Raw genomic sequence first — 72089 nt, 5'->3', positions numbered from 1 at the left:
GCAGTCATATTATGACGTTTTTGACGTTTTCTCGTGGTGACAACATCACTTTTGGTCTGGAGACACATTTATTTCAAAACAGGTGAATGCAACATGATCATCTGAAAACTCATGCTGCAGTCACATTATGACTTTTTTGACGTTTTCTCGTGGAGAAAACATCATTTTTGGTCATGAGAGACACATTTATTTCAAAACAGAGGTGAATGCAACATGATCATGTGAAAACGCATGCTGCAGTCACATTATGACTTTTTTGACGTTTTCTCGTCGTGGAGAAAACATCATTTTTGGTCAGGAGACACATTTATTTCAAAACAGAGGTGAATGCAACATTATCATCTGAAAACGCATGCTGCAGTCACATTATGACTTTTTTGACGTTTTCTCGTCGTGACAACATCACTTTTGGTCTGGAGACACATTATTTCAAAACAGAGGTGAATGCAACATGATCATTGAAAACGTTGTTGCAGTCACATTATGACGTTTTTGACGTTTTCTCTCGTGGTGACAACATTATTTTGGTCTGGAGACACATTTATTTCAAAACAGAGGTGAATGCAACATGATCATGTGAAAACGTATGCTGCAGTCACATTATGACGTTTTTGACGTCTGCTCGTGGGGAAACCATCACTTTTGGTCAGGAGACACATTTATTTCAAAACAGAGGTGAATGCACATGATAATGTGAAAATGTATGCTGCAGTCACATTATGACTTTTTGACGTTTTCTCGTGGAGAAAACATCATTTTTGGTCAGGAGACACATTTATTTCAAAACAGAGGTGAATGCAACATGATCATGTGAAAACGTATGCTGCAGTCATATTATGACGTTTTTGACGTTTTCTCGTGGTGACACATCACTTTTGGTCTGGAGACACATTTATTTCAAAACAGAGGTGATGCAATGCAACATGATCATGTGAAAACTCATGCTGCAGTCACATTATGACTTTTTTGACGTTTTTCTCAGTGGAGAAAACATCATTTTTGGTCAGGAGACACATTTATTTCAAAACAGAGGTGAATGCAACATGATCATGTGAAAACGCATGCTGCAGTCACATTATGACTTTTTTGACGTTTTCCCTCGTGGAGAAAACATCATTTCTGGTCAGGAGACACATTTATTTCAAAACAGAGGTGAATGCAACATATCAACTTAAAACTCATGCTGCAGTCACATTATGACGTTTTTGACGTCTGCTCATGGGGAACCATCACTTTTGGTCAGGAGACATTTATTTCAAAACAGAGGTGAATGCAACATGATAATGTGAAAATGTATGCTGCAGTCACATTATGACGTTTTTGACGTTTTCTCGTGGAGAAAATCCATTTTTGGTCAGGAGACACATTTATTTCAAAACAGAGGTGAATGCAACATGATCATGTGAAAACGTATGCTGCAGTCATATTATGACGTTTTTGACGTCTGCTCGTGGGGAAAGCATTACTTTTGTTCAGAGACACATTTATTTCAAAACAGAGGTGAATGCAACATGATCATGTGAAAACGTATGCTGCAGTCACATTATGACGTTTTTGACGTTTTCTCGTGGAGAAAACATCAGTTTTTGGTCAGGAGACACATTTATTTCAAAACAGAGGTGAATGCAACATGATCATGTGAAAACGTATGCTGCAGTCACATTATGACTTTTTTGACGTCTGCTCGTGGGGAAACCATCACTTTTGGTCAGGAGACACATTTATTTCAAAACAGAGGTGAATGCAACATGATCATGTGAAAACGTATGCTGCAGTCACATTATGACTTTTTTGACGTTTTCTCGTGGAGAAAACATCATTTTTGGTCAGGAGACACATTTATTTCAAAACAGAGGTGAATGCAACATGATCATGTGAAAACGTATGCTGCAGTCACATTATGACGTTTTTGACGTCTGCTCGTGGGGAAACCATCACTTTTGGTCAGGAGACACATTTATTTCAAAACAGAGGTGAATGCAACATGATCATGTGAAAACCTATGCTGCAGTCACATTATGACGTTTTTGACGTTTTCTCGTGGCGAAAACATCACTTTTGGTCTGGAGACACATTTATTTCAAAACAGAGGTGAATGCAACATGATCATGTGAAAACTCATGCTGCAGTCACATTATGACTTTTTTGACGTTTTCTCGTGGAGAAAACATCATTTTTGGTCAGGAGACACATTTATTTCAAAACAGAGGTGAATGCAACATGATCATGTGAAAACGCATGCTGCAGTCACATTATGACTTTTTTGACGTTTTCTCGTGGAGAAAACATCATTTCTGGTCAGGAGACACATTTATTTCAAAACAGAGGTGAATGCAACATGATCAACTTAAAACTCATGCTGCAGTCACATTATGACGTTTTTGACGTCTGCTCATGGGGAAACCATCACTTTTGGTCAGGAGACACATTTATTTCAAAACAGAGGTGAATGCAACATGATAATGTGAAAATGTATGCTGCAGTCACATTATGACGTTTTTGACGTTTTCTCGTGGAGAAAACATCATTTTTGGTCAGGAGACACATTTATTTCAAAACAGAGGTGAATGCAACATGATCATGTGAAAACGTATGCTGCAGTCATATTATGACGTTTTTGACGTCTGCTCGTGGGGAAAGCATTACTTTTGTTCAGGAGACACATTTATTTCAAAACAGAGGTGAATGCAACATGATCATGTGAAAACGTATGCTGCAGTCACATTATGACGTTTTTGACGTTTTCTCGTGGAGAAAACATCAGTTTTGGTCAGGAGACACATTTATTTCAAAACAGAGGTGAATGCAACATGATCATGTAAAAACATATGCTGCAGTGACATTATAACGTTTTTGACGTCTGCTCGTGGGGAACCATCACTTTTGGTCAGGAGACACATTTATTTCAAAACAGAGGTGAATGCAACATGATCATGTGAAAACGTATGCTGCAGTCACATTTTGACTTTTCTGACGTATCTTCGCGGAGAAAACATCATTTTTGGTCAGGAGACACATTTATTTCAAAACAGAGGTGAATGCAATATAATCATGTGAAAACGTATGCTGCAGTCACATTATGACTTTTTTGACGTTTTCTCGTGGAGAAAACATCATTTTTGGTCAGGAGACACATTTATTTCAAAACAGAGGTGAATGCAACATGATCATCTGAAAACTCATGCTGCAGTCACATTATGACTTTTTTGACGTTTTCTCGTGGCGAAAACATCATTTTTGGTCTGGAGACACATTTATTTCAAAACAGAGGTGAATGCAACATGATCATGTGAAAATGTATGCTGCAGTCACATTATGACGTTTTTGACGTTTTCTCGTGGAGAAAACATCATTTTTGGTCAGGAGATACATTTATTTCAAAACAGAGGTGAATGCAACATGATCATGTGAAAACGTATGCTGCAGTCACATTATGACGTTTTTGACGTCTGCTCGTGGGGAAACCATCACTTTTGGTCAGGAGACACATTTATTTCAAAACAGAGGTGAATGCAACATGATCATGTGAAAACGTATGCTGCAGTCACATTATGACTTTTTTGACGTTTTCTCGTGGAGAAAACATCATTTTTGGTCAGGAGACACATTTATTTCAAAACAGAGGTGAATGCAACATGATCATATGAAAACGTATGCTGCAGTCACATTATGACGTTTTTGACGTTTTCTCGTGGAGAAAACATCATTTTTGGTCAGGAGACACATTTATTTCAAAACAGAGGTGAATGCAACATGATCATCTGAAAACGTATGCTGCAGTCACATTATGACTTTTTTGACGTTTTCTCGTGGAGAAAACATCACTTTTGGTCAGGAGACACATTTATTTCAAAACAGAGGTGAATGCAACATGATCATGTGAAAACGTATGCTGCAGTCACATTTTGACGTTTTTGACGTTTTCTCTCGTGGAGAAAACATCATTTTTGGTCAGGAGACACATTTATTTCAAAACAGAGGTGAATGCAACATGATCATGTGAAAACGTATGCTGCAGTCACATTATGACGTTTTTGACGTTTTCTCGTCGTGGTGACATCACTTTTGGTCAGGAGATACATTTATTTCAAAACAGAGGTGAATGCAACATGATCATGTGAAAACGTATGCTGCAGTCACATTATGACGTTTTTGACGTCTGCTCGTGGGGAAACCATCATTTTTGGTCAGGAGACACATTTATTTCAAAACAGAGGTGAATGCAACATGATCATGTGAAAACGTATGCTGCAGTCACATTTTGACGTTTTTGACGTCTGCTCGTGGGGAAAGCATTACTTTTGGTCAGGAGACACATTTATTTCACAAACAGAGGTGAATGCAACATGATCATGTGAAAACCTATGCTGCAGTCACATTATGACTTTTTTGACGTTTTTCCTCGCGGAGAAAACATCATTTTTAGTCAGGAGACACATTTATTTCAAAACAGAGGTGAATGCAACATGATCATCTGAAAACTCATGCTGCAGTCATATTATGACGTTTTTGACGTTTTCTCGTGGAGAAAACATCATTTTTGGTCAGGAGACACATTTATTTCAAAACAGAGGTGAATGCAACATGATCATGTGAAAACGTATGCTGCAGTCACATTATGACGTTTTTGACGTTTTCTCTCGTGAAGAAAACATCATTCTGGTCAGGAGACACATTTATTTCAAAACAGAGGTGAATGCAACATGATCATCTGAAAACTCATGCTGCAGTCACATTATGACGTTTTTGACGTCTGCTCGTGGGGAAACCATCACTTTTGGTCAGGAGACACATTTAATTCAAAACAGAGGTGAATGCAACATGATCATGTGAAAACGTATGCTGCAGTCACATTATGACGTTTTTGACGTTTTCTCGTGGAGAAAACATCATTTTTGGTCACGAGACACATTTATTTCAAAACAGAGGTGAATGTAACCTGATCATCTGAAAACTCATGTTGCAGTCACATTATGACTTTTTTGATGTTTTCTCGTGGAGAAAAACATCACTTTTGGTCAGGAGACACATTTATTTCAAAACAGAGGTGAATGCAACATGATCATCTGAAAACTCATGCTGCAGGCACATTATGACGTTTTTGACGTCTGCTCGTGGGGAAACCATCACTTTTGGTCAGGAGACACATGTATTTCAAAACAGAGGTGAATGCAACATGATCATGTGAAAACGTATGCTGCAGTCACATTATGACGTTTTTGACGTGCTCGTGGGGAAACCATCACTTTTGGTCAGGAGACACATTTATTTCAAAACAGAGGTGAATGCAACATGATCATGTGAAAACGTATGCTGCAGTCACATTATGACGTTTTTGACGTCTGCTCGTCGGGGAAAGTATTACTTTTGGTCAGGAGACAAATATTTTCAAAACAGAGGTGAATGCAACATGATCATGTGAAAACCTATGCTGCAGTCACATTATGACTTTTCTGACGTTTTCTCGCGGAGAAAACATCATTTTTAGTCAGGAGACACATTTATTTCAAAACAGAGGTGAATGCAACATGATCATCTGAAAACTATGCTGCAGTCATATTATGACGTTTTTGACGTTTTCTCGTGGAGAAAAACATCATTTTTGGTCAGGAGACACATTTATTTCAAAACAGAGGTGAATGCAACATGATCATGTGAAAACGTATGCTGCAGTCACATTATGACTTTTTTGACGTTTTCTCGTGAAAAAACATCATTTCTGGTCAGGAGACACATTTATTTCAAAACAGAGGTGAATGTAACATGATCATCTGAAAACTCATGCTGCAGTCACATTATGACGTTTTTGACGTCTGCTCGTGGGGAAACCATCACTTTTGGTCAGGAGACACATTATTTCAAAACAGAGGTGAATGCAACATGATCATGTGAAAACGTATGCTGCAGTCACATTTTGACGTTTTTGACGTCTGCTCGTGGGGAAACCATCACTTTTGGTCTGGAGACACATTTATTTCAAAACAGAGGTGAATGCAACATGATCATCTGAAAACTCATGCTGCAGTCACATTATGACTTTTTTGACGTTTTCTCGTGGAGGAAACATCATTTTTGGTCAGGAGACACATTTATTTCAAAACAGAGGTGAATGCAACATGATCATCTGAAAACTCATGCTGCAGTCACATTATGACTTTTTTGACGTTTTCTCGTGGAGAAAACATGATTTCTGGTCAGGAGACACATTTATTTCAAAACAGAGGTGAATGCAACATGATCATGTGAAAACGTATGCTGCAGTTACATTATGACGTTTTTGACGTTTTCTCGTGGACAAAACAGCATTTTTGGTCAGGAGACACATTTATTTCAAAACAGAGGTGAATGCAACATGATCATGTGAAAACGTATGCTGCAGTCACATTATGGTTTTTGACGTCTGCTCGTGGGGAAACCATCACTTTTGGTCAGGAGACACATTTATTTCAAAACAGAGGTGAATGTAACGTGATCATCTGAAAACTCATGCTGCAGTCACATTATGACTTTATTGACGTTTTTCGTGGAGAAACCATCACTTTTGGTCAGGAGACACCTTTTTCTCAAAACAGAGGTCAATGCAACCTGATCTAATGAAACCTAAGGCTGCAATCACATTTGGACTTTTTTGACACTTGCCCGTGGAGAAAACGTCACTTTTGGTCAGGATACACTTTTTCTCAAAACAAAACTGAATTCAACATGATCATTTGAAAATAATAATAATAATGCTGCAATCACATGTAGACTTTTTTGACGTCTGCTCATGGAGAAAACGTCACTATGGGTCAGGATACACATTTTTTTCAAAGCAAAGGTGAATGCAACATGACCATATGAAAACTAAGGCTGCAATCACATTTGGACTAATTTGACATTTGCCATTGGAGAAAACGTCACTTTGGGTCAGGATACACTTTTCTCAAAACAAACATGAATGCAACATGATCATATGAAAGCTTATGCTGCAATCACATGAAGACTTTTTTGACGTCTACTAATAGAGAAAACGTCACTTTGGGTCAGGATACACATTTTCTCAAAACAAAAGTGAATGCAACATGATTTCATGAAAACTTATGCTGCAATCACATTTTGACTGTTTTTGATGTTTACTCGTGGAGAAACCGTCACTTTGGGTCAGGATATACTTTTTCTCAAAACAAAACTAAATTCAACATGATCATTAGAAAATAATAATGCTGCAATCACATGTAGACTTTTGACGTCTGCTCATGGAGAAAACGTCACTTTGGGATAAACAAAGGATAAAGGATAAACATTTTTTTCAAAGCAAAGGTGAATGCAACATGCTGCAATCACATTTTGGCTTTTGAAGTTCCAATTCCAATAAATGGGGCTAAAAGTTTGAGGGTATCTGGCCTACTCTCTCTATCCACTTTATCAGTCTTGCCTTCTCCTCCCTGCACTCAGCCCTCGCAAATCCTCCTTAGGGATCAGCTCTTTTCACTTGTTTTATTTGACTACTTTGTGTTTTAAATACATTGAGTGAATATGTTTCACTGTCCTGTCTTTTAAATGTAGTTTGTTGGGAGATTTTAGGGCAAAACACCTGGCATTCCTCTCTAAATTCATTTTTTCTTAACTTATCTCCAATCTCTCCCTGTCCCTGTTCGATCCTTCTAACATGTCTCTGAAGTTCCCACACTGTCTCACGTAACTCCTACATTTCTTCATTTCTGTCCACATCTAACTGACCTCTGTTAATAGTCAAAACTGGCAATTGATATGGCGGTGGGGAAGTGGTAATAGGTAATGATGGATAAAGGGTGGCGTTAAGTGTCAGTGTCTAGTTTGGATCTTCTAGTGGAAGCTTCTCTAAATTGAGCACTTTTGTGACACACAACCCCCCCACGATCTGCAATTGTGTACTGCCGCACATGCCACAGCCACAACATGTGTCCTTTGACGCTTATCTTCTAACTCCTTACCCTGTTTTTGCCATGAATTTCCTGCTATAAAACCTGATTTTGGATTATCAAGATGATGGTGAATTTTTGACTCCCACTTACACAACGCTTCAGCTAAATTAACTTTCACCTCTGGAGGGGGAAATCTTTTTTGCTTCTGAGTTTCCTTCCGCAACTTTTTTTATTGCATTTAAATTTCTCTCCCTGTCCTCTTCTTTCATGCCACTCACAACCTGATCAAGCGTTCCACTTCCACTGTTCTTCCACAGACTGGGGATACAGAGAACATTCTCCCTGATCCCAATATGCTTTACCACATTTGAGTTCCATATTTAACTATGCTCCCAAGTGAGATTGAATGTGAATGACTCCAACGGTAAACTCAATGCCTCAGTGAAACAAGCTTCTAGACCAGGGGTGGGCAAACATTTTGATTCGTGGGCCACAATGGGTTCTAACATTTGACAAAGGGGCCGGACCAGGAGCAGATGGATGGATGAAGTGCTTTGGTAACCTCACCTCATTGGAGAAAAAATACACATCTTGGGATATGGAGAAAACATGTGCTTTAATTTCAAATGAAAATGAGGAGAAGCATTACAACAAAATATCTGACTTTGGAATGAGTCTTAAAACACTTAAAATCAAATGAATAAAATATGCCTTTTTAAAAAAAATTAATAACCATTTCTATTTTAAAGCACTGAAAGTTCTGTTATCCTTCAGGATATCACCATCACTCTCCTCCTGACTGTCTTTTTTCTAGTGGGAAAACACCAGAATTGCAGTGAAAATTTAACATTAACAAGGTTTATTCATTTAATTATTCAAGTTTGGCGGGCCGGATTAAAACGTTTAACGGGCCGCGTGTGGCCCCCGGGCCGTAGTTTGCCCATGCCTGTTCTAGACCAACCTTAGTTGGTCCAGTTTCACTCTGCGGGTTAATTCCCAAGGACAAAGAGCCTTTTAATTCACGTTCACTCTGTCACTTTTCCAACCCACACAAAAACACAAATCTCGGGCGTCAGGAGTGTCCGTCCCGTCAACTGTGCTCCAAGTCCCAACCCAATTCTTTTTCATATACAGTATATACAGCACTGTACTTTTTCCAGTTATTCCAACCGTCCTATTCCCTGTTTTTTCAACAGTACGTCCGGCCTTTCACTGTGCTTCCCGGCAGATTATATCTGACCGTACAAATTTCCGGACTTTAACCGGATTTCCTGCAGTCTTTTCAAAATATTTGCTATATTTATAACTGGAATTTATAATGTGAGAAGAATTATTGTTATTGTTGTTATTAGTATTATCTTTAAATGCTATTGTATGTAGATTTTGAGTGTTGAGGAATGTTGACAGGAGAAGAAGAACATGAGAATTCAAAAGTACTGATGCTGCTTACAACCAAGCCCAGCATCCAGATGTATCCTGTTGGTCAAGATTAGAGAAGTTCGTTAAGATGGGTGGAGAGGTCAGAAGGCAATGAGATATGAGATCTTGTTTGGACACCCATTCTGTTTGCACCAATAAAAGAGGTGAGCGAGCAGCAGACGAACGGAGTTGACAGAGGAAGCTTGAACTGCTGCTCGGCTCCCCCTTGCAAGGAACTCTTGTTCGTTGCGTGGTTACTCTGAGTCTAGTGAACAAACAGCGCGGGTGATCAAAACTTCATCCTCACAAAATTTGATCCTTCGAGCCGGATCCCAAGACCTGGAGAGGAGCGCCGTGGGACGACCGAACGCCGAAGTCTGCGCAGCCGGAGTCAAAAAGACGTCCGAAGTGAAAGACCTTTCATCACGAGTTGACGGAAGGCCGGTCTTCGTCATCCCAGGGCGACCATCTCCAGTGATGGGAAGAAGGCACCAAAACAACTCAGAGAGAAACCATAGAAGCAACAGAGTGAGTATAAGACACGAAAAGCGCTACACGGAATATACCGCGGTATTACCTGCCTGGTCATCAGGAGAGAAGCAGAGGCAAGATACACCCGCCTCCTCGGAGGTAGAAGCTTGGTGTATACTCTCCTGATTAAAAAAGAGGGGTTATAAGGCCACGGCGGAGGGACTGAACTAGATATCCTGTAGGGATTGAGGGTTGTTCAGTCGGGAGATCAGGCGTCTCCACTCAAATACACAAAAACTGATAAATAAAGTGCAAACATGGGCAACCAACATTCCACAAAAGGTGCTGAAATCGAAATCCCAGCATCATGTAAACACATGGAAGACAAATATCTAGGTTCATGCTCATATGTTCAGCTGTGGATGACTAAGTTGGATTGGGATGGTAACTTAGACAAGCCAGGCAATATTATAAAATTAAAAGAAGATTTAATAGAATATGGAAAGAAACATCCAAAAGTAAATGTGGGGTTGACACAATGTCATCTCTGGCTCACTGAATCAAAATATAGAAGAGAGAAACAAAATCGAGAAAAAGAGAAACGAAAAATAGAGAAAGAAGAGAAAAATAAGAACTCCTTATACCCATCGCTGAGTGCGTACGTGAGGGCGGAGGACAACGAAACAGGATGCAGGAGTCAACTGATAAACGTGCCTCCCCCGTATATTCCTCCACCTCCTGTTCCACTAGCTCCCCCTCAGGCGGTCCCATTGGACCCGCCCGTAGCCTTAGCCCCCCTGGCTCCAAACACAAATCCTTTTTTGGGCCCCTCTCCATCGGGAGCCCAGTACAGAAATTACCACATGCAGGACAACACTGTGCAGATGTACCCATTGATCCAGGTTGCAAATCCACAAGCCGGTGTGCAGGGTCAAGATCCTACTATCTTGGTGTATAGAACCTGGACTCCAGAAGACTGTAAGAAAGCTTGTGATGACATAACCTCGCCCCAAATGGACGTAGAGTCGTGCATCCAAGACATAAGACAGTTACTAAGAAGTTACCATACTAACGGTACTGAAACACAGCAAGTCCTCATGTGCGTTAATGGCAAGAAATGGGGCACTGTTAGAGGAGATTGGGTCCCAGTGGATCCAGCCACTCAACAACCATGGCAGCCTGGCAGCCAAGAACTAAATGACAGACTTGACAGACTGTACAAGCGCATGCGAACTACTTTTACTAGACGAGCTGACTACAGCGCCATTACGGCCACAAGACAAAAGACTGACGAGAGTTTTGAAGACTATAGTATGAGAATGAAAGATGTGTTCCGAAAAAATAGTGGAATTCCGTATGCGGAAGAACCAGAAGGTCCCTACCAACAGCAGTTAAAGCAAGCTATACATGGGGGATCAAAATCAGAGATAAAATCATGGGTAGAGAGACAATTAGTTGATTTCGGAATTTGTAACCTAGGCCGCTATGATCAACATGCTATGCATGCTGAAAGACAATGCCAAAAAAGTAAGAATCAATTAACAGGCATGTTTTTCAATGCCAATCCTTTCCCAGGCCAAGGGCGCGGGCGAGGCCGAGGCAGAAGGGGAGGAGGCAACTCCCGTGAAAATGATCGGTGTCATTATTGTAAAAATTATGGACACTGGGAACGTGATTGCAGAAAGAAACAACGTGACCAGAGATATAATAGAGGACAGCAGCAAGGCTCTAATCCACCTCAACAATGACTAGAACTGGAAAAAGATGTCACAAAAATTAAAACAAATCAGGGCACAAAATTTGACCAATTTGAAAAAGATGACCTAGAAGATGTTTTAGATTTAGAAACCATCTTCCTGTTTGCTGAAGGCAAACGAGAAATACAACTGACCGTGTTAGGCAATTCTTTAACATTTTTAGTAGACACGGGTGCAGGTAAATCAGTAATTAGAGATCCAATAGCTCTAAAGCCAACTTCTACACAGATTTTCGTGAGATCAGCAAATGGTCTCATAACTAAAGAAAGAATGTCAGTTCCTGTAGATGTTTGTGACCCTGTAAGTGGAATCACACTTAAAGCCCCTTTTGTGATCTCCACCACATGTCCCGTAAATCTGTTAGGAAGAGATCTTATCTCTCAGCTTCAGTTGATGATTCGTACCACAGCCGAAGGGATGTGGTCTGTAGATAGAATGGTTAATCTGTGGGTAAGGGAAGGAGAGACGTGCAGTAAATACTGGTCACTCGACATTCCTGAAAAGCAGCCCCCTCCATTCTCTGACCCAATCACTATGTTATATGGTAAAGCTCTGTCATACTTACAGCCTGAAGCCCAGCTCCACAATCAAGCTGACTTGCATGTAACCATGCACGTGGAGCGCATTGGTGAGATCTGTAAATCAGACTCACACGGCCCATCAAGATATGCAGAGCAGTTTACTAAACTTAAAGATCCACAAATGTAATTATGCATCTATATGTGTGTGGTCAAACAGCTGTCTGCACGGCAGGAAGTTTTTCCGCCGAAGCAGCAGCGCTATTCAAAGTGTCAGGTTCTGTACCACATGTTTCTATTGATAAACCGCTTAAGAAAAGATGGCAAGACTTGGGATGTGACGTAAAACACTGGAGCAGCCTGCCCTATAGGCCTAAGGGTGAGGTTGATTTTAATGATCAGTTCCAGGTGTGGCGTATTCCCCTTAAAACATGGTTGCTGACACATCCAGCAACGCACCTCACAGACCAGAGTTCAAGAGAAGAAAACATCTTCCTCACGCAGGAGGAAGAGGAGAAGCTGAAAGAGCTTCCCCCTGAATTATGGTCGGAAGGACCTGCGGATGTAGGTCTTATAAAAGGAGCAGAACCTGTAAAAATAATTCCTAAATCAGATTATATGTTAAGCTCGGGAGGACTGGCGGTCAAGTGTGGCGGAACCCCAAAGAAGGCTGACAGACACGGGAATTAAAAGTAACTCAGATGACTTTAATGAACCAAAAAAAGGACAGGAGGGAAGAAACTAAATGAAGAGGGAGGCCGAGACAAACTATAGGGGGCGTGGGGGAATGTCTTGGATGTGGCAGACGAACCAAGTCCGAGATCCGGGGGCGAGAGTCCGGGGGGGGGAGTCCAAGGGTCCAGAGGCCAGGGGAAATCCGTCCGAGGAAGGGGAAGAGGAAGAGGGGCTAGGAAGGTTGCAGAGGAGCAGGGGGAGACGCTGGAGAATGCTGGGAGTCGCAGGGAGTCGCTGGAAGACGCAGGGAGACACAGAGAGGCGCTGGGGGTCGCTGGGAGTCGCAGGGAGTAGCTGGAAGACGCAGGGAGACACAGAGAGGCGCTGGGGGTCGCTGGGAGTCGCAGGGAGTCGCTGGAAGACGCAGGGAGACACAGAGAGGCGCTGGGGGTCGCTGGGAGTTGCAGGGAGTCGCTGGAAGACGCAGGGAGACACAGAGAGGCGCTGGGGGTCGCTGGGAGTCGCAGGGAGTCGCTGGAAGACGCAGGGAGACACAGGGAGACACAGAGAGGCGCTGGGGATCGCTGGGGAGTCGCTGGAGAACCTGGAGAGATGCTGGGTCGACGGAACGTGTTGCCAAAACATCAGTTAGATCAAGCACTGGCCTGAGTGCAGAGGGACCTTTTATGGGTGCAGAGTCGTTTGGGCAGATTGGGTGCAGCTGGAGGAGAGGGCACGGGTGGTAGTGGTTGAGCTGATTGCACAGGAGGAGGTGGGGCCAGAGTAGGAGTCACAACATTATAGACCATTTCAGAGACAATATCCCCTTAAGACTGATGCACAGGAGGGTATTGTTCCGATATTTAACTCACTGCTTAAAGCAGGAGTCATCAGAGAGTGTCCTGAGTCTCCTGTAAATACACCCCTATTTCCAGTAAGGAAGGCATCACCATCTACCGGCTGGCGGATGGTGCAGGACCTGCAAGCTGTAAACGCTGCAGTGGTCCCTAGGTCTCCTTTAGTCGCAGATCCATACACCCTGCTGAATAACTCAAACCCTGAACATCAGTGGTACACGGTGAACGATGTATCCAATGCATTTTTCTCTGTACCAGTACATCCAGACAGCCAGTTTTGGTTTGCATTTACGTTTCAAGGACGAAGGTACACCTGGACAAGGTTACCTCAGGGCTACTGTGAGAGTCCCACAATCTTCTCTCAAGTAATGATGTCATCATTAGCTAAGTTTAAACCTCCGTGTGGAAGTCAAATCCTCGTCTACGTGGGAGGGAGATTGTTGGTCAGACACGCTAGCATTGCTACACTGGCTAGCCTCACAAGGCCATAAATTAAGCAAAAGCAAACTGCAACTGGTGAAGCAGGAAGTGGTTTATCTGGGCCATGTTTTGACACACAATGGAAGAGCTATTCTTGAGTCGAGGAAAACAGCAGTACTTGATGCTCCGAAACCAAAAACAAAGAAGCAGATGATGTCATTCTTAGGACTAGTGAATTTTTGCAGATCATGGATCTTAGATTATGCGAAAATAACTGCCCCTTTACAAGCATTGATGTATGATAATCCCTTAGCAATGACTGATGTGTTAACATGGACCCCTGAAGCTGAAGAAGCATTTATGTACATAAAACAGGCCCTTGTAAGTGCTGGAGTGTTAAAGCTGCCAGACTATCAGAAGCCTTTTGAGCAGGTTGTTGACTGCAAGGGTGACTTTATGACTTCAGTTTTGTTGCAGAAGCACGGAGATAAGAGGCAGCCAGTGGCCTACTACTCCCACAAGCTAGATCCCGTAGCTTGTGCACTCCCACCATGCGTTAAAGCGGTGGTGGCAGCGTCTGAGGCAGTAAAAGCCTCCGCAGGAGTGGTGCTATATCATGAGCTAACTTTGCTAGTTCCACATGCAGTGTCAATACTGCTGCTACAAAGTAAGATAGCATTCCTGTCGCCCGCACGTCATCTTTCCTGTATGGCAGTGTTGCTGTCTCAGCCGAATCTGACGATTCGTCGCTGCACGACCTTAAACCCACCGCAGAAGAGGGACACCAGCACAACTGCCTGGATGAGGTCTCCATTACGGTCCTGCCGCGACCAGATCTTAGTGATATCGCGTTGACTACAGGACAGACACTCTTTGTGGATGGATCATCGAGAAAGGATGACTGTGGACGCACTAGAACTGCCTATGCAGTAGTTACAGCAACTGAGGTGGTGGAGGCGAAATCACTTCCCTTGTTGCGTTTGCAAAGTAAAGGCAATACAACTTAGATTACCATTGACACACAATCGTGTGTGCCTTTTATTGAAGCCACAACAAGTAGTAGAAAAAATCAAATCAGAGCGGGAAAAACCACACCCCCGCCCCTCAACTCCCACGGTCCGTTAAAGGGGCCGTGCCAAATTACCCGACTTAGTTGTCGGCAAATAGCGCGAGCGAATGAGGAACTCATACATAGCAACATGCTCAACAGGACTATGGCAATGGAACAGATATGAACAATGATGGTGAATTATGATATACAAGTGACCGCTACACATGCCCCCCCAGAATTCACCATCGAAAAGCAAGAAAAGTCAACGAGTCGGGGCTCGAACGGGCCGGCCAGACCGTGTGCGTCGAAGCGGTATTGGTGGTGCTAGAGGAGCAGGGGAAAAAGGACGCGCAGGGCGGTCAGTGGCACTGACAGAACTTTCAGGGATCTGTGTTCCTCTCAGAGGACTGGGCCGAGCGGGGGGGCGTCCACGCCGCGGGGGCACGGCCGTGGCAACTGGCTGACCAAGGTCCAAGTGAGCTGCCTTGAGGCGGTCTATCGTAACGCGTTCAGGTCGGCCTCCCACGTCGAGCAGAAAATGCTTGTCCCCGCTCTCCAAAACACAAAAAGGCCCATCATAAGGTGGCTGCAGCGGGCCTCGATGAGCATCATGGCGGATAAAAACATAGTCTGCCCTCTCCAAGGATGGTGGGACATGGGATGGTGGCAAACCATGCTGGGAAATAGGGATGGGTGCAAAAACCTTGGCAGCATCAAGGAGTGTTGCACGCTGTGCGCTCGCAGACCAAGGCGCTGTAGTGTTGGGGACAAACTCACCTGGCACCCGCAGTGGCTCTCCATACACCATCTCCGCCGAGGAACACTGCAGGTCATCTTTGGGGGCGGTGCGCAGCCCCAACAAGACCCAAGGAAGTCTGTCCACCCAGCTACTGTCCTTCAGAGACGCCTGAAGAGCAGCCTTCATGGAGCGGTGAAACCGCTCACACATGCCGTTGGCCTGTGGGTGGTATGCCGTTGTGTGATGCAGTTTCACCCCTAGGCTCTCCCCTACAGAAGTCCAGAGCTCAGAGGTGAATTGCGAGCCACGGTGAGATGAGATGTCAGCAGGGGGGCCGAAACGGGCAACCCAAGTCCCAATAAACGCACGTGCCACCTCGGCCGAGGTGGCCGACTGCAGGGGCACCGCCTCCGGCCAGCGGGTGGTCCTGTCCACCATTGTGAGGAGATAAGTGCAGCCGCGGGAAGGGGGAAAGGGCCCAACCAGGTCCACATGGACATGGTCAAAACGTCGCTCTGGCACCGGAAATGGGGCCAGCGGGGCCCTAGCATGGCACTGTACCTTTGAGCGCTGGCATGCGACGCACATGGCAGCCCAATCCCTGACGTCCTTTCTGAGCCCATGCCAAACAAATTTAGCAGCTACAAGACGTTGAGAAGCCTTCCTCCCCGGATGGGAGAGGTTGTGGACTGAATCAAACACACGTCGCCTCCAAACCGCGGGCACAACAGGGCGTAGCTGACCGGTACTGACATCACAGAGAAGCGTGACACCAGTGCTCCCAAAAGGAACCTCGCGCAGCTGTAGCCCTGTGGCTGCAGACTTTAGAGCTTGGACATCACTGTCCGTGGTTTGGTCCACTGCCATCTGTCCGTAGTCAAGTCCCACGTGGACAGCGCCCGTGACGGCCCGGGAGAGGCAGTCCGCAACGACATTGGTCTTACCAGCCAGGTGTTTAATGTCCGTGGTGAACTCGGAGATGTAGGAAAGGTGCCTCTGCTGCCGAGCCGACCATGGTTCTGCCGTCTTTGCCATCGCGAAGGTGAGGGGCTTGTGATCCACAAAGGCAGTGAAAGACCTGCCCTCAAGCAGAGGACGGAAATGGCGAATGGCCAGGTAGAGGCCAAGGAGCTCACGGTCAAACGTGCTGTACTTCCGCTCATTGGGTCGTAGCTGCCTACTAAAAAAGGCCAGGGGTTGCCAAGCACCTTCTACCCATTGTTCATGCACCGCACCCACTGCGTAATCCGAGGCATCCGTGGTGATTGAGATTGGCGCGTCAGGCAATGGGTGTGCCAACAGTGTAGCATTGGCCAGAGCAGCCTTAACATTCTCGAATGCGTGCTGTCGCACGTCGGACCAGTCAACCATGTGCTTGGGAACCGCCCCTTTCAAACAGTCATACAGTGGCCGCATGAGGTCCGCTGCCCGGGGGAGGAAACGGTGGTAAAAATTCACCATACCCAGGAACTCCTGGAGCGCCTTGACCATGACTGGACGAGGAAAGCTCGCGATGGCCTCCACCTTTTCCGGCAGGGGAACTGCTCCGTACCGTGTCACGTGATGGCCCAGGAAGTCGATGGTAGACAGTCCAAACTGGCACTTCGCCGGGTTTATGATGAGCCCATGCTGGCTGAGGCGCTGGAAAAGAGCCCTGAGGTGTGCCACGTGCTCAGCCTGAGACGTGCTTGCGACGAGGATGTCATCCAAGTACACAAATAGGAATGGCAGGTCGCGTAGGACGGAGTCCATCAGGCGCTGAAAAGTCTGTGCTGCGCTTTTAAGACCAAAAGGCATCCGTAAAAACTCAAACAGGCCGAACGGGGTGATTACCGCCGTCTTGGGGACATCGGCAGGGTGGACTGGTACCTGGTGGTAGCCGCGGACAAGGTCCACCTTTGAAAAGACCGTTTTCCCAGCCAGATGCGCAGAAAAATCTTGTATGTGGGGGACAGGGTAACGGTCCGGGGTGGTGGCATCGTTGAGCCTGCGGTAATCGGCACATGGCCGCCAACCCCCACCCGGCTTCTCCACCATGTGCAGAGGTGATGCCCAAGGGCTCTTGGAGCGGCGAATGATGCCCAGGCGTTCCACTGTCTCGAACTCCGCTCGAGCAATGGAGAGCTTGGCCGGTCCAGACGCCTGGCCCGAGCGTGCACAGGGGCGCCTGTGGTGGCGATGTGGTGTTCCACACCATGCTTGGCCGTGGCAGATGAAAACGTGGGCTGAGTCAGAGCAGGAAACTCGGTGAGGAGGCGAAGGAAAATGTCTGCAGTGGGGAGCATGCTGGAAAGCCTGACTGAGTCTGTAACACCAAGAGTGCATTCATACGAACAGAAAGTGACTGCATCCACAAGGCGTCTATTTTTGACATCGACCAGAAGTCCAAAAGCGCAGAGGAAGTCTGCACCAATCAGTGGCACAGTCACCTTGGCAGTCACAAAGTTCCATCCAAAACGCTGTCCACCAAAACACAACTCCACATACCTCACCCCATACGTGCGGATGGGGCTGCCGTTCGCTGCTTCCATAGGGGGCCCATGGGACTCGGACAGCATGTCCAACTTCGACGCTGGCAGGACACTCCTCTGAGCACCTGTGTCACAGAGGAACCGTCGTCTGGAGAGAGAGTCCTGGATGAACAGCAGCCTGCCAGTTTGGCCGACGCTCATGGCTACTGCTGAGTGCCGGCCCTGGCGTTTCCCTGCGGAGGTGGGCCGGTGAAACTGCATGGAGGGCGGCACCGCCTGGCTTTGACCCCAAACCGTGCATGGAAAAAGCACAGCCCAGAAACCTGTTGATGCCGAGGAGCCGCTGTGGCAGCTGTGAGAGCGGGAGCGTCAACCACAGGACCGTCTGCGCCAGCCGGGAGGAACGCAGCCACATAGTCGGTTGGGAGGCAAGGAAGAATTTATCCGCCTCAGCAGCAAGCGCACGGCAGTCCGAGATTGCTGTGTTGGCCAAAGCAGCCCGCACTTGGGGAGGCAGCAGTCGCAGGAAAAGCTGGATGAAGAGAAAATTGGGCTTGTGTTCACCCAAAAGATCTAACATTTTGTCCATCAGTTCGGAAGGCTTGGAATCACCCAGCCCCTGCAAAGAGAAAAGGCGGCTAGCCCTCTCTGCGTCAGAAAGTTCGAACGTTCGTAAGAGGTGAGCCTTCAAAATGCCATACCTGTTCTCCGGCGGTGGCTGTTTAAGAATGCCTCCCACTCTGGATGCCGTAGCACTCCCAAGTGCAGAAACCACATAATAATATTTGGTCTCATCTGCGGTGATTTCTCGCAGCGCGAACTGTGCCTCCGCTTGAGCAAACCACGCAGTTTCCACGCTGTTTGTGTTTGCTCAACAGTGGAATTTGAGAGGGATGAAAACTTCGACGGGCAAACCGGTCATGCATGCAGAACTGCTAAAAAAGTTATTAGCTGCAGTAGAGCAGCCACGTAAAATAGCTGTATGTAAATGCACTGCACATACTAACAACACAGATGCAATCTCACAAGGCAATGCCTTTGCTGACAAAGCCGCAAAGGCTGCAGCAAATAACAACACACTTCTTGATAATGATGAGGAAGAATCATTTACCTTAGAACCTGCAGATAATGATATTCTAAAAGAAATGCAACAAAGTGCTCCAGAAAAGGAAAAGGCCACGTGGAAGAAGCGAGGAGCCAAACTGGATGACAAAGGACTGTTAACCATAGGCAATAAACCAATCCTTCCCCGGAATATGCATAAATGGGCAGCATTAGTGAGCCATGGGCCATGCCATGTCTCAACAGGAGGGATGGTACAGATGGTTAATGAACATTATTACACTATAGGACTTCATACATACTTAAAAAAATTTTGTTCACAATGTGCTATTTGTGTAAAACACAGCCCACAGGGAGCCCTTAAGGCCCCTGCAGGCACTACACCATTGCCAAATCATCCATTTCACACAGTTTTTCTAGATTTTATTCAGCTAACACCATGTGAAGGTAAACAATATTGTCTAGTAGTGTTAGATGGATTTTCTTCCCCACGGCAAAAGCAGATGCACTGACAGTAGCAAAAGTTTTATGTAGAGAGATCATTCCCAGGTTTGGCATCCTGAAGGTCATCTGGAGCGACAATGGAAGCCATTTTGTAAATGAGGTAGTGAAAACTGTAGGAGTAACTTTGGGAATTGATTTGAAGAATCACTGCGCATACCACCCTCAGAGTGCAGGATTAGTTGAAAGAGTCAACGGTACTATTAAGAACAGACTGAAGAAGTGTATGGACGAGACAGGAAAGAACTGGATGTTTTGTCTCGACCTGGTGAAATTATGGATGCACATAACACCACACAAGAAAACAGGCATCACACCCTTTGAAGCATTATATGGGCGGCCTTATTGCCTACCATACTTTGCAACAACAAATGAGCTAGAACATGTTGAGGAAACAATAGCAGATTATCTGAAAAAGGTGTTACTTAACCGATGTGTGAATGCTGTAAATGTTCTGCCTAGTCCTGTGTCTTCCACAGATTCCACCCCCCAGGAACCCATTCGACCGGGCGACTACGTGTGGGTGAAGAAGTTTGTGCGAAAGAGGTGGAACACGCCGAGATGGGAAGGTCCTTATCAAGTACAGCTGACCACAAACTGCAGTTCGAGTGGACGGGAAACTGTCGTGGATACACCTTTCCCATTGTAAGAAACAGAAAATTCTTCCAGGTGAAGGCGAGGGAGCAGTGGCGGACTCTCCGTAAACGGCTGACGGCCTGTATAGGTCCAGCAACGGCTGAACCCCGTCGGAACCTGAGAAGGAGAGTTAAAAGGAAATGAAGTTGTTCTTCCTAATCGTGGTGAGTGCTGTGACGGCAGGACTCGTGAGTTTCGGCCTTTGGAATTTCCGACAGGAGGGAGGTAATCAGGGACAGAATGATGCTCTGAGACAGGATGAGAGCTACGCGCGCGCTAAACGCACCGTAGTTAGCCACTGTAGTATCTGACCCGTTCTATGCAGGCTTTACATCTGTAAGGCCGTAATGTGTTTAGCACCCAGCCTAAGCACCATATTAGGACATGCTCCACATGTGTGTCCGGTGTCTTCCTCCTTTATGTAAAAGGAGCTCCTAAAAGATGACACTGGAGCCTGTGGGCCCCTGGTTGTTCTCCATATGAGGATGTGTAGCATGAAGCATCTTCAAGTATTCCCTTTTTTGGTAATAACTGAACGCTATACCATTGGGTTGGCCATATTGTATAGCGTGAGGTCATCAGTAAAGAATGCGTTTACTCGACTGTATAAGAAGGAGGTGACGATGAAGACACCTCGGAGTTCTTCACCATCGGGACCGCGAAACCTTCCTTGGACAATCTGCAGTGTTCAATTGATACCTGACTGTTCTCTCCAATAAACATCTTTGATAACCAAGTCGGTGTCTGCGAAGATTCCTTCCTCATCAACACATCTCGGCTACCACCAGGAGAAGATTCACAACACCACTTAGGACATTCATGGTTAGAACAAGATCCAGAGTCCCCACACATTTATGGTTTGAATACATGGTGGCGCTATGCTAATTTCACAGCTCGGACACAGAATCATTCTCGTTGTTACGTTTGTTCTATGCTACCAGTTTCCGTGCATACACCGCGAATAACTGCTGAACCAATGACAGGGAGTGAAGGACAGTGCTTTGTCCACATAGGGCTAAGCCGTGACCCGAACTTCACAATCAAGTTGTTGGATGGAACGTGGTTCACTCGCAGTAATTGCACCCAAGAGCCACTACGGACAATGGCAGGGAAAGCCAATAGATTCAGATTCCCTGTGCTAGGTGCGATAAATCCCACATACTGTTATGCACGGAGTGGTGGTAGAGACTTGGGGTCATTACACAAGGATGTCTGTAAAGTTGTTTATACGTCATGCACACTGGGAATCAGTGATGATGTGAAGTTAAACGTTATAACTGGTCGGTATTATCAGGAAACGTGTCTACAGCAACATAAAAGTTCCGAGCAATGCGAACAGGAGTGTATTGATGACCCCCGGCACCTCTGTGGTTACTTTACCTTAGATGAGGCAACACAGAAGTGTCCAGAAGGTTATAACTGTACATGTAACTATCCCACATTCACGCCAGAAGACAAAGGTACGCAATTAGTGGATAAGGGATGGTGGTTATGTGGACACAATGCGTATGCACACCTACCAGCAAACTGGTCAGGAGTGTGTGCTCCTGTACATCTCAAAGATCACACAATTATAATCTATGCCAACAACACCGAGAACATAGCACAGAAGCGTTTTAAACGAGATTTGAATGAATACGAGTTCAAACCACACGACTCAGTGTGGGGCACAGATGTACCACAAGAGTTTAAACACTGGACAGATGGAGAAAAGGTCTCCATTAGCCTTTTTCCGTGGGTAGGAGTGGCAAAGAACATATTGAGATTGGAAACGGTTGATTATAGGCTGAAAGTGTTTACTAATTTGACAAAAGTTGCTCTCACAGGAGTCAAGGAAGAAATGACAGCGCTAAGACTGATGACCATGCAGAATAGGATGGCCTTAGATCTCATAACGGCCCCCAAGGGAGGAGTTTGTGCAATGGTAGGAGATTACTGTTGTACGTTCATCCCAGAGAATGATGCGGATGGTCACCTGATAGATAGCGCATTGAGAAATTTAACTAAGCTACATAAAGCTATGATTGATGATGGTAGTCCCCCACCAGATTGGCTTACAAAAATGCTGTCGGGGTGGAGGGAACTACTGTTCAAAATAGGAATGATGATAGGGATAGTACTGCTAGTATTAGCCATACTAGCTTGTTGTGTAGTACCTCTTGTCCGGGGTTGCATTGGCCGGCTCGTGGGATCAGTTGTTACTAGTACTATGCTGCAGGTGGAAGAACGATCTCTACTGGACGACGATGAAGAGGAATCAGAAGAAGAATGGATCAACGTAATACAATATGTAAAAGAACTGTTTAAGATGTCTTAAGCTGTACCCATGTTGAATTCTGAGTGTAAGAAATGTGTTTCTAGGAAAATGACGTAATGCATTGAAATTTCATGAAAATGTAAAGATGTAATACTGATGATGAGAATCTAGACGCATTTAACGATAAACAGGAGGGAAATGTGAGAAGAATTATTGTTATTGTTGTTATTAGTATTATCTTTAAATGCTATTGTATGTAGATTTTGAGTGTTGAGGAATGTTGACAGGAGAAGAAGAACATGAGAATTCAAAAGTACTGATGCTGCTTACAACCAAGCCCAGCATCCAGATGTATCCTGTTGGTCAAGATTAGAGAAGTTCGTTAAGATGGGTGGAGAGGTCAGAAGGCAATGAGATATGAGATCTTGTTTGGACACCCATTCTGTTTGCACCAATAAAGGAGGTGAGCGAGCAGCAGACGAACGGAGTTGACAGAGGAAGCTTGAACTGCTGCTCGGCTCCCCCTTGCAAGGAACTCTTGTTGTTTGCGTGGTTACTCTGAGTCTAGTGAACGAACAGCGCGGGTGATCAAAACTTCATCCTCACAATAACTAGGACACTTCAATTGACAGTGACAACAAAATGTTGGAAATTGCCAATGTGCAGAACTTTTGATTAAACAAGTGTCTGCTTACCTTTTATTAGGGATTGTCATCAGTTGTCCTCTGAAGTGACCGGTGTTCAATTCTTTGCCTCAGATGACTTCTCCGTCTTCATCACGTCAGGGTCACCAAATTGTTGGATCGCAATATTCTCGAGTGTGTCACTGCCAATCCGCGTGTTCTCTGAATGAAGACTCCAAGGAGAAAAATGCCAATTTCAAAATGTATTTAGCAAATAGAATCAATTCAAGATACAAATATTACAGACCTCCAGGCCAGTTCAAAACCCTACAATAACAAAGTCAATTGTCAGGGCATGAAATCTGACAACCTAACTATCCCTTGACCCAGTCTTTTATAGAAACAAATAGGCAAATCATTTATGCTAATCCAGTCCGATGTTGTATTCAGATTGGATGACCTCGTCTTCTCCTTCCAGTCCCATTGGATGCTGGCACGGTCCTTGTTCTCCGTTGTTTTTAAACTCCAACCCAGCAAGAAGGTATTTTTGAAGAAAAGCCAAATGTTTCCCGTATGGCCAGGTCAAAGTTCACACTATTCTTTCAGATGAAATATCAACACCAGTAAACTATACTGTCCAGTTTTACGATGGGTCATACAGTTATCTAAACAACAGTCATGCATGGAAGGGCGTTAGAGTTGGAACAGAGCAACTCGGCAGAACCCTGCGTGAATCAACAAAAGACACAGGCACACAGGTGACCTGGCAAGGGAGAACGAGCAGCAGTTTACTCTAGAACACCCTCCGTCGTTCTGCTACTCCGCTGCAAACCTCCTCCGTTTATTCACATCAGGTTGTTGTTACTTTTTGGTATTTCATCCACCCCCATTTCTCTCAAGGTTTCAGATAAGCAGTCTGACAATAAATCTGGTATTCTGGACAAGTATATTAAATGAAGAAAAGTGAAAAACACTCTGTTTCTTAGTCATCTATTTAGGTGCTAAACATACAAATGCATTTAAGAGATAATAATAGAATAGTTATTCTCACATTTACCTCCTGTTTATTCGTGAATGCATCATTATCCATAATACATCTTTTCACTTTTATGAACATTAAATGTATTACTACATTTTCCTAGACAATACATTTCTTACACTCAGAGTTCAGTGTGGGTGCAACTTAAGACATTTCAAACAGTTCTTTGACATTATGCAAAGCATTAGCCCAATCTTCTTGTGGATTCACTTCTTCTCCTTCATCCAGTAGAGGTCGTTCTTCCATCTGCAGCAAAGCACTAGTAACAACCGAACCCACGAGCCGATCAATGCAACCCCGGACAAGAGGTACTACACAACAAGCTAATATGGCTAATACTATCAGTACTATCCCGATTACTGACCCCTTACTGATCTTGAACAACAGTTCCCTCCATCTTCAATTCATGCTTGTAAACCAGTCTAATGGGGAACTGCCATCGTCAATCATTGCCTTCTGTAATTTGGTCAGATTCTTCAATGTGCTATCTATTATGTGGCCATCTGCATCATTTTCTGGGATAAATGTGCAAAAGTAATTTCCTACCACCGCACAAACTCCTCCTCTAGATGCTGTCAATAGATCTAAGGCCACCCTATTCTGCAGTCATTAGTCTCAACACAGTCAGTTGTTCTTTAACACCTTTAAGAGCAACCTTTGTCAAATTAGTGAACACTTTCAGTCTGTAATCAACCATTTCTAATCTCAATATGTTCTTTGCCGTACCTACCCAAGGGAACAGACCTATAGCAATCTTTTCTCCTTTTGTCCAGTGTTTCAACTCTTGTTCCCCACACTGAGTCATGTGGTTTGAAATCTATATTTAAGTCTCTCCTGCGACGTGACTGTGGAACGGTTCTAGCATTAGCAGCATAAATTATGACTGATCATTGAGGTGGACCGGAGTGCACACTCCTGACCATTTGTGTTGTGTCCACAAAGCCACCAACCGTAGTTGATCAAATACGTGCCATTCTATCCTGGTGCGCCTTGTGAAGTTAGCATAGGGCCATCATGTGTTTAAGCTGTAAGTATGTGACAATTCTCTACTGGGATGTAACCATGGATGTTCTAAGTGGCTGACTACAGTACGTTTTGTACGTGCATGTTGGCTATTTCGCTCGAAAGTAATATTCTGTCCCTGATTACCTCCCTCCTGTTGGAAGTTCCAAAGGCCGAAACTCACAAGTCCCTCCGCCACAGCACTCACCACAACCAGGAAGAACAATTTATTTATCTTTTTTTTTTTTCCTCCTCAGGTTCTGACGGGGTTCAACCATTGCTGGACCTATACAGGCCATCAGCCGTTTATGGACAAACCGTCACTGCTCCCTTGTTTTCACCTAGAAGTGTTCGTTGTTTCTTACAGTAAGAAAGATGTACCCACCTGGGTCGTGCCGCTATCTGCACAGCTGTAGGTGTCTTCAGCAGGATCTGGAGCGGACCTTCCCAGCGTGGGTCACTGCACTTGGCTCTTCGAATGCGCTTCACCCACACATAGTCCCCCACATCATTGCTATTATCTTCTTCCTGGGGAGGCAAAGGCATATCTGGCAGATTCTTTGAACATCTTGTGCTTGCAGCATTTTTCTCATGTAATTTGCAACTGTCCTTTCTACTTCATCTCCTGTCTGACATACAAACATACAAAAATAACCCACACAGCACACAAATAACACAATTAATCAAATCCAAATAACATGCAAAAATAACCCACACGAACAAAGAGCACACTTAGTCAAATCCAAATAAACACGCAAAGTAACCCACACAAAACAATGAACGTCACAAATCAGCCCCAAATCCCTCCCCCCGCAACAAAACGTTAAACCAAATAAAGGTGATCCTAGTCCTCCTAGAGGTGCAGTTCACTCACACACTCGCACTTTAGATTGGACCCCACACGATGATACCTCTCAGAGGTAGACAGGAGTGACAGCATGCACGATAAACCCGATGCGGAGGGCAAAACAGCAGCCGGCCAACAACAACGGGAGGAAAGCGCACTAGAGCCGGCACCTGTAACAATTTTGCCTGTTAAGAGAGAAAGCAATTTTAGGTTCCTGACAATAATTGCCCATATGGTGGAGCTAAAAGCAGCCGCTACGTACCGTCAGGTAAAGGAAAAAAATCTCTAAAATGGAGACGCACACCGAGCCACTATAGCGTTCCCGCTAGCAGGGCTAAACAGCTGATGAACCAAAGACACCCACGGCTCCCCAGTTCTGATGACAGCAGACCCAGGTGCGCATGGTATAGCACGGCCTGACCGCACAGCAATCAGATGAGGAGGACCAAGTGAGCTGTGGCGTGGCACCCAAAAGCTCAACAACAAGACAGAGCAGCCCGTGCAGCACAGTCTCCTTTTAAGGGGAACGCCACAGCTGCAACTGCCCCAACAATTAAGGTGATGGGCAGAGCATGAGCTCCATGCTGCCACACAATCACTTCTGTTTTGGAGAAAAAAAGGGTATCCATGCCCAAACTAACGTTTCCTTGACGAGCAAACGTCAGTACAGTCAAATTGTGATTGCAACTGTTAAACGTGATATGTGTGCGTCCTTACTCATTGTGTCCTGCAGAGGGTAATGTTCACGGTGCGTCATGGACGTGACGTCACTACCTATGTACCTGTTCCGGTATAGTTGTGAAACAGAGCGGCAGCTCATTGCATCTCCCTGTCTGATTGATTAAATATGCCTAGAGGAGGCTAAAGATAATTCTGTTATCTGAGAGTTTGAATCTCCACCGCAAGGCACTCCGCTCAACAGGTTATGGGCTCAGGAACGCAGGCTAGAGCAACAAGTAAGTTAACAAAAGAAATTAACTGTTAGCCAAGAGAAGCTACTAGCTTGGTTTGAGTGAAGACGGCGCTGAGAGTCTCACGTGGAAACTAAAGACAGTGAGGACACGAACATTCTACAAGCTGCACAGCCCAAATTTTTGGAGATAAAGTGAACTGAAAAGAGAACGTTAAAATGGCCACAGCAGGAACGCCCCAGCAGATTATATTCGACGGAAGTGAAGATAAGTATGATCTGTGGGAGACAAGATTCCTTAGCCGTCTACACATTCTTAAGCTAAAAGACACCATACTGCGAGTGCCCACGGACGCTGCATTAGTTGCAGACCCAGGGAAGAACGCAGACTGCTATGCTCAATTAGTGAATGCACTCGATGATAAGAGCCTGTCTTTGATTAGACATGAAGCTGCTGAAGATGGAAGGAAAGCTCTCAAAATTTTGAGGGAGCACTATTCTGGAAAGAGCAAGCCTAGAATTCTCAACCTGTACACATCCCTGACCACCATTCAAATGGCAGAAGGTGAAACTGTTACTGATTACATGATAAGGGCTGAGAATATTATTTCAGCTCTTCGTGATGCAGGAGAGGACATGAGTGATGGGCTGCTTATAGCAACTATTCTGAATGGACTGCCAGACTCATTCAAGCCATTGGCTGTCCATGTCACACAGAATGAGGACAACGTGACATTCACAGACTTCAAGAGAAGACTGAGAGTCTATGAGGAGTCTGAGAAGATGAGGGCAGACTGGTTCTGCTGACAGTGTGATGAAGACTAGCTCAAAGCAAAGCGGACAAGGCACCAAAATACACAAGAAGGATGGGGATGCCACTCTGACGTGTTACAAGTGTGGACAAAGAGGACACATCAGAAGCAAGTGCTGCCAAAAAGTGTGGTGCAGTCACTGCAAGAGCAGAGTCCCAATGCAGGAAAAAGGGAAAAGCAGATGGAGCCAGGAAAGTTACCGAAGAAAAAGAAAGGGACATCGACGACGAGGATCAGTGCTTCACGGCCAAGCATACCAGCAGTGAGAGACCATCAGCCAACGTAAAGAAGAAGGGGATCATGGTGGACGCTGGAGCAACGTCTCACATTGTGAATGACATCACCAAGTTCCAGAGCTTCGACAGCTCATTCCAGCCCGACACCCATTCAATCGAGCTGGCAGATGGAACAAAGTGCAGCGGGATGGCTCAACGCAGAGGGACAGCGCTGATCTACCTACTAGACACCGATGGACGTCAGCACAGAGCCTGGCTGAAAGACGCACTGTATATGCCAACCTATCCACACGACATCTTCTCAGTGGCAAGAGGGACAAATGGTGGAGCTACAGTCACTTTCAAGAAAGGGGACAGTCACATGATCACCAAAAGTAACCACAGGTTTGATTTTCATGAAAGTGGTAACCTGTTTTACTTGCCAACAGTTGAAAAGAATGTTAATGGTGATAAATGTAATGTGTGCCATGACATGCAGACTTGGCATGAAATTCTTGGGCATTGCAATTTTGAGGATGTGCAAAAATTACTGGATGTGGTAAGAGGCATGGAGATAAAAGGCAGTGCAACGAGGCCAGCACAACTTTGTGAAATTTGTACAAAACGGAAATTCACACAGACAAGGAACAGAGAGCCAGACAGAAAGGCTACAGAACCTTTACAATTGGTTCACACTGATTTAGCGGGTCCTATGAGAACCCCAAGCATAGAGGGTCACAAATATGTTATGTCTTTTACAGACGACTACTCAGGTGCTATAACAGTGTACTTCCTGAAATCCAAAAGTGATGCTACACATGCCACAGAGAGATTCTTAGCAGACTCAGCACCTTATGGGAAAATAAAATGTCTACGGTCAGATAATGGAAAAGAGTATACTAATAGGGAATTCAAAGCGCTGTTAACCAAAAATGGCATTAGGCACGAGACATCCGCACCATACTCGCCTCACCAAAATGGCACGGCCGAGAGGGGGTGGAGAACTCTCTATGAGATGGGCAGATGTATGCTGTTAGACAGCAAGTTACCAGACAAGCTATGGAATTATGCTGTACAGACAGCAGCCTACATAAGGAACCGGTGTTACAGTAGACGCACAAAGAAAACACCGTATGAGATGCTAACAGGCACGAAACCGAGCATGTCAAAACTTCAAAAATTCGGATCTATGTGTTTTGCCTACAACCCACAAGAGAAAGGGAAAATGGATTCAAGATGTGTGCATGGTGTTTTCATTGGTTACGATAAGAATAGCCCATCTTATCTTGTGTACTATGCAGACACTGAAAAGGTTCAAAAGCACAGGCTGGTAAAATTCACAAACAAGACAGACAATGACAAAGAAATGCAGACACACGGGCCACACATCGAATGTCATGACAGAGAGGTGTACCCCAAGGTACTTGACATTATGGAAAATGATTATGACAAAATGGGAAATGCATCAGGTCAAAGTGTTCAAGGTGATGTTTCTGAGGTTGAAGTCGAACTGCCAAGCACTGAGTATGTAACTAGGAAGAATCCACCTAGAACTAGGAGAAAGCCAGTGTGCCTGCAAGATTATGAGACTGAGGATACAGAAGACAAACTGGTAACATGTGTAGACTCCTGTTATAGAGCTGTCTGTGACATACCACAAAACTACCAAGATGCTATAAGGTCTACCAAGTCACAGCAATGGATAAATGCAATGAATGATGAAATGCAGTCACTTGAGGAGAATAACACATTCAAAATCACCCAGTTGCCACCAGGCAAAAAGGCAGTGAGGGGTAGATGGGTGTATACCCTCAAGAGTGATACTGATGGGTCTGACAAGTATAAGGCCAGATTTGTTGCAAAAGGTTATAGCCAAAAACAAGGTATCGACTATGAGGAAACTTTCTCGCCTACAGCTGACATGACCACTGTTCGAGTTGTGTTGCAAAAGGCAGTGCAGGAGGATTTAGTTTTACATCAAATGGATGTGAAAACCGCATACCTGCACGCACCCATTGATTGTGAGGTCTATTTGGAACAGCCTGAAGGTTATGAGAAAAAGTCCAAATCAGGAGAAAAACTGGTATGCAAATTACAGAAGTCACTGTATGGTCTTAAGCAGTCAGGCAGGAACTGGAATACTCTGTTACATGCATATCTCACTGAAAATGGTTTTAAACAAAATCCTGCTGACAACTGTCTGTACACAAGGGAAAAACAAGATGAAAAAGTGATTCTGATCGTATGGGTTGATGATCTGATTATCGCTGCAAACACTGAAGAAGTTGTGAAAAGTGTCAAAATTATGTTCACTGAGAGATTTAAAATGAAAGACCTGGGAAAACTGAACAATTTTCTGGGAATAGATTTTAAACAATCAGATGGTCAAGTCACAATGACACAAGAAAGGTATGCCAACAAGATCCTATCAAGGTTTGGTATGCAAGATTGTAAGCCTCGAGAGACCCCATGCGAGTCTAAACTTGAATACACTGATGGTGCTAAGAAATTGGAGAATCCAAGGGTGTATAGAGAGGCAGTGGGAAGTTTGATCTAACTGGCAACATGCACTTGACCAGATTTAAGTTTCGTGGTCAGCAAACTTTCCCAGCATTTCTCAGAGCCAAGTGAAGAGCACTGGAACACTGTGAAGCACGTGTTCAGGTATTTAAAGGGGACAACAAACCATGGATTGTGTTTCAAAAAGGAGGACACGGATGCACTAGGTCTAATAGTCCATAGTGATGCTGACTGGGCAGCGGATGTCACAGACCGACGTAGCACCACAGGTTACTGTGCCAGTCTTAGTCAGAAAAGCTCTCTCATTTCATGGAAGAGCAGAAAACAACCAACAGTAGCACTATCTACCTGTGAGGCAGAATATATGGCCTTAGCCTCAGCTATACAGGAGTGTATGTACTTACAACAACTACTCAAGGGAATTGATAAATATCAGTATGCCCAAACCAAGGTGTTCGATGACAACCAAGGAGCTATTGCACTGGCCAGGAACCCAGTTAACCGGCAAAGGTGTAAACATATTGATATAAAATATCATTTCATACGTGAAACTGTGAATAGTGGGAGGATCTGTTTAAAGTATTGTTCCACTGACAACATGGTTGCTGACTTGATGACAAAACCAGCCACAAAGCTAAAACTCCATAAGTTTGCACAGTATTTGTTTGGCACATAAAGTGCAAGAAGAATGTGCCAATGTGTTTTTTTTAAATTTACTTTTGCACTGAAGACCAAAGGGAGAATATTTTTGTTTATTTTCTACCACTGAGTGTATCACAATAAGCAAAGGTCGAGTGGGGGTGTTAAACGTGATATGTGTGCGTCCTTACTCATTGTGTCCTGCAGAGGGTAATGTTCACGGTGCGTCATGGACGTGACGTCACTACCTATGTACCTGTTCCGGTATAGTTGTGAAACAGAGCGGCAGCTCATTGCATCTCCCTGTCTGATTGATTAAATATGCCTAGAGGAGGCTAAAGATAATTCTGTTATCTGAGAGTTTGAATCTCCACCGCAAGGCACTCCGCTCAACAGCAACATTAGCTTTAATACAATCCTGATGCGATCCCTTCTGTTTTGGAATTAAAGTGCGTCCAGGCCCAAACTCACATTTTCTCGATGAGCAAACGTCAAAAAAGTCCAAGTGTGATTGCAACATTAGTTTTCATATTATCATATTACATTCACTTTAAAAAAAAAAAAAAAAAGTGCATAAATGCCCAAACTCACGTTGCCTCGACGAGCAAACGTCAATAAAGTCAAAATGTGATTTCAATATTAGTTTTCATATTATCCTAATGCGATCACTTCTGTTTTGGAAATGAAGTGCAGCCATGCCCTAACCGACGTTACCTCTACACGCAAATGTCAATCAAGTCAAAATGTGACAGCAACATTAGTTTTCATATGATCATGTAGCATAAACTTTTAAATAAAAAAGGTGCATACATGCCCAAGCTGACGTTGCCTCCATGAGCAAACGTCTATAAAGTCCAAATATGATTGCAACATTAGTTTTCATTAGGGGTGGGCAACTTAAGCCTCATGAAGCAGTAAGGCTTTTCTAACAATTGTGTCGAAAAAGATTCAAAGCTTCGAGACTTCAGTGATGGTGACATCTAGTGGACAACTGAAGCCATAGCAACCTCTAAAGAGCACGACTGAAGCACTGGCACTGTTTCAATCCCATGACACCAATAAAAGTTCATTGTGTGGTCATCCAGGTTTTTTGTTCATTCATACCAAATAATGATTATATTGTCATTACAATAAAATATGCAGATACTTTCCCCCTTACTCTAAAACACATTCAAGATTAACCTAAAGAATAAATGCAAATTATATTAAGGCTTCAGTGTTGGTTAAGGGTTTGTTGAACACTTTGAGATTTATTTAAAAACTGTACTTAAAGTCCCTAACAGGATTAGAGATCCTTCCTACTTTGCAAATGATCACGGTGTTTGAATTCAGAAACATTGTTTTTGTTTGTGTGAAGTGTTTTGAAGGAAAACCTTTAAAGATAATAGTTTGTCATATGTTTGATTTGGAATGATTATTCACAGAAGCAGAAAAGTTATTTGTCCTCACAGGTTTTTATTGAGAAATATCTTTTTTTTCTACTGTTGCAGGCTTCAGTCTGCTCCTCTTCTGGCTGACCAGCTCCCCAGCGTTGGAAAATATCCTTTCACAGGGAACAGATGATTCTGGGATGCACAGATACTTGCATGCAAGTTTCTACAGCATTGGATATAAAGTCTTTCGTGCCACCCAGTACTTCAAGGGATCCTCAGCTCTTGTCAGAATTTGTTCTTTCAAGTATCTATGACACAGACAGTAAGACAATGAATGACTAAATAATAATTTTAAAAAAGCGAATGTTTCAACAGTAATCAACATGCATACCTCTGGATCTCCACTGCAGCGATGGCAGATGCACTGCTGGTGCGGTGCTGAGACTCTACATAGTTGTCCAGTAAAGCCCACAAGTTGTGATTTTGCTAACTAGCACTGGCAGATGTTGTTGCAGTCTCCAGTGGCACATGTTCTGCCGACCCATCAATAAGACTGGCACACTCTTGTGTCAGCCTGTCCACAGCAGCCTGAGCATTGCTTTGATTCGTAAAGCCAGCCTGTTCAAATCATGGATCCAAGAGGGTTGCCACAGACAGGGAGTTCACCTTTTCCAAGCCAATGAATTTTTCATTCAAATTATTTCTCAAATGGTTGGCAAGCGTGGCACCAATACAAGGAGCCATTTGGGCACACTCGGCAGAAATGACAGCATTTTGGCTAAAGGAATTGACTTTGACCCTGACTCTCCTTTCCTCAGAAAGCTCAACAGTTGCCTGATAGAATGGCCTTAAAACTGTTAGGCAATGGTTGATTGCTGCATAGTCATCAGCAGTGAAAGGCACTATGTCAGTGCTAAGTGATTCCAGGGTTGCCCCTAAAGGTTCTCTCTGCTCATAAAGCCTATTGAGCATGGCATAAGTGCTGTTCCATCTGGTTTCAACCTCTTGAACAAGCTTTTTTGGGGGCATGCCCATATTAGCTTGAAAAGAACGCAACTTTTCCAAGTGTGCACCATTTTGCGGGCCCTGCTGCGCATGTTCTCTAGCTCAGACGTCTGACAGAGTGCTTTTTTGACGAGATTTAGCACGTGGGCAAAGCAATAAATATGTCTAACATTTAAAAGAGTTACACTATTACCTGCAGTGTGGGCCAAAGGAAAATACTGCACACCTAAAAGCACAGTAGCCAGATCTAGGCTGTCTGACACATAATGGCAATTGACACAAAGGTATGCATCCACGTTGACTGATGTCCACATGTGAAATATCGCAAATTGCATTTTATGTTATAGCTATTTTAATAAAAGTAGAGTAGTTTCATAGATAATGCGAGAAGGATTAACTGGGGGAAAGTGGAGTGGGGGAACGGATCTGTATGTGAGCGTGTTTGTGAGAAGGAGGACAAAACAATAATGTGTTAGATCTGCTTGAGTTAGGGTTCTCAAGGCTGTGCACCTGTGCGTAGGCTGAGAACCGCTTCAATATACCGTATTTTCACAACCATAAGGCACACGGTATTATAGGGCGCACCTTCAATAGAAATATTTTCATACACAGGGTGCACCGTGTTATAAGGCGCATAGCATAGAAACTGCGTAGTGCCTGTGGTTTCATGACGCATTCACTAGATCGAGCTGCGCTAAAAGGAATGTCAATAAAACAGTCAGATAAGTCAGTCAAACTTTATTAATAGAATACAAACCGGCGTTCTCACAACTCCATTCACTCCCAAAATGAATAAACAGCTGTTTTATTATTTTTCCCGAGTGACGTAGTGTTTTCGCGTAACACAGTTCGTTTAATAACAGCGAGTTATAACAGGCAGTGCAACATTTTTATCACAAGTGGATAGTGGAACATTTTTATCACGTAGTACCGTTGCGGTAAATCAAACATTAGTGCAAACACAATATACGGTAACTCGAACTCTTGAAGTAGTGCAAAGCAATAGCAATATAACAACGTTGTTCAAACAGTAATGTCCATATTCACAGTATGACCAGCCTTGTTAAGTTGTAAACACACAAACACACTTTATCAGTTCATTCCTCATCCAGGAATCCCTTGAATTCCTCTTCTTCGGTGTCCGAATTGAACAGTTGTGCGAATACGGCGTCCAACATGGCTGGCTCCGTCTCGTCAAAGTCGTCATCAGGGTCAGTGTCGCTGGTGTTGTCTGGCATTTCAGTGACAATCCCTGCCTTCCTGAAAGCTCGGACCACGGTCGAGCTGCGTATGTTGCTCGGCGCTGTCTCCCCGTCTTGGTGAACGTGTGTTCGCCGTCCGTCATCCACCGCTCCCACGCAGTTTGCAGTCTAGCTTTGAATGCCCTGTTGACACCAATATCTAGCGGCTGGAGTTCCTTTATTAATCCACTTCTTGCTTTGTTTCCTCGGAAGCTCCGTTGAGTCTTCTTTACCTGGCGCAGGTCGTCTTGTTGCTTCCTCCACTTCCGCACCATTGATTCGTTCACGTTAAATTCTCTTGCCGCTGCTCTATTTCCGTGTTCAACTGCGTGACTGATAGCCTTCAGTTTGAACTCTGCGTCGTAAGCGTGTCTCTTGCAAGGAGCCATTTTGGAGGAGCCACGCCTACTGACTACGGTAGCCGCGATTAACCAATATTACCGTAATCCATACAAAAGGTGCTCCGGGTTAAAAGGCGCACCGTAGGTTTTTTAGAAAATTCTAGGCTTTTAGGTGCGCCTTATAGTCGTGAAAATACGGTAGTCAAAATATGAGCAATGTGACTCGGTGAACATAAACTGTGTGAGAAATGTAGCTGATGCAAACTATGTAACTAAAGAAACGCCTCTTTCTGTGTAATTGTGCTGATTTTAATAAAAGAACCAACGCTGGGGTGGGGAGAGAGAGTCTCCGGGACAGCGCGACAGCAGACGTGTCTGTAATGCAGCGGGACTTTCCTTGGCCAAGGTAGAAAAGGAACTTTGACGTCTGGTCTCAATTTGTGGTGAACTTTGTTTGTGCGCCTGTCTGAGTACACTTCTGAGGATTTCGATGTCACATGTGAGCAGTCAAACTAACAGCTGAAGTCTGCTAAATTTCTGCCAAGGCCTTCTCTTTTGTACCTTGCTTCCACCATTGCCTTTACAGTTTTGTGGCTTGGAATAGAGTATGATGGGTCCAGGATTTTAATGAAATTTTGGAACTTCTCATGTTCTTTCTTCCTGATGTTGCTATTGCTTTGGGATTGCTACATCTATCACCACCACCTCATCCTCAACGACAGAAAAAGGCTGACCATCTTTAACTATCATGTCCACCAAGGCCTCATCCAGCTTCTGTTTTCTGGACACTGTGGGAGAATGGTTGCTATATAAATACGATACACAACATCTCCAATAAAGAGACACACTCATACATATATACAGTATATATTTAGCTTACTGTCAGGATTTCCAGTGTTGACAGGGTCATGATTGTCGTCATGCCTAGCATGCAAGTGTCTCAGCATAGATAATGTGTTGTTGCTGAAAGACAACTCTTGTGTGCATTGCAAGCACCGCACCTACAAGCAATTGTAATTTTGAGACCCATTTAAAAATTAAAAATTCAATTCAATTATGGAAACCTAAAATGTAAGCTATGAACTGCATTATACCTTATTTGGTTCTATGAGATCAAAATGATCCCAAACTCTAGAACGTCGCTTATTTGTGATACTCGCCATGAAACTTGCCAAAATACTCTAACTCTCACTATCCAAATCTCTATCTCCTCACAACCCGACAATTTTGAAGCATAATAATGTATCTTATATAGCTGGTATGCCATCAAATCACTCAAATCTGTCGCACCTGTCCAGCTGTCATTGGATCAGAATGAATTGACATGCCATGAGCCAATGACACACACTGAAAGACTGAGCCAATGAAAGGCTTTGAAACATTTTGAAGCAATGAAGCGGAAGCGAAACAGTGATGACGTTCGAAGCTTCGAATGTCATCGGTCACGTGACACTGGTGTTTTGAAACGGCTTTCTGTTTTCCAAATTAGACCTGAGGAATGCCTACCACCTCATCAGAATAAGGGAGGGGAATGAGTGGAAAACAGCATTTAACACCCCATTAGGCCATTTCGTATATTTGGTAATGCCCTTTGGACTAACTAATGCTCCTGCAGTGTTTCAGTGTTTGGTCTGCATGACCTGCTCAATAAGTCTGTTTTCGTTTACCTGGACAATATACTGATTTTCTCCAGTTCTATGGAGGAACATGTTTGACACGTGTGAGGAGTGTTAAAAAGGTTGCTAGAAAACAAATTGTATGCAAAAGCAGAAAATTGTGAATTTCATGTGTCATCTGTGAGTTTTCTGGGTTTCGTGGTTGAGAAGGGACAGCTTCGAGCAGATCCCTCCAAGGTGGCAGCGGTTTAGGACTGGCCCGTTCCCACCACTCATAAGCAACTTCAACGCTTTCTAGGCTTTGCCAACTTTTATCGTAGGTTCATACGTAACTACAGCCACCTGGTGGCCCCACTCACATCCTCTAAACTCACTTTTGTCTGGAGTATTTTGTCTGGTACACCCAAAGGACAAGACACCAAGACCCAAACAATGTAATGTTGTTTATGCTGTACAGTGCCAGGAAGAATGTAAGGGACTGTACATTGGGGAAACCAAACAACCGCTCCACAGAAGAATGGCACAACACAGATGTTCCACCTCTTCAGGTCAGGACTCAGCAGTCCACTTACACCTAAAGGAGAGCAGGCACTCCTTCGAGGACAGCCAAGTATGGATACTGGCCAGAGAAGACCGGTGGTTTGAGAGGGGTGTCAGGGAAGCCATCCATGTCAAATTGGATAAACCATCCTTAAACAGAGGTGGTGGCCTGAGGCACTTCCTATCACCCACGTACAATGCAGTCCTCCACTCCTTCCAACAACAAACCATACTTTCACACCATTCCAGGAGACCTGGCGACTCACCACCAAGTGAGCGAGCAGACAAACCTCATCCGAAACTAAGTGAACGTCCCTACCAATGACTTTCAGGTGACCACTCAATTCATTAACATGCCAATGGTCCACAGGGGCTATATTTTCAAGCTCGGTCCCCAGCGCGTTCAGAACTGAAGAAGCCTTCTGGACAGAAGGCGAGACGTCTTGAAAGAGACGAAACACAGTCCAGTTGACAGAGAAAACTACCTTGGACAAAGCTACACGTTCTGCACCTATTACCTCCACCAAAGGAGGCAGAGGAGTAGCTAAACATTTCACACACTGAACAGACAAAGGGTGAGGCATTGAGTGAAACTGATAGTGAGGCCATGCTAATGACCGGTAGAATTGGCAGATCAAAAATTTTTAATGAGAAATGTTAGACGTGTATTTGTTTAATTTGATTTTTCCCCCTTATTGTTGGCAAGTAACTAGAATTGCCCGAGTATTTAAGTTAATATAAAGTGAATCAAACACACACTGCATCAACGTTCTCTGATGAGGAAAACAGGAAGTGACGCAATACCTTAACCAACAGAAGTTCCTCTGGCTCATTCAATCTCTAAGGCACCATGGCAGTCTCTTACGAAGTACCTCCTAAATATGTGAAAGTTCTCTCACGTGTTCTTTGTGTGTGTGTGTGTGTGTGTGTGTGTGTGTGTGGTTTTAATCTCAAAAACATAATTATTGCTGGAACACTTTAAACAATATTTGTGTGAAGTGTGATATATTAATTCTCTGAAAATCAAGTCACACTAAAAAGAACAGCTCACAACTATCACAAATCATTTGATGACCACTACATAGCAGCATTAAGGTGTTGATTACATAACCCTAATTCTATTACATTACAAACTCTCCCCCAAAAAACATTAAAGCAAAGGTGTTTTTGTGCCCCTATTCTTATAGTGCAAAAAATATAAAAATGTGAAAAATGTTATTTTATTAACACTTCCTGTACTCCATCTCACCTTTCTTATAAGTATATAAAGCACCTGTACAATAGTGCCGTACCCAAATGGTGCTATCACATGAAAAGTGAAAATTCTATAATACCATAGTTTCGCGACCATAAGGCGCACTTAAAAGTCTTAAATTTTCTCCAAAATGGACATGGCACCTTATAACGTGGTGTGCCTTATGAGTTCCAAAATCTGTAAATGCTTTTCGGCTTTCACAAAAGCCATTTCGGCTTTTGTATTCATTTTGGATACAGAAGATGATGTACGTGAGTACATTGCTAAATACATGCTAGCGTACATGTTCTAAGCTAGCGTACCAGTATGTTTTACCATGCCCGCGCCCTATGATCCAGTGCGCCTTATGTATGTGTTAAATACAGAAATAGCACCTGTAACTGAGACTGCGCCTTTTAATACGGTACGCCTTATGGTCGCGAAAATACAGCAATCATTACTACAAACAGATAAATTTCCATTAGAGGCAATCCTCAATACCTCAACTTCCACTGTTATCCAGGATGTCTATTTTTGTGCAGCCCCATATGTTCCTGGTTCAGCAGGCAAGCTGGTGTATAAGTGTCTTCTAAAATGACCCAAAATTTAAAGCAAATTAAATGACATGCACCTGTCTTCAGCATATAAATTAATCATATCAGATTCAACTCCATCATGTTGTTCCTTCTACTCAAGACCTGGCATTGCCAAATGGCATTGCCAATGACACTGATAACTTAAAACAAACTCATCTGTTCTCATTAAGAAGAAAAAGGTAAGGAAAAGACCTTTCCCCAGTGAGTTTAAATACTTGAAACATGACTTTGTTGCAAATTTATGTCACAGCTGGTTTTGGAATCTTCCTTTGTCACTCATATAAAATAAATTGGAATCCATGCATTGTAAAATAATATTTAAAGACAAGTGCAATTGGGACAGAATATACATCATTCGATTAACTCTCCCTTGTCTTCGGTGAATTTAAAATATCAGTAGTAATTTTAAATTAATGTGCAAAACTTAAAGACTGTTTTCTGACATTGAAGCAAAATGTCCTAATTTAACTTTATATTTTTGATCGAGTCCCTAATTTATTTTGGTCAAAGTGTATGGGCAAATGAAGTTTAAGTATCTTAAGGACAATACTCAGTTTAACGACTTTTTATGAATGTATAATGGTGACCAGTGAATAATTAGAAGTCAGGGTAATAAGACATGAATAAAAAATTGACATTTCAATTTTTCTTAAATTGCTTCTATCAAAATAAGGATTTTAAAAATAATATTGACACAAGAAAGGAAAAATGAATGAATGTCTTAACAAGTGTCAGAATGTAAAAGTCACATTTTACTTAAATGACTGACAATGAACCATTAAGGCTAATAAAACCTACAGCTCTCTATCGGTGGAAATGTGCTGCTTTAATAAACAGAGTTAGATTTATCAGAGAAATTTATGGAATTGAACATCAATTCTCACAATCCTTTATGCTGATCAGTTTCTGCTGTATGAAGGAAGGCTATGTGGGAGCTTGTGACACGTCATAGTCTACAATGAGTTGTTTGATGTAGGACAGTTTCTCATGAAGATACTCGCACCGTTTCTTTTCTTCCCGATAGCCTGGGAACTTCTGTGGATGGAACAAAAATATATTTAATGCTTTTAACATGATCCCTTATTCTGCATTGAAACACATTTTTTTAATGTGAATAATATGGTGGTTCTGAAATTTGCATATTTCAAAAGCATTTCAAATTTAACATTCACTTGAATCCAATTGTCCATTACTCCAAGGCAAGTGGAAAAACATGGGCGATGAGCTTTCGCTCTTAGTGCCATGAGTACTATTTGGATAATTGTGACATCTAAAGGTCATAACATAGGTAGCAAGAGTTCAATAATGCAAAAGGAACAATCTTTTATTCAACTCTCTTTCCACAAATGTAGGAATAGGAATAACTCACCTTTTGATACTTGTTGTACTGTTCTAGTATTTGGTCTTCCATCATCTAAACAATTCAAAAGAACCTGTATGATGAATGATTATCATTCACAATGGAAGAAATGATACACTGGCATTTCCCAGAGCTCAGTGTACCTTGTATTCTGGTGTGCCAGGGGACAGGCTTTTTATTTTTGATCCCAGATTAACAAACATGTGAGTTATAGTTGCAATCCTGGAGTGAAGGTCTTTGTATTCATCGAACTCTGCGCAGAAATCCTCCTTATAGCTCTGCCGCTGCCCCAAACTCATAACCGGGCTGTACATCCTGCATGGAAGAATTAAGATTGTGAAAATGTCTTACTGGTTCAAACCCCAGCCAGGTAAAGTCTGCAGTACCAGAGCCTGACACTGCAATATTGCATTAACGACGCCCAAAGCTATCAATCACACACACACACACACACACACACACACCACACACACACACACACACACACACACACACACACACACAGACACACACACACACACATTCATGCCTTCTGCAAAGTATGATTAAAACATATTCAGACTCACAGGACATAATCTGGCTTCTCCTCTGCAGTAGTTCTAATGTTTGGATCTGCAATAAAAACAACAGATGCATCGAATGAAATTAATTAATTTTGGTTCTGTTTTGTGAGTGTTTTCACTGTGCCTAGGACGAGATTAGCTGAGAGCCTCTGGGTATAGACGTGTCAGCTTAGAGACCTAAAGCAGTGCTGAGAGGTTGTTGAGTCAATCTAAAAACACAGAGGCCTCTAGAGAGCAGGATCCAAGGAGTGCACACAGACTTTAGATAAATACTGCCAAACTGCACCATTCAAACAAATTTAAAACTTCACCTACAATGATCAGCTCAATCAGTTCAAACTGTGTGCAATTATGTTGATGTTAAGGAGTTGTCAGAGAAGAATCTTTACTTACTGTCACGTTTGGTGTATTTCTGCTTGAGCTTGCTAGTTTGTAACCATCCGTCACCCTTGCCATCTGTTAACCGAGCTCGTTCTTTGTCTTTATGCTTTTTGGATTTTTTTTTCTTGTGCAGAATGGTGATAAGTGGCTGCTGCATACGGTCACTCTGCAGCGGCACTTTGGTTTCTTGTTTTCGGGTATGGGTTTCGGGTATGCTGGACAGTATTACAGGAAAACCATTTTGGGTGCCAGTGAGTGCATTTGCTTGTGGAAAGTCAGTCTTTGAGGATAGGCTTGGGTTAAGAGAAGGGGATATTGCATTGTGGCTGTTGTGACTCATTAGTCCATTTTCTGCTGGCTGCTGCTGTATCATCTGGTCCGCAAGTCTCTGCCGTTTCAGAGCTAACCTTTCCAAAGAGTCAAAAGGCACAGGACGTTTCTGGAGAAATGAAAAAGAGATACACTTTCGCTCCAAACAGGAACCAACACTTTTTAGACATACATTTATATTCACAAACACATATATACTTGTGTGTTCAATTCACCAATCAATGTGGACATACAGTATATAGAGAGCTCCAAGGCCTCAACAAAACATAGAAAAGGCAGCGTGAAACAAGTCATAAAGCTTTAACGCACAAATAAAACGAACAATGTGCAACAGGGCTGAGGTTCAAGGGATGAGTGAGATAGCCCAGGGCAGTGTATTTATGAGTAAGCCAATCACAGAGCCCAGCACAGGTGCGGTGCCTGCCTCAGGCTCCAGCAACCTGCAACACCCCACACACAGTCTCCAACCATGGGCTAAGGGCTGTAATAGCTAAAAAAACAAAAAAAAACAATTTACCCCTGCAGTAGTTGTAGCTAAGCTATGACTTAGATAATCTGAGCTCTTCAGTACTGATGTGTTTGCTTGAAGATTCTTTGGCTGATGGCAAGCATTTGGTGGCAGCTTCCTGCTAAATACAAAGAACAAATTCACGATTATAGAAATAACTTCTAACCAAAGTCACTGCAGATTAATGTGGATTTAAAAGACAGCCAGTGAAGCTGAGCACAAAAATGTGGCTGGTTCTCAGTGCATGACGTACAGACAAAAGTGCTGGTGAGCACCGATGGCAAATAAATACTGAATACTGAAGTGTAGAATAGAGAGTATGCTGTCTGTATGGAGCTGAGAGGAATGATGGAGATTCATCAGGAGGGATAGAGACCCACCTGGCTAGCAGTCGGCCGATCAGCATCTTCTCCTCTTCACTGTAGCTCGGCCAGTCCTTCTGCACAAGCTTGTAGAAGTGATCTCTTAACATGTAGCTGCTGTCTTTGGGATTCACTTTTGCCACCTTCAAACAAACAAACACAAGATGTCCATGTATATTCAAACAGTAGCTTGCTCAACTGTATCTTTAATCCCTGGTTGTCAAAGAAATGGCATCATTCATTTGACCTAGATAATCAATTTTCTAAAGTTTATTTTTATTTAAATTCAGATAAATGTATTACAGTACTCCCCAAATGGACAATTCAGGCCAACCAGTTCCTGAATACAAAAAGCAAAAACAACAACAATGACAGCAATCATCAGACTACCGGAGTATGGTGGCATCAACCAGTCAGTGCATATATAAAGACCAAGGAAGTAAAAAGTTAAAATGGCTCCTGAAGGAAACCTGACAGCTTTTAAATAAGCAACTAAAACTGCTGCACGCAGGATGGAATCATAAACACAGAGAAATGACATTCTATTCTATCTTTCATGCAAGGAACTCCTATGATTAAATGCAGTTTTAGCTTGATTCACTGTGTTGAATAGAAAAAGCAACTAAAGACATTCTATTATTGGTTTGGACATGCTGGCTTTACCATCTTCTTAAATGACCTCAGAACAGAGATTTGTATTCGGGGTATCTGTGGTACGTAAGGGCTTAGCGCTGACACTGCAATAAACAATATTGAGGTGGGAGGTAAGGGAGGTTTTATAGGACACGACTATGTAGTGGACATTTTTGGTTGCGATCAAATAATTAAATCAACAATATTAGAAACAGTTCGTATATAATCATAAGTGGCACAGTCAAAAATGAGGAAGTGTGTCTTGAGCATGGGCCTGTATTGACATGACATCAATAACTAGTCACACTAGTAGAAAAGTTCTGGTGATTGGATAAACTTCATGCAGACTTGAGTTGATTAATTTGCATAGACTGCTAAAAGCAATACAGCCTGAACAGACTGGAACACTATTGCTGTGTACCTCCTCCAGGATGCCACCCAGTTCAGCCTTGTCCCTTGGACTGGCTCTTTCTCGTTCCATCCACAGCAGCAGTTCCGGCTTCCTGTAGGCTTTCAGTGCAAGCAAATGGATGATACGCTCCCTAAAAGGCTTGTGGGTCACAGTGGCCATGAAGCCATTCCTCCTGTTGTTGGTAATTTGTTTCTGGAAGCTGTTGTCTGACATGTATGTTGGGGTGAGGCTTTTGTGCAACTTGATACCTGTAACTGAACAAATAAATAAAGAACAAAAATGTGTCATGGAATTGTATTAAAAGGATAATAATGACATCAGAATCCCCCTAAAATTCTCAACTGCATTCTGATAATATAGTAAACCAATGAATGAAGCAAGAATCTTTTCTAATCTTAACTGTGATACCACAAGCACCTCAGCCTGCAGTGATTTGCCTCCAGACAGAAATTAATTGCTGTTAACATTGCTGCTCAGACAGCTAGTCGAACTGGAGCAGAGAAAGCTGTCCCTCCCTCCGTATTAATCCAATTACATGTTAATCTGTGCTTTAAAGGTCAGGGTGGACCACATGACTACAGAAAAAGAAGGCTTTCCCTTTAAATGCACAGGTGATTATTCTATTATCTCCACTCCCTCATTGGTCATTAATGATCATAGAACACAGAATTATTAAAAGTCAGATGCATACCTCATAGGCTTTGACATGCCTGTTGGTTTGCAACATGTTCATGTACTTCTCCCCAAGGAAGGGGTAGTGAAAAGCTATAAAGTATTTTCCTGAGGGATTTTAAATATGTTATTCAGCTGAACAATCCAGGTTACATTTAGTCCAGTCCCTGCTGCAATGGCAGAAAACCTTAGAGAAGATAGTGTGCAAAAACCAAAATCCTGTCATATTATTACACACACAAATGTTTTTGCACATTTGGATGATGTGACCTGGAATTCGAAGCTTCAGTCAATTGCTAATACAGATATAGCGCTGATCAAAATGAGTAAAAATTAAGTTTTTACTCATGAAAGCGCAAGCTGCATACCTCACATGCAGTGTAAAACAGTGAATAAATATTACTGTTGCTTTCTTAAATGCTCTTTTTAATGCTTTTCTCATCTCCTCCTCTCCTCTCGAAGTAGATCAGTGATGCTATTTCTTGTGTAGTTTTTCTGTTCCCCCCGTATTCATCTACAGGTATCGCCGCCTCCATAGTTGTATGCTGACCTACTGGCCTCCGACCCCGCTGACCCACTCAACTCGACTCTACCGGCAGTTTATTTTAATTGATATAATGTAATTCTATGTTCTCTACCTATTCTCTCCTCTACCTGTCCTCCTCCCCCATCTCCTCTCTATCTACGCAGCTGGCCATCAGCAGGAGGGTCCCCCTATATGAGCCTGGTCCTGCTCAAGGTTTCTTCCTGTTAAAGGGGAGTTTTTCCTTGCCACTCTTGTTGGGGGTCCAGGCCTTGGGATTCTGTAAAGCACCTAGAAACAATTTTGACGCTGTATAAATAAAGATTGATTGATTGATTGATTGGTTGATTATTTTTCCCGTTCTGTTTTTATGTGTAATTATTGTATCCTTGGTCAGTCCAAGACCTCAAATATAAATGTGGGCTCTTCCTTTCATCGGCCTTTGATGAAATCCTCTGCACCTACACCACAAAGACCCCAGCCTATTCTTACTTTGATGAGTGCCTCCGGGTTTGATCTCAATGGCAGAGTGGCTCCAGCTATCCTTTTCCACCTGAGACATCCTCTCACGTGTCAACTGGTAGGAGTCATCAGTGGCGCACACTGTTAACTTGTCCTGGATGACCCCTTGACCTTCCAGCTGCTCTCTGCCATCACTGAAAAAAAAGCAGAGAGGTTATAAACCAGAAGCCTCATTAGTTCACTTGCAGTCGCAATTAAAACCCTTCTTTTGACCTACAAGGTCCTCAGAGGCCTAGCTCCATCCTACCTAGAGGAGCTAGTGATACCTTATCAGCCCAATAGACCGCTCCGCTCTCAGAATGCTGGTCTACTTGTGTTTCCCAGAGTTTCTAGGAGTATGGAACCAGCTCCCTGTCCAGGTACGGGAGGCTGACTCCATCACCACTTTTAAGATCAGACTTAAAACCTACTTCTTTGAAAAAGCTTATTGTTACTAATTCTGTAGTTCCAGTTACTATCATAGACAGACAGACAGATTATCATACTTAGGGGGTCGTCTAATCGTTAGGTCACATCTTAGTTATGCTGTTATAGGCCAAGGCTGCCAGGGTCCGGAAACATGATCACCTGACAGGCCTCTGTCACCCCACTGGGTCATGGTTTCCTCTCCTCTCTTCTCCTTTCCTCTCCTCATCAAGCAGACTAGTTATGCTGATTCTTGTGTAGTTTTTCTGCTCCCCCCCCTATGTATTTACAGGTATCGCCGCCTTCGGAGCTGCATAATGACCTCCGGCCCCGCTGAAGTGATTGTATATCGTATTTTTGTGTGTGTTTCTGTGCTCTGTGCCTCTCCTCTCCCTCTCCCTCTCCTCTCCCTCTCCTTCTCCTCTCCTCTACCTCCCCTTCACTCTACTTCTCCTCTCCACTCCTCTACCCCTCTCCTCTCCTACCTATTCTATCCTCTACCTGTCCTCCCCCTTCTCCTCTCTCTTTACCCAGCCGGCCATCAGCAGGAGGGTCCCCCTACATGAGCCTGGTCCTGCTCAAGGTTTCTTCCTGTTAAAGGGGAGTTTTTCCTTGCCACTGTTGCTTGTCTGGGGTCAGGCCCTGGGATTCTGGAAAGCGCCTTGAAACAATTTTGATTGTATAAGACGCTATATTTGATTTGATTTGAATATCAATTTAATGCAGCGTTGAGCTGGGAACTGTCCGAAGCTTTGGTTACTGAGTATGTTACAGGCCAGATAGAACTCTGCACCCTTCCATATGTCAGAAAACCAAATCTCCTGGTTCAAAACGGGAGACAGCCTGTTTAAAACTACCAGGATCTCCTTGGTTCCAGTAAGGAGACTTGCAAAACAATGGTCATACTGGACAGAAATATAAATATTTCAGCAGATCAGGCCAACTTACACCAACATTGTAAATAAATCAGGGATTTATATCCATATCAAACAGTTTTGAAACCAAATACCGTAAGCATTTATGATTGATCCAATTTTAGTTTGTGAAACTACAAATGTAGCTGTGTTGGATGGATCTCCCTCTCAATGTTTCTCTCAGCTCCAGTGCTTGACTGAAGACAATTTATGCATCAGTTTCCATCTAGCAGCAGGATGCAAAAAGACAGCATAACCTTCAGTTTCTAAGAACGCCTGCTACATAAACAAGAAAATTAAATTTCCATTAATGACAGGGTTCACCTGCAAATATACACAGAGATATAACTGCTCCATACCACAGAGACAGAATGGCTACTTTTCACATTTTAGGAAATTTGGACATCGACATCTGGGGTTACATTTGGGGTTACAGTTGATACAGTTATTATTCACTGATTTAGAAAATAGTTATTTTAAAACTGGTTTCACTCAAAATCAGGACAGGAAAAGTTTGTTTTTAGTCATAATTTTTTTGAGAAAAGGTCTATCTTTTTACCTTGAAACATACTGATGGATGCAATCAAAGCTGGCCTGAGGTTGGTCTTTGCTGTCACTGGATAAGTAGAAAGTGAATACACGAAGGGCAGAAGGTGAGTCTGGCGTGGGAGCTGGAATCTTAATGTACTGCAAAGAATAAGAGAAGGACAGTGCTGTCTAAAACATGTAATCGTCCAGTAATTCATTTTGTCTGTGTTTTCTCTTGTGGAAAAGACCAACAAAAATCATTACACCATCTCTGAGGCTAGTCAATTTCACATTTCTTCTTATCCAAATCTTTTTTATACAACCCTAATCTCAGATACAAAATTACTGTAGCCAAGAACACAGGGATTTCCAACACATTTCTAACCACTTAACATGAGGACAAACAAAAAAACAACCTAAAAAGACCACTAATGTTTGAAATTGTATGGTAAAAGCTGGCATAACGTCAACAACCCAAGAGTTAACACAAAATATAGAGAAAGTATCACATGATGCATTATAATTACTACATTGCTACAATAACCATTTTGCACATTATTTTAAAGTCTTGTATGTGCAGATAGATTGTTTATATTTATATATCAAGTCATGACTTTATCGTTCACATCATAAACATCATGAATGCAGTGATAGACTGCCATTCACCATGACAGCATTTTAGCACAAATCTGTGTGTAAATATCAAGGTCCATATCAATCTGCTGTTACTTTAAATAAATCCCCATGGGTAAACAGTGTTTTTAAGAGTGTACGCCACTGAGGAATCCATTAGATTTCCTAGCAGACTCTGTGGAGCACTGCAGAACCAAGGCTACAACCTCCAGGGCAACTGAATTCAGATGCAAACACAGGTAGAGTGTAATGACAGATGAAGATCAGCCACATCTTAAAAATCCGTTATATGACCAGCAACAAACTTAACTGCACTGTTCCTGTAACTCCAGAGGAGCACCCTTGGTGGTGGAACACTTGTTTGGCATATCAAGAAAATCAAATTTTATGTAGATAATAACTCTCAGCTTAGGACAGAAAGTCAAAGTCATTTGAAACACAAAAAACAGAAAAGCTCATCCAACACATGTACTGAAGTTTCTTCTTTATTGCGCCCATTGGAGTTGATTACAACCCTTTCCATTTTACGTGATTTTTGTTTCAGTTGTCCACGGGCTGCTCTGGATCAAAAATGTCTGCTGATATTGATAAAACATAAGGTTTTATTTTTAAAGAATGAAATGGCCCTATATGGATTTTACCATGTTGGTTGACATTGATTGAATTAAAATCATTGAAATGTCTAAGAATACGGCAGAGGGGGCTCTGGAGCAGTGTGGAGCAGTCTTTAGTGATGGATATGGAGAAAAGTCTTCAATGACCCTACATACAGGTGTAGATATAAACTTCTATAGTGACCTTCCTTGCCATGAGATATGGCTGATAATACATTTCCCATCTTCCTTTCCTGTTTTGTGCCAACCCATCCAGCTGTCTACATTTTTCCTCAAACTTAAACAATGTCTCTTCAAAGTATCTGTGTTGGGACATGACTGGATGTCCATATGTTTTCTGTGTCTCCCAGAGACTCCATTGTTAATGTTTCCATTACATCCAGTCATTCCTTCCATGAGTGTGTGAATGTTTTTGTGGTAAATTATTTCAAATGCTGGTGTCACCAAACCACCATAAGCTAAGGGGGATGTCAGTCCTGTCACAAGCACAGACGTGTGTCTTGGTGGAAACATTACACTAGGAATTACAGTAGGATTATGACACAATTGTCAAATTATGCCCCAAAAATTGAAAGAGGTAACACAACAGGTCACGTCACGTTGTTTCTTAAAAACAATACAAAGCACAACAGAAATGGAAAAATAATCACTGAAATTATTAATATTTTTCTTAATCAGACAGCAATGATGACAAGGATCTGGAGTGTCAACTTGAATTAATGCCCCACCCTATCCTTGAGAGTGCCGTTTCTACTGTTGATTCACAGCATTCTGCACTTCTGTTCACGTTCCATCTTAAAGCCAGTGGACAACTGCAAACATTTTATTTAATTCCTACAAGCTTCACCTAAGAAATGAAGCACAAGAGAAGTGGACAAACAACGGGGTCCAGGAATCTTCCTGCATATTTCCTGAGGGCGAATTTCCATGGAATTTTAAGTACCGGTAAGTCTTTTCTGAATTCACATTTCCAGGAATTTGCTTTACACATGTCAATGAATTCCTGGTAAAAAAAACAAAAAGTTCCCTGAATTGTTAGTGATAATGAAGCAATCTAGCATTCAGTTTACATGAACCACATTTGTTACAGTTATCCCAGAGCTACACTATATTAACCATTATTCCATCTAAAATTTACTACAAATAATATTACCGTATTTTCACGACTATAAGGCGCACCTAAAACACTGAGATTTTCTCGAAAATCGACGGTGCGCCTTATAATATGGAGCGCCTTGTGTGTGGACTGAGTTCCAAAATCTGCTGTGCACCTTTGGTGGGTGCACTACGGTAAACGCTCCGCCAATCGATTAGCGGCACACCTACGCGTAAGGATCCCCTAAAATGGCGCCGGTCAAGTGAGATGCGTATGAATGAGGCTTAGTTTAAACTGCAGGCCATCAAATATGCGGCTGAAAATGGCAATCGAGCAATCTTAGTGTTTTTGCTTTATGAGGAGGCGGCATCTCTCCATACGCGCAAGGACAACTGTTGCGCAGCGGCTGCCCGAGGATTACCAGGAGAGGGCGGCCATCTTCCGCACCTACTGCCGCGACAAGATAACCGCGCCCAGCCACATCACCAACATGGATGAGATCCCTCTGACTATTGACATCCCTTTGACCCACACAGTGGAGAAAAAGGGACAGCACAGTGGCGATAAGTACAACGGGGCACGAGAAGTCGTCGTTCACCGTGGTTCTCGGCTGCCATGGAAACGGACAGAGCGCTGGATAACGGAAGGCGAACACTCCTTCACAAAGACTATGAGGCAGCGGCGGGCAAGTTATGCCACCATATGCGGGTGGATTGTAGACGCATGGGCTATGATACCGTCTTCATGTATTGTAAGAGTTTTCACAAAATCAACGCTGAACCAGAACCGGTCGGTGAGTCCGATTCAGGTGATTAAGAAGAGGAATTTGGGATGTTGGACATTGAAATAGTGCAGCTGTTTCATTTAGATACAGAAGATGAAAACTTTGATGGTTTTGTGGCAGAAGAATAAATATTTTGTTCAATAAATGTGTCGAAACTCACTGTTTTACTTCCGTTGTCATTTTTTACTGTATGTTTCAGCATGCGCCTAATAATACGGTGCGTCTTATGTATGTTTTAAATACAGAAATAGCACCCATAACTGTGACTACGCCTTTTAATAAAGTGCGCCTTATGGTCGTGAAAATACGGTACTGTTAATATTAAAACTGTTTTTTTCTCTATTGCATTGATGTATTATCATTTGCAACCAAACAAAACAGTCTTTAACTGGAGAATATATAATTGCTGGTATCACCATATTTCACCTAAAATAATGCTTCATATTAATGCCAAATAATTGTTATTGCATATACAATACAGAAAGTAAAAAACTAATATTGACTATATAAGTGTAACTATAGTAAATTGATACGCATATTTTACAATTTTAAAACAAATTACACTTTCCAAAAAATATTCTCACTTCCTGGCATCGCCCAATTTGGAGTGACATTGTTTGAACAGCAGTCACCCATGAAGATGTGCTAACTCTTTACACCAATGCCTGTCCCTAAAGCTAGATTCTAAGATAGATTGGCTTCTACAGGCAGAAACATGGCTGTGCCATGGGCTCACCAGTATCCCCCATAGTTGCCAATCTATACATGGAGAAGGTGGAATCCCAGGCCCTGACATCCTTCACAGGAACTGCGCCAAGCCACTGGTTCAGGTATGTGGACGACACCTGGGTCAAAATTCAAACACAAGAATTGGAAGCGTTCTCCAATCACCTCAACAAAACAGACCAGCATGTAAAATTCACCCGGGAAGATACAAAAGGAAACAGTCTGGCCTTTCTGGACTGCGCAGTCAAGATCACTGAGGACAGAAATCTCACCATCGAAGTCTACAGAAAACCTACACATACCGACCAGTACCTTCAGTTTGACTCTCACCACCCACTGGAACACAAGTTGGGAGTGATCAGAACTCTCCAACACCGGGCCAGAGAAATACCCACCACATCCCAAGGCAGAAAGAAGGAACAGGACCACATTAAGACAGTTCTCAAAACATGCGGCTACCCAGACTGGGCCTTCACCAAAACCTCAAGAAAGCGAGACCCCAGCAAAGGAGAGGAGGAGAGAAACAAACACCGCAGCGTTTTGATCCCCTACCTGTCCGGAGTCTCTGAGAAGTTTAGGAGGATCCTCCAGAAACACGACATACCGGTTCAGTTCAAACCCAGCAACACTCTCAGACAGAGGTTAGTACACCCAAAGGACAAGACACCAAGACCCAAACAAAGTAATGTTGTTTATGCTATACAGTGCCAGGAGAAATGCAAGGAACTGTACATTGGGGAAACCAAACAACCTCTCCACAGAAGAATGGCACAACACAGACGCGCCACCTCTTCAGGTCAGGATTCAGCAGTCCACTTACACTTAAAGGAGAGTGGGCACTCCTTTGAGGACAGCCAAGTACGGATACTGGCCAGAGAAGACCGCTGGTTTGAAAGGGGTGTCAAGGAAGCTATCCACGTCAAATTGGAAAAACCATCCTTAAACAGAGGTGGTGGCCTGAGGCACTTCCTATCATCCACATACAATGCAGTCCTCCACTCCTTCCAACAGCAAAACAAACATTCACATCATTCCAGGAGACCCAGTGACTCACCACCATGTGATCCAGCAGACAAAGGGGAGACACCTCAACAGAAACTAGGTGAACGACCCGACCAACGACCCTGCTAACGACTCTCAGGTGACCACCCAGATCATTAGCATGCAGATGGTCCACAGGGGCTCTATATTTTCAAGCTCTCTCCCCAGCGATTTCAGAACTGAAGAAGCCTTCTGGATAGAAGGCGAAACATCTTCAAGAGAAGAAACCCAGTCCAACTGACATAGAAAACTACCTTGGATACAATGACCTGGATGATTGAGAATCTACACAGACATTCTAAAGAGACCAAAGTGCAGGCAGGTGATGCCCGATGGGCATAGGAGATTCTGCCAGTGTGAAACTGTCTTTCACTCAGTGTGTCCAAGCAAGTATGATAGGCTATTTGCATCCTGATTGTTAAAAGATAAATATTTGTAATTTGAATCACTCTCTGGGGACATCAACCAGTTGTTAATTTTGAACTGAAAATGCAAAAGTGTGTTCCTCAGGACATGTCATAACATTATCTCTCTCGCGTGCACACACACACACACACACACACACACACACAAACACACAAAATTACTTTGTGGCGAAGTCTGAATTGTCAACCTCTAGTGTTTTCTATTGATAAATCTTTTCATGCGATTAGGCCAAGAGTGGCTGTTTTTAGCAGACTAGAGTGTCTGAGCCTCTGCTGTCAGTGGCTGTAGCTTATATTCCCTACTTGTTTTGGGCAGAATATGGGCTCTGGCTGTAAATCTCATTCAAGCTATTGTTTCGACATCCTCTGCAGCCTGTCATGACTTTCTGAAACAGGCCTACTTTTGTTCTGGCCATCTCGGCTTCAAAGTGGGATGTCATTGCACTCCTGATACCACTGCCCCTTTTCTGCTTGATAGGATGACAGGGAGGAAGAGGAGGAGGAGGAAGAAGAAACCTGTCGCTGTCAAAGCAGTGTGTAATCGGGAAAAAAATCACAGTGAAGCTTAGGCTGGAAATAACTCTGACTCAGTTCTATTTGATGTGCACCCAACTTGCCCCTAAATGCACAACTACCAGCAAACAAAGTGCACCTTGAGCTTAGTCAAAAAGGTATGGAGGAGATTTGCTTTCCCTGAGCTTGTCTTTAAAAAAAAATCCACCTCTGACAGGTATCTGAGGACCGGCTTTAAATATTTTATATTAAGAGTTATAAACACTGTTTACATTAAAGCAGTCATTCCCAGAGTTGATTTTTTTTGTCATGATTTTGATCATAGGACATTTTTCATAGTGAGCAAAGGACTAACTGTGCTTAACTATTTTAATTAACACAATTTTTTATCATACAGAATTTGTTTGGCATTTTAGTTTTGTTTTGCTTTTAGTGTCACCATTATCATGTTGTTATGACATCCAAATACTCAGGAGATCCAGATATCACCCTTTGGACACCATAAGTGCAAAGATAGGCAAGTCATATCTGAGTTTACTGTTGTACAGTGCAGCTTGCAGTACTTGTAATGTCTTTCTTTCTTGCTATTCTATTTGCTTTGATTTAATGTATCTCTGTTCATAATGTTATGCCTTATAAAGGACTGTGACTTGATTTGTGTCTGAATAATGCTATGTAAATAAACTTGCCTGACTGAACTAAACTGTGCCCCTTTGTAAAAATAACCTAACTGGTTCCTTTTTGATTCCTTCAACCCTGATTCTATGACTCCTGATATCATATACTGTATAAGGTCAGTGTGCTTTATCAGTTTATGTTTTCTAACTTACTTTTTAAATTCAACTGCAATTTAAATACGAAATATATTTTACCTGATTTCTCTATCTTAAAGAGGTTGCTCATCTTTGTCTCATACAGTTTTGCTAAATAAATATATAATTTAGATTAACTATATTTTCATGCTTGGCATTTTAGAGTAGTGGTAGCCGACACCACTAGACATACCAACATAATCCATAAAAAAATCTCCTCTTTGTGGGCTCAGATAACTAAAGCACTATTATTAACATGAGCTTAGAGAAAACAAACATACCCCTCCTTCTGCTACATGTCCATTTGCACAAAAACAACTAAAAACAGTGAAACCTGTTTCAGTGCCACTTTTTTGATCATTTGGTTTTTCCTGATATGACTTTGCTACAACCACAAATATTCAAAGAAGTGGCAGTAATGGTGATGCGGAGGCAAAGTGAGCAAGCAGATACCACACGGAGGGGTATGATGGGATCTGCTGTGGTCTTGCCAAGCTAACAAATGCTGCACAGTAACAGTGGGGGCTGAGTAGGAAAACGGGAGGTGGGACATGAATAAATCTTGGCTCCAGGCCACACAGGACACAAACACACAAATATCCACACCCAAATCTTACCAAGCAAAACAGGTACATAAAAGCACACATACAGTATATGCAGTGAGGGGTCACAGCATTTTGCCACAGAATGTATGCTTTCACCACACTACCAAAAAGTAGGACTCTAACCTGAAATGGGAACATGGGAATTTGCAGACCAGACAGAGTTCAGGTCAGCAATCTCGCTATCATTGCATCAGAAATGTGTCAGCACAAACCCTAGTCACACATTTAAAAAACATGCAGTCATCAATATCGGAGGCATCCAGAAGGGGAAAATCTCTTGGCAAACTTAAGTCATGATCCCTCACACTGCAATCAGACCATTGCAGCTTTCATAATTACCTATAAACATTAATTTGGATGATAACATTCACTCCTACAACACTCATACACACACTGCTTAATTTCTTATCAGTGCACCAGCCATTACAATAAAAGCAGGGGTCCAGAGATGGACTGTGATTCGAGGATCCAATAAATTTAAATGTATGATTACTGATTACAGTTGTATAATTATGCTACAAAATACATAGCGTACAGCCTAAAATGGAATTACCTTGTGAATCAATGACACCTTCCGTCCTGCAGCCTCACAAGAGGTGATGCTGAATCACACCGTTTATGTGCAGTTAAGTGCCTAACTGTTGTCATTTAATTAGCCACTCCAATGCTACATGTTCACTGCAGGAAAAGGCTATTCTTTTTGAAGTTTTTTTCTTCATTAATGTCTGTCCATCTTATGGAAAAATACCGATGTGCCTCTTTCAAAATGAAATTAATTAATATTTTCCCCATTTACCATGTCAAAGGCCCACTTAACACTATAAGCTTGATCAGGGCTGAGTAACAATGGCTAAGCACTGAAAGCTTATGCTGTTGGATTTTAATAATTTAAATAATAATAATAATTTCTAGTTAAAACCTAAATGGAGGTCAAATTATTTTTCTGTTTTACATGGTGACTTGTGTACATTTTTAAATGCTATTAGATGCTTTAATTAAAGCTCTTGGAAGTATTGTTTTGATTAGTTATGTGGTGAAAACAAGAAGAGGCATTTAAAAAACCAACTCCTTTCTGACTATGACATTTTCTGCTGAAGAACTACAAGTGATAATTAACAGTAAGCTAAACCTGAATTTTACTACACTCACTCCCATGAGAAAAAAAGTCTACTTCCAGTCTACTTACCGTATTTTCTGGACTATATGTCGTTCCGGAGTTTAAGTCGCACTAGCCAGAAAATGCATAATAAAGAAGAAAAATAGATACATAAGTCGCACTGAACTATAAGTCACGTTTTGGGGGGAAATTTATTTGATAAAATCCGAGACCAAGAACATACATTTCATCTTGAAAGGCAATTAGCATGGATTAGCAATAGGGTTACGGTATGCTAACGTAACCAATTCAGCTACATGACCCACAACGAACTAAGTACGTGTCTGCTTTGTTAATGTAACATATTAACAGTTATTCAGATGACTATAGCATAAAGAACATCCGAGCAAGTTTACCAAACAATCAAGTCTAACTCCATAGACCAGGGGTGGGGAACCTCCGGCCTCCGGGCCGTATACGGCCTACGAGACCATTTCTACCGGCCCGCAACGCAATAAGATTTTTATATTTTATATGTGCACTTATGCAGTGGGACCGTTCGCTAAACTCCGCGAGCTGCGAGTAGCAGCGGTAGCGTATTTTTGCCTTTCGTATCCTGAAATTTCTTTCGTAACGAGGAAATATTTTCCCGTTTTCTGAGATAAAACAGACGGTTATGTTATGTCCGAGTCAAGGTCAGGGTCAGTGAACACAGCATGTGATGTACGTAGTGGGCTGGACTGATTGACACGGACGAAAAATGCTTAGCGAAACACGCTAAACTCGACGAGTTGAAAGGACAGGTGAGTTTGGATAAAATTAACGCTCTTCGCCGGAGTTTGGAGGCTCAACAAGCAGCTTTCACACGACCATGTACCGACAGAGAGAATATTACGCGTGCAGGTTTTGTGGTGAGTGAATTAATAGCCACGAAGCTGAAACCTCACGCCGAAGGAGAGTTCGTGAAGGAGTGCCTCGTAGCCGCCGCTGAGGCGCTCGCGCCGGACAAAGTAAAATTGTTTCAAAGCGTGAATTTTTTTTCGTGAATAACTATTGAACTAGGACATATATTGTTATGATTCCAGTGGCTATCGGTATGTTTTTATGGTCAAGGAATCTAAATATGTAGTCAAAGTATATGTGGGACTAATATTTATTAGTACAAGTCGCACCTCCGACAAACTATGAAAAAAAGTGCAATTCAGATCTAGAGTAAACTGGTGATACACAAATCCACTGAAAAACAAATTTTAAAAAGCTGCTGCCACTCTGCTGATCTACTTGTGGCAGGAAGGGGGTCGAAAGTCTTTTTAAACACAGACATACAATTAGACTGACAACTTAAGTGTTTCCTGAGGACACAGCTGCTTCTGACTTAACTCAAAACACACCGAACATCACAGTTAAGCTGCATTTTCCAGCAGCACACACACAAAAAAAATGAGGTGTCGCATTTGGGTGCATTTTATTGAGTGACCACACACCCACATATAGAGTTAAATATGTCATAAAAATTCAACACGTTATGGTTAGTTGTGGAGCTCTATTAATCCAAATGCTCCTCATTTCTCTTGACAAGAGGTTTGTGCTGCACTCCTCCCTCCTGTCCTCTCAGCTCCACTCACAGATCTCTCCACAGTCACCAACCTGACCCAGTAACATGCATATTCCGAGCTGCTGGACTATGGAGTATGAAGGGATGTGAGGTGTAATATTAAACTGCAGAGAGAGACACTTTACATGCATGTTTTTCTTACTGTTATAAAAGGATTGTTAAGACTTACCCCCTGGTTTCCCTTAAAACAAATTGAAGCCTTGCCTAGTGAAGACTCCTAAAGTAAAGACAAATAAATATATTAGAAAACTTATAACAAAGACTTGACTAATCCATTTTAATGTAGTTATGTGCCATTAACTAAGTTAATAAGTGTGTTACTAAGTTACACAATTAAGTCTGCACCCCGTGAAAAGCCTCTAGTGGAGCTGCTTATGACACAAACTGGGGAAATTGTCAATTACAAACATGGCACATGGCCACTTTGTGTTAGATTAGTACAGGATTCCTAGCAAACTGCAGCCAGGCATCACTTTCCAATCAATCACGGTGTTTAGGCTGGTGCGTTTGTATGGACGCTAGAAATGAACCATTTTGGACCGCTTTGATAAATAAATCTGAATGCATTCATTTTATTTATTTCGCGTATCAACAGTGGACTCTAACGCTGTTGGTAGAAAGTAAACCCAAACCAGCAGTTAAACAGTGCTTTGAACAACATTGACTAGACAGGATTCACTAAACTCGCACGCACAAGGAAAGAGGTACCTTGAGGTTCTGGTGCGCCTCGAGCGTCCTGATGGCCGAGTCAGTCAGTTTGACGTGGAACAGCGTCCTGTTGCCGGATCGGCCTCTGTGGTTATTTCCACAGTAGAGTCTATAATGGTGCTCCTGCCTCAGAGAAGCCATCTCTGGCTTTTTTTCTCCTCTCTGCAATTAAAGCAGCGTTCCTCCTTCAGCCCGAGCTGCGTCACGTTGTAGGCGGAGCCACACTCCCACTAGAGCCGCGAGCTGGGGGGGGGGGGGGGGGGTGGGGGGGGGGGGGGGTTAGACTTATTTGTGCTCCAAAGACACAGTAGTATAATCTTAATATAGCTACATTCATGCTAACTTTAAATTGCCATTTTTGTTTAGGAAAACCCACCTGAAAGGACTGCTAGAAAATTTTAAAGTTTTTGAGTAAAAAAATTTCAATAATCTGTGGAAATATAAAATACAGAGAATTACATACTGAAATGAACCACGACTTGTTTTTCTTCCAGGGACCCAAAAGTGTTGTTTCTACAGTAGCCCGGAAAGGACACATACCTATTTCCATACAATTATACAAACAATACATTATATACATAATTATCATATGCTTAAACATCAAAGGAAGAATAATAATCATTAAGGTTTTAAAGTATTACAGCTCTGACAGCAAAGATAATGTGCTTGAAATTAATCATGGATTTAGTTAAAAATAAGCCATTTGTTGCTAGTATGTTAATAATCTCGACTTAATTTCATAAAAGTTATGATGCTGGGAGTGGGTCAGTGATACTGAACATCCCAGTCATCATGCTCCACCAAATGACATTACATAAAGCTTCTAACTCCATTTTATATTTGCAATCATGCTGACAAGTTGTATCATCACACTGGCAGACCTCTGTTCTCAAATAACTCAAAACAAGCATATCATCAGTCTTTGCACAAAGAAATTCTGACCATAAAAATATGTGACATGTATATATATATATATATATATATATATATATATATATCTCCCTGTCGCAGAAATGGTTGGCGGTGGAGGAGACAGAGGGAGATGGAAGCTTCTTTTCCCAAAAATTTTTTTTTCTGTGTTCAAAAGCATGCAAAATCTTTCAGTGCTCAAAATACAAACAAAAACTAAGCAAAGCAATAACTAGAAAATACCAAAAATAAAATGGCTTCAAAGTTGCAAAAGTCTACAATAGCATAAAGACCCTGCACACTTCTACACAGGCACAACTTTGACCCTTTCTCTACCATGCCGAACCCAAAAAGAACCCTGTCTGGGGCCTACTACAGGGTTTATATAGCTGTAGTCCCTCCCACAGATTAAACCAATTATCAAAATTATTATTACGTTAAATAATACATTTCTAAACTCAAAATAACAACTGAGAAGAACATACATAATATGCATACACGTCCAAAGGAAATTTCCACCACCAAAAACCACCAAGTGCATAATAAAATACATGTTCACCCTACCACAATGAAACACCCCCGCTAAAATAGATTGTGCCGTAGCCCCCGCGAAACCCCTCCATAAATACAAACATTGAACAGTCCAACGGTTTCACCAAAACCAGGAAGTATGTCATGCTGGTGAGTCGCTGAAATACTGATGCTTTTGATAAATGACAGAAACAAATAAACCTTGATGTTTTAAACAGCCATAGTGTAGGTGTGATTCTTTGAGGATGTTGGACAATGTTAAGCAGACGGAAGGTGATACTGGGAGGCAATATGAAGTGCATTGCTAACGCGAGTGGAAACAATTGTAACATAAATGCCGGTTGGCTATTCCGTGCATGTCGGCTACAACGTAATCCAATGAGAGGCTATGGCAAAAAGTGGTGTGTGAAATGCTTAAAACCAAGTAAACCAAACCACGGCATGGGAATGAAATGCGACACAGCGGAAGGTCAGCCACGATATTCAAATGTTGCCGGCAAATAGCTGCCTATGCGCTGTGCGCTTGTGTGAATGAGTGTGTGTGCGTGTGTGTGCGCGCGCGTGTGTGCGTAAGTGGCACGGCTCACTCCGTGACATTCCCCAAAAAAGTGTTGGCTAGCCAAGAAACCATATGATTACAACTGCATTCATTTACACTTGACGATGTAACATGTATCCTTGAAGAAAGTCTAAGAAAATTATATTTCAACATCTGTTCTCAAAAGGGATCTTTGTCCAACAAGATGTTAAAGGATTCCAGAGTAGATTATTTGGCATCAAAACGTATTAATTTATGTAGGATTATCTAATGGTCAAAGATAACTTGGTTTTTATGTGATGATTCTTTTTTCAACTGCTTGCTCAAGTCATCACTAACTATTTAACATAAATTGCCAAAATTATCAGAAATAAACATTTATCTCATTTTAAGTAATTTAATTCATGAAAGATGTTATGTTGGTTAAAGAGACAGAAGCAAACCATGACTGTAAAGTGGGCCAGATGGTCTTGGGAAAGATGCTTATCCTTACCAATTAAGGAGTCAAGTTAACATCCTTTTTGACAGCAATTTTGACAACCAATTTACATTTTTGCATGTTGTTGAGGCCTGATGTCATAGTTGATTCTGAGTGAAACCCACAGCTAAAGTAGATGATATGCTAACCATCAAGTTGATTAGCAAATCATGAAAAACATACACAGCTTAATGACAGCAGATAGAGGCAACACAAGTGTTTACATAACTGGGAGAAAGTCTGGACATGATCATCTGAGTTTGTAAAGCAGATGAGTCTCACAAGTAAGCCTGTATTGCTAATTGCTAAGCTACTTGGTGTGTAATAGGCAGGGGAGGGGGTGTTACATTAGATCAACAGACAACAGGTAGATTGAATCTCCTAATGCACTTTTCAGCACTAGGATTTAGAAAAAATCAAAAGTTTTCTGACATTCAGTAAATCGGCACCCTTCATAGTGGCTCTTGCATTTGTAGGTAGCAGCTCTGACGTGGCCAGTGTGAAATAAACCCAGCTCCTACCTCTTCTTTACTTGACTCTTCTGTCTCATGCAGTCATTGTCTGCAGTTGGCCAACTGCTGCATATGGAAGTGCTTAATGCCTGCAGACACCCCCTCCCTTTCCCCGAGGCATGAGTGAGGCACCAATCCACCTGTAATCCATCAACATGGAGAAGAATCCATGGTAGGTATTTGTTTGTTAATTTGAAAGTCACATCAGTCACAACCTTAATGTATTCACCAGTACAAAAAAGTCCTTGCTATGTATTTCTTTGTTTGTTTGTTAATTTGAAAGTCACATCAGTTACAACCTTAATGTATTCACCATGACTTGGTGAAAAATGGAAGGTGTTCTGTAGTAGGAGAGGTGCCAGCAACACCTTCAGAGCATTGCCCAGGTACCCTTGAGCAAGGTACCAAACCCATACTGTAAATGCTCATATAAGGCCCTGCAATGAACTGGTGACTTATCCAGGGGTATACCCTGCCTTAGCGCATTGTGTATCCTCCCCGTAACCCTGAAAGAGATAAAGCAGCTAAGAAAACAAGTCGAGAATATACCTAAAATTGTTATGTTAGGTTAGATTTAGATCCTCAACAGGACTGAGATATATTGGTTCCCTAAATACTTCTAGAACTAAACCGCGATAATCTTTCAGTATGCTCCATGTTTGTATTTCATATCCCTGGATCTCTAAAAAATCTCTGTGCAAGGCTGAAAATTGACACATAAGTCCAGCATGAGACAACAGACGGTTGTCTCCTTTTGAGCAACATTGATGATTACATTGCCTTTGAAGGCTGATTAAAGGCTTTTCAACAGTTGCATTATGAATCACAACTAATCACAAGGGAGAGGAAAAAAGGCTCACACATCATCTTATCTCTAAGCTTTCACACTACTCATGGTGTGCCTGTTGCACCACTGACGACTACAAAGCCTGACTCTGACATGGCAGTGGTGAGCAGACACTGTCTTTTGAATGTCTGGGTGACTCACTCCAGCCAAGAACATCGTTTGATTTACGTGACTTTGACTGAACCCAACAATGAAAGAGAGAGAGTCGGAAAGGGTGAACTGTCACACTCTTAAAGGGTCAGCAAGGATTTAAAATCAATACCCCCATCACTTTGGTTCATGACTTTACAGCCTGTAAAGCATATCAACCTAAGAGTTGCCCATTTGCACTCTTGAGGTCCATTGAAACATTGATGTGTTTTCCTAATGTGTGATGAAGTAGCTGTGTCTCAATAACATTGGTTTAGACATAGACATTAGCATTCTTTCATAGATTTGTCAAATATGACTGACACAGTTACCTTTTAGATTTGCTTTTGTATGACATTTTATGAACATCACAATTGCTCTGTATGGGTTTTAATCTATAAAAATACAGGAGAATTTTTTTTGACTTATCCTATCCCTCATTATAATGGTGGAGATTGTAAGAAAAGAGCCTACATGCAGCTTTTAATTCCACCCTCAATATTTGTCTTCACATGTCATCTCAAGAATATTATTCTGCTTTTCCCAGTATACTCTGCTCTGGCCACAAGAGTCTGTCTTCATGTGGTAAAAGGGTTCCCATGTGTCCTCTCACACAACAAATTGAAGCCTATATAAAGACCGGTTTCCATGGCGGAGGCTCCCACTTATGGAATGCTACTTTTAGTGTCATTCTTTTGGGAAAATCACTCTTAATTTTTTTTTTTACCTATATAGAACAGCACAAATGTTCAGTGTGAATTCTTTGATTCAGTGAAAAATTAGTTCAGGTACATTTTTACTTTTGAAGTTTCATCACGTCTGCAAAAAACATTGTCTATATGTAGCAACTCACATTTAATTCTAATTTAGAATGAGTGGTGGACCTAAGCTAGACTTTTAAATCTAAGTCACCAAATATTGCATTAGCATAAGAAATGTTTAATTAAAACAAGTTAATGAAAAAAAGAAAGAAAGGTTGGATTAGTGTAGCTTCTGCAAAGGTGCTGATGCTGTATTATTCTGTTTTGGTAGAGGGAGAGAGACAGTCATTATTATTATTATTATTATTATTATTATTATATTATTATTATTATTATTATTATTATTATTATTACACTGATATTCAATGTATGTAGCATTTGGTTTGAAATGAAAAACACATTAATGTCTTTTTCCTAATGAGAGAAGAAAAATAATTGTGGAGTCAACATGTTCAGCCGCATACCTAGTGGTAACGTTGAATACTTTGGATTTATAATCAGTGAGTTGGCCAGGGAGCAAATATATTTGATTACAGTATACATGATCCACATGCTATCAGCTGTATATGGATGGCACCTTTTCTGCTCCATCATGTCCTTACATTTATATGTATTAAAGAATGCCTGTACAGGTCAACAATGAGGATGTGAACTGATCCTGCAGACTGGTGACCCTAATCTGTCCATAGATTAGAAGCACAATAGGGGGGTGCATACTTTGCAACGGAGGTAGGACCACCTTGTCACACTACATCATCCTTGAGCATGAGGCCTGTACCAGTGTTCTTAAGAGACATGATTTTCTGGTCATCAGGATGGCCAGCAGCCACTGCAGAAAAATCCACCTCGAGGGGCATTAGGCATACCGGCACCAGCAACAGAAGAACCATAACTATCACATTTGCCAAGGCAAACCTAGCCTCAAGGCTTTGTAAAGTGGCTGGAGGAGGCTTTGCAAGGGGGGAAATGACTGTTGAAGTTTACCATGCCCAACTCCTGCAAGGCCTTAACCAAAACCGGACGAAGAAATGTGTCACTGAACTTTAGACTCCTGCCTGTGATGAAAATGCGGTGACTAAAGAGGTCAGTCACAAGCAGCCCAAATTTTGCCAGGTTGACAAACAAGCCATGTTCCTCAAGACACCAGAAAACCTGCATATAGTCGGCTGACAAGCTAGCCACTAAAATGTTTTCCAGATAGACGAATATGAATGTTAGGTCAGCCAACACCATCTGCATCTGAAAGTCTACATTGCTCCCATCAAGCAAAGAGGGTAATCACTGCAGTCTTGGGTACACAGAACCCTGGCGATAACCAAGCATCAGATCCACCTTCTTCAATTGTGGACCCTCGTACCCAACAAGTTAGTGAGAAAAATCCTAGATGTCTGGATAAGATAACAGTCATACGAGTTGGCATTGTTCAGGTGATGAAAGTAGCTGCATGGCCACCAAGACCTGTCCACTTTGGGCACAATATGCAGCAGTAGCCAGTTCCTCCTCCGCTGTCACCAACTTGATGTCCTTGACGCCTCAAGGACATCAAGTTGGTGACACTGCACTTGTGAAAACCAGGTGACCTGTAGTCGGAATGAAGGAACACATGTAAAATCACACTCACCCAACCCATGAAACTCCTGAGTGAGAGATATACACCCGTTTGCCTGCCATTAGTTATTTTCAGTGGCAAACAGGTCAAACAAGCCATTATGCAATTGAGACCAATTTGAATGTGAAACAAGTACCACTACCAATTAACAGAAAAGAGCTGCATAGAGGGAGTGAATGATATAATCAGGTCATTTGCACATGATGTTGTTACGTTGGCCTCATCAAACCAGGACCTCCAGAATGTACTGGGGCAGTTTGCTGCCGAGTACGAAGCAGCTAGGATGAAAATTAGCACCTCCACATCTGAGACAATGGTTAGTGACCAGAAAAAGGTGGTTTGCCCTCTCCAGGTTGGTGGAGAAGTCCGGCCTCCAGTTCAGGTATCTCAGGGTTTTGTTCACGAATGAGGGAAGGATGGAGCATGAGATTGACAGGCGGATCGGTGCAGCTTGTGCACTTTTGGTTATGGTTATGGTAAAGAGAGAGTTTTAGTCGCAAGGCAAAGTTCTTGATTTACTGGTCAGTCTACACTCCTACCCTCACGTATAGTCATGAACTTTGGGTAATGACCGAAAGGACAAGATCACGGATACAAGGGGCCAAAATGAGTTTCCTCCGCAGGGGGGCTGGGCGCTCCCTTAGAGATAGGGAGAGAAGCTCAGTCACATGGGAGGAGCTTGGAATATAGCCGCTGCTTCTTCACGTTAAAAGGATTCAGCTGCGTTTGCTCGGCATCTGTTTCAGATACCCCTGGATGCCTCACTAGGGAGGTGTTCCATCCATGAGGGAAGTCAGGGCATCTGCTGAGGCTGCTGCCCCCGCGACCCAGTTCCGGATTAAACGGGAGAAGATGAAATGGTGATTGTTTTCTATTTACTTTACAGCATAATACAACACAAATATAAGCTTCTCACTGTAAATTTTCAAGAATAATTGCAAATTTAAAAACATTTACTAATGTTAAATGTCATGGTTTGTGGAAGATATCAAATTATTTTGACTTAAAAATGGTCCTTATTTATATTTTTTTTAAAATCTAGTATTCAACGTGCTGCTTGTATGTACTAAAAAATATTTAGAATAAAATATGGTATTTTATTTACTTTGACAGACGGTATCCCCTGGGCCAAATCAACAATTAGCTCCTGAAGATATGTTTCTTTTAATGTTGCTCAGCTGTCTGTGGTGGAACATAAAAGCCAGTAGATGTAGCTAAATGCCAGCCTGGATAAAATTAAACATTTATTTAGATATGTAAATGTAGATTGTAAAAAAAAAAAAAAAAAAAAAAAAATCATACACAGTCGTATCACGACCAAATGGACTGTCAGACGGCCCTTGTCCGTGACGCATGCGCCATCGAGCACAAGCGGGTTCCTCCCCCACCCGTCCTGTCGCGTGCTCAGTCACCCCGAGAATATCCTAGGTCGCGCGCTGAAATCTCGCGCTTACTTTGCAGCCATCGAGCAAAACCATAGCGACGACAGCGACTGGATTACCGAGTGGGGTGCCAACGGCCCTTTGGCTGAGCTGACTTGGATATTGGGCGAGAGACGCGTCGGATAATAAAATGACCAGTGGGTATCGACAAATTTTTCAATCGTAAGGCACCGCAGACTTTATTTCGACTAGAGTAGAAACCCAGTCTTGTGTGCGCGTTAGCTGTGGCTGCCCGGGGTCCGCGCATTGCCTGAAGTATTGTTTTTCTGACCGGAATCAGCTCCACTCATTTTTATGTGGTCTACCGGTGCCACACGTCTATTCCTATTGTTGACCCACTGATCACAGTTCTTATACAGGATATAGTCACAACACAGGAGCTCTCAGTTTGATGCGTCGTTGTCTTGTTCGGCTTTTAGCATCGGCCTTCCGCGTAGATTTGAACTCTGACACAGCACGAATATGTTTATATTGCCATTGCTGTATATAATCCCAACGGTACTAACATCACGCACACGTTTTGAGTGGACCGAATCGTACCGGTTTGGCCACTTGTTTTTGTAAATGATTCTTGCTTTGTGCGTGCTCCACAGCGCCCCCCCCTTCCCCGCCACGTCGGCGTAGTTTTGCACCACTTATAAGGACTCTCCAGAATCCATGTATAGCTAAAGCCGAATTTAGGGACGATTTCTCCCGAATCGTACCACAGGTGTGCATTAATCAGCGAAGATAGTTGTCGCTGATCTGGTCTCTTTTGGAGTTGAGTTGACGTTATTTGAAGGAACACAGTTGTGAGGACTCTTCTAATATGTCGGAATTGGTTGAGTTCCTGAATGTCAACCAAAATCTAATTTGGTGAACATCGTGTCTTTATTTTAGAAGTCTGATGCGTTAATGGCCATTTTAAGGCACAGATATTTTTTTCTGATTTTAATGGTATTGGCCTTAGTTGTAGTTCAACTTGCTTGTGAAAATGCTTGTGTCGATTATATGAATTGTTGACTTTTAAGTCACTGGTAAAGATGTAACACTTTAAATTGTCAACAAAAGCCGTGTCTTGCAATTGTCTGCCACTCAGGAGGAAACCAGCGTGAGCTAGCACGCATGAAGAATGCCAAAAAATCCAATGAACAAAGTAAAGGGAAAAGAAATGAAGATGGGCTGTCTGCTGCTGCCCGGAAGCAGAGGTTTGTATCAAGGTGTATGATGTGAAATCAATACAAGCCCACAATTATTTGCAGCCATCTGAGTTCAGAAATTCTTTATAATGAGTGTGGGAACAATTGGCAGTTGTCAATTTATGTGGTTAGGTGACAACTTGATGTTTGCTTTGTTTGTTTGGGGGTTTTTTTGGCAAAGAGGACGTATAACCTCATCTGTATTAGCATTAGCTGAATCTCCTTGTTACCTTGGCCATGAGCATAAATGCTCTCAAATATGCTTATTTTTTTAAAAATTTCCTTATCCTTATTCCTATCTTACTGTATTATTGCTATTTTGTCAGCAGTGCACACCAAGTCAAATTCCTTGTATGTGTAAAAAACTTACTTGGCAATAGAGTTCTTCCTTAGCTGCATTAATACTGGGTTTAATGATAGTAGAGTTGTCCTTTTTTATCCATGAATATGAGCTGAGCCACAAAGTGGGCATGTGTTGATATGGCTAAAACACTGCCTTTAATCAACCTTTTTTTTAAAAAAACCAATAGTAGCACAGTGACACATTTCCTGACTGTCCAAAAAAAAAGAATAAATGGTTTACTTATCTTTCTCTCTCTCTTAAAGGGATGCTGAGATAATGCAGCAGAAACAAAAAAAGGCAGAGGAAGCCGGAAAAGCAGGACCTTCAAAATCCAAGTAGCCCAAAGAATGCAGCTGGTGACATATTCAACCCAGTGTTCCAATAACATCACATGTTGAGCATTCTGGTATCTATCAGTCGACTGAAGGATTTTGGTTCATAAATTCTTCACCATGGCCATGTTGCTTGTTGAATTTGTTCTTTTTCCTGGTAAAATGTCTGAGCATGATGGCCTCTGTCCGACATCTTTTCTGCCTGCGGAGCAGTCCAAGATGAACAATCATTCTCAAAGCATCTGCGTAACACTTGTGTATTTTTGTACAATAATGTCCCCTGTTCACTATAAATAAACTGTATCTTCTTAGTTCATGCTTGCGCCAGTTCATCTCATTGAGTGTTGGAAGTGTTGTTTTACTATTTCATTACCAATCCTAAATACCTATAATTGTCACGTCTCCTTTATTGATCATCGGGTGATGAATCCCAGAAAACCTGGATTCAGCTGAAGTTCCTGAATTACACCAAATACACTGAAGATAAGCCCATGCCAACGTTCTGCGGAAGAAATGGCCATAACTCTACCTCAGAAACATCAGTTTAAACACAAAAAACACATCCTTTTGTAACTATAAGTCTAAAATAACTCACAACTCAGTTGAAACATTAAATTATTCAGCGCTCCGAAATCCTCTCACTTGTTCCATCAACTCCTGCAACGATTTAGAAAATCTCCTGAAAATTCATACAATTACATTTGAAATTCTCCCAGTCTTAACCAGCCCAAACCAAGATTTAAGCGGTCTAAATTTGTGTTTAATGAGCACTTTATGCTTTACTGCAGAGGGGCAGGTTGCCATGGTACAGGAGTGTGGCTTCGTTAAGTAGGTGGGTAAAGAAGCAGCTTAATTGTGTCAAAGCTACAGACTACAGTCTACAGTAACCCTAATAATTTTAGGGACAGGTTGCATGGCTCGGAGAGGAATTCTCTCAGCGGTTTTTTCTTGCACAAACATGTTCTTGACATCTAAAGTACATGTTCTTGGGACCTCACAGTTATATGTATTGTAATAAAAATGTAGCACAAGACCTTTAACTATTCGTCTTATTTTAGAGCAGACTCTATTTCCTCAGGAGACTCAGGTCCTTCAGTGTTTGCAGCAGGATGCTCCACATGTTCTACCAGTCTGTCATGGCTAGCACCATCTTCTTTGCTGCAGTGTGCTGGGGTGCAGGCATTAAAGCAAAGGATGCCAACAGACTTAACAAACTCATTAAAAAGGCAGGGTCTGTTGTTGGCTGTAGACTTGCAAACTTGGACGAGGTGGTGAGGGACAGGATGGTGTTGAAACTGCAGACAATCATGGACAGTCCCTCCCACCCCCTCCATAACACAGTGGACAAACTGAGAAGCAGCTTCAGCAGCAGACTCCTGCAGCCTCGCTGCTCTAAGGAACGGTACAGGAAGTCATTCCTGCCGTCCGCCATCAGACTGTATAACTCATCCTAACCCAGCCAATAACAATAACTGTGTAATGTTTATGTTGTAATTTTATTTCTATTGTATTCTATATTTATGTATATACTGTATGCTTATGCTTGGATTTTGACCCTTCTGACAGTACTGTTGAATTTATGATGCAGTTTATTATCTTTTCTTTAGAGTGCACGTGTGAGTAGGAACGTTCTGGCAACTCGGTGGAGACAAACTGCGCCAAAAGTGAGTACATCTATTTTGATTTGTCAGAATAATAAATCTCATTTTGTTCACCATTTAATAAAAATTACAAGCACATTTTAGTCCATAGAAACATTTTTATTTCTCGATGCTTAGACATTTAATTGCAGCCAATAAAATCCCAGCGATCTCATCCCAGAGTTCATAGTACATAAAACAAAAATGAGCTCAGTAGTGAGGGGTCCGAACCCAGAGACAGAGAAACTTCAGATCTGTGGTTTCCAGTGTGATTGTGTAGCTGAAAACCTAGAATCATCTTTATGACTATACATATTTAGGTTCAATGCAAACGCAAACCCACCATACACGATAATTACGCTTCCAGGGTCTCAGTGTGACCCGCCAATGGAGTGGGTCACTCACACTAGACAGACATTCAGGGATTATTAAAAGTCTGAGTTAATTAAAGTGTATGTGCACGCAGCATCATCTCACAGAGACAGGAGGTGATTACGGGACTTACTTTGAGAGGAGAGATATGTGATTTTTATGTTCATGTTCATTTATCCTGAAGGTGATAAATATAACCATCTCCTGTTAATTACCAGTATGCTGAACCTGAGGGCAACACTGTGTTTGTTTCTTATGAAGGGATATGTGGTTTGAAGACTAACACTGTTAACTGTAATGGGGGGGGGGATTAAATGTTAGTTAAGAGCTTGCACATATACATAAGAAATATATGAATCTAAATGAACATAAATACAACAGGAGGTAATAATGGATCATTAATGGAATATTACATATTTCAGGCCTTCATTTCCTATTAAGCTATCATTAATCATATCCAGAAATTGATCTTATTTTACTGTTGTGTGGATGTGGATACATTCAAAACAGCTGTGAGATTGGGAAGTTTGACATCAAATAACTATGTTCCTTCATGCAGCAGAGCTGAACACCATCACTAAGGCTCAGCTGTTTGGGACTCCTGACTTTTCCAAGGGGTAGTTGTGCCAAAATTAAATCAATATTTTTGGAATCTAACATTTCTGTGATTGATAAAATTCAAATGGAAGTGGGCAATATTACATTTCCTGACTTGATTAAATGCTGTACAAAGCCAGTTTGGCTATACACAAATTCGCATATTTATGCATCAAACATTTTATTTATTGATCTTAAATTATTAAAATAAAGTGCCTTTTATGTACAATATAACAAACAGTCACAATCTCAATGATACAAAAGAAAAATACAGTTCACAATGTTATTGTACACATTTGTTTTGTTCTTTTAAAAAAGGAGGTCATGCAGGCAAAACCACATTTGTCTAAGTTATTTATTCAACTAAACTTATAATGTTCGGTACTGAGGCAGAGATGTTTCTCGGTCATGCTTCTATTGTGCTCTCTTTCTATAGGGTGACATAAGAATGGATCAACTGCTCAAGCTACTTTAATAGAATATTCTGTTGTAGTAGATAATGCGTGTTTCTTAAATTCATGTCTAGTACAGTACCGGTATGTTGCATTACTAAGGAACCCCTCAAAATATCAGCCACATTTGCTTTCCAATAAAAAGCATGTCAAAAATAAATAAGTATTTCTGACACAGTGTGGGCTTTTTTTTTTTTTTTTGGTGTACTCAGTTGTTATAGTACATATACTTAAGTATTAAGGAAGATGTCTCCTACGTGGCCCGAGACAAAGATTCTGAGCAGCTCCCAGCATCAGACAGACTTTATGGGTTTGATCTGGAAATCTACTGTTGTGTGTGGCAAAGCAGTGATGTCACATGCACCTACTGAGGGTACTGGTCAGGTTTGCATGGATTTACAGTTAGAGAAACACTGTGAAAAAAAACATTCTGAAACAGTGCGAGGTCATCGAAACATGTTAAAGTAGTGTAACAAAATAATTTGTGTTGTATTGAGACAGTGTTCTAAAAGGTGTTCATTGTTGTAAATGTTTTGCTGTTTTGCCCAGCTCAAGTTAAAAATCAACAGACATTTTAGGAAGCAGATTTATGAGGAGATTTATAAGAAAAGGCTGATCTCAGATAAATTGGCATCAGTTGAATCAAATTCATTTTCATCTAAAAGCAAAATAATCACACTGAAACTCAGAAATGGGAACGTACCGTAATTTCCGGACTATAGAGCGCACCTGATTATAAGCCGCATAATCTAATTTTAGAAAGAAAATCAATTTTGTACTTATACAAGCCGCACTGGATTATAAGACGCAGGTATCCCATATGAAAAATTAGATCGAAAACATTCAGTACCGGTATATGTTTTTATTACCATAAGAGACGAGTCACTGACGAGTGACAAATGGACAGGTAAGAAACAACAGCCACTCTTTTCACTTGTATGTTTATACAGAGACCTTAAATCCAATTTTTATCACGTCAGGATTTTTTAACTTTTCTTTTAATTGAATCCACTTAGCAACATAAACAAATATATTCTACCGGTAAATGTATTTTTTTCTAACGGTAATCTAATGTAATGCAGCTACCTTGAAATATACGTTTGTATCAGCTACACACAAATTACGTTGTTTATACTTTTTTACTCAAACAATGAACAATCTAAAAAACCCCAATGGCCCAACTCTAAAATCTTCCATTTTCATCGCAGTGGTGATTGCTTTTGCCTTCCGTCTGATTTGTACAGCGGAAACATCGCGGCCATCCGCTCTCTGTGTGTTGACCCAGTCTTCCAGAAAGTTTTCAAGCTTGGGCCACCTGCGATGTTTACGTCTAAAAGCTTTTGTCGTCTTTTTGCTTTGGATCAGTTC

General features: G+C 42.3%; 2 protein-coding genes and 2 long non-coding RNA genes across 7 annotated transcripts; 3 read left to right on the top strand and 1 right to left on the bottom strand.

Annotated features, from left to right (window-relative positions):
* Positions 1–19140: 19140 nt before the first annotated feature.
* LOC130517833 (uncharacterized) lies at positions 19141–24297 on the top strand. The gene is made up of 4 exons (XM_057019987.1): positions 19141–19770; positions 20686–20763; positions 21273–21920; positions 24248–24297. The coding sequence occupies exons 1-4, from the start codon at positions 19155–19157 to the stop codon at positions 24295–24297; spliced, it is 1392 nt and encodes a 463-aa protein (XP_056875967.1). The 5' UTR covers positions 19141–19154.
* Positions 24298–34425: 10128 nt separating this feature from the next.
* Positions 34426–59025, bottom strand: LOC130514344 (RNA polymerase II elongation factor ELL2-like). Of its 4 annotated transcripts, none has more exons than XM_057013876.1 (13): positions 58428–59025; positions 58052–58294; positions 57513–57560; positions 47415–47542; positions 45507–45670; positions 43829–44073; positions 42793–42917; positions 42422–42533; positions 41587–42013; positions 41197–41242; positions 40774–40945; positions 40640–40684; positions 34426–40305 (listed from the first exon to the last, which is right to left on the bottom strand). In XM_057013876.1, the coding sequence occupies exons 2-13, from the start codon at positions 58190–58192 to the stop codon at positions 40195–40197; spliced, it is 1764 nt and encodes a 587-aa protein (XP_056869856.1). In that variant the 5' UTR covers positions 58193–58294; positions 58428–59025; the 3' UTR covers positions 34426–40194. The 4 variants fall into 4 exon arrangements, with proteins under 4 accessions (XP_056869856.1, XP_056869874.1, XP_056869863.1 ...); XM_057013894.1 differs by having other exon boundaries at positions 42422–42530; XM_057013883.1 differs by having other exon boundaries at positions 58515–59025.
* On the top strand, positions 49786–50669 carry LOC130514372 (uncharacterized). Its single transcript, XR_008946988.1, has 2 exons — positions 49786–49983; positions 50015–50669. It is a non-coding gene; the product is annotated as an uncharacterized LOC130514372 (long non-coding RNA).
* Positions 59026–65713: 6688 nt separating the features above from the next.
* Positions 65714–70894, top strand: LOC130514334 (uncharacterized). The gene is made up of 4 exons (XR_008946981.1): positions 65714–65944; positions 66886–66994; positions 67592–69324; positions 70706–70894. It is a non-coding gene; the product is annotated as an uncharacterized LOC130514334 (long non-coding RNA).
* The last annotated feature ends 1195 nt before the right edge of the window (positions 70895–72089 follow it).

Source organism: Takifugu flavidus, chromosome 2, assembly GCF_003711565.1.
Source record: "Takifugu flavidus isolate HTHZ2018 chromosome 2, ASM371156v2, whole genome shotgun sequence".
NCBI lineage: Eukaryota > Metazoa > Chordata > Actinopteri > Tetraodontiformes > Tetraodontidae > Takifugu > Takifugu flavidus.
Note: the sequence above shows the minus strand (reverse complement) of the source record. Positions and strands in the feature narration are given on the sequence as shown.

Bases quoted from the DNA above. Each gene is read 5' to 3' on its own strand.
- LOC130514344 (XM_057013876.1), bottom strand. From the start codon at position 58,192: ATGGCTTCTCTGAGGCAGGAGCACCATTATAGACTCTACTGTGGAAAT. The intron at 47,543-57,512 runs GTAAGTCTTAAC...TATTCTTTGCAG, and splicing joins GTTTTAAGGGAAACCAGGGG to TACATTAAGATTCCAGCTCC. The intron at 42,918-43,828 runs GTACACAGCAAT...GTTTGTTTGAAG, and splicing joins TGGGTGGCATCCTGGAGGAG to GTGGCAAAAGTGAATCCCAA.
- LOC130517833 (XM_057019987.1), top strand. From the start codon at position 19,155: ATGAAAACTTCGACGGGCAAACCGGTCATGCATGCAGAACTGCTAAAA. The intron at 19,771-20,685 runs GTAAACAATATT...GACAGGAGGGAG, and splicing joins TCAGCTAACACCATGTGAAG to GTAATCAGGGACAGAATGAT. The intron at 21,921-24,247 runs GTACGCAATTAG...TCAAGGTTTCAG, and splicing joins ATTCACGCCAGAAGACAAAG to ATAAGCAGTCTGACAATAAA.